The sequence below is a fragment of the Watersipora subatra genome, chromosome 10, assembly GCF_963576615.1.
Source record: "Watersipora subatra chromosome 10, tzWatSuba1.1, whole genome shotgun sequence".
Taxonomy (NCBI): domain Eukaryota; kingdom Metazoa; phylum Bryozoa; class Gymnolaemata; order Cheilostomatida; family Watersiporidae; genus Watersipora; species Watersipora subatra.
In genome coordinates this window covers 9,753,706-9,819,495 of record NC_088717.1, presented here as the reverse complement: position 1 = coordinate 9,819,495, position 65,790 = coordinate 9,753,706, and the positions used below count along the sequence as shown (strand labels likewise).

At 36.1% G+C, this 65,790-nt stretch overlaps 1 protein-coding gene across 1 annotated transcript; it reads left to right on the top strand.

Moving 5' to 3' along the window:
- Window positions 1-5,066: 5,066 nt before the first annotated feature.
- On the top strand, window positions 5,067-60,112 carry LOC137405926 (DNA topoisomerase 2-alpha-like). The gene is made up of 32 exons (XM_068092395.1): window positions 5,067-5,185; window positions 10,912-11,091; window positions 12,321-12,478; window positions 13,327-13,472; window positions 17,697-17,794; window positions 20,335-20,547; window positions 21,378-21,554; window positions 21,715-21,819; window positions 22,591-22,728; window positions 22,982-23,136; window positions 27,292-27,430; window positions 27,830-27,924; window positions 30,657-30,798; window positions 30,906-31,011; window positions 31,867-32,058; window positions 34,181-34,441; window positions 34,954-35,089; window positions 35,355-35,441; window positions 35,624-35,768; window positions 37,137-37,336; window positions 38,582-38,717; window positions 39,701-39,896; window positions 41,278-41,522; window positions 41,674-41,757; window positions 42,297-42,467; window positions 43,317-43,416; window positions 44,031-44,234; window positions 54,409-54,585; window positions 54,708-54,887; window positions 55,471-55,572; window positions 56,747-56,865; window positions 59,620-60,112. The coding sequence occupies exons 1-32, from the start codon at window positions 5,162-5,164 to the stop codon at window positions 59,746-59,748; spliced, it is 4,740 nt and encodes a 1,579-aa protein (XP_067948496.1). The 5' UTR covers window positions 5,067-5,161; the 3' UTR covers window positions 59,749-60,112.
- The last annotated feature ends 5,678 nt before the right edge of the window (window positions 60,113-65,790 follow it).

The window sequence follows — 65,790 nt, the reverse complement described above, 5'->3', positions numbered from 1 at the left end:
AGCAATAAAAGAAGTTAATGCACAAAAAATTACTTTCAATCAACCTACACAACACTTACCAATCTAACTTTTAAATAAAGTTGTTTTAATTTCTGCATAATTCATACTGTATCGGCTGCAGTGCCTAGTATAGCTCTATACTAATTGCAATAGTTCTGTTGGCCATAAGAGTTTAAGCATTTTTCCTTCACGTATGGGCACATATTTTTCTTCTGGTGTGGCATCACGCATAATGCTAGCTGAAGTCCTAAGCGTAAAGCCATGAAAGATTGGTAAGTGTAATACATGCAAGTATGTGCACAATTTATTCCATAGTACAACCTGTTGGACAGCGTGGTGTATTGGATAAATGCCTGTCTGCAGGAACGGAGATTCCGAGTTTAAATTCACTGCAACACGGAGTTTTCATTCCTAAAACTTTATCGCTATAACTGGACACGCGGAGAGACAGACCAACATTGAGATTTATTATGATATATGGTAGGTTAAAGCTTGTGCAATTTTGCAACTTCTGGAGGAGAGCCTATTTTCCTAGCTGTTACATGAGTATGCATTCGGTACTTGATTATTTTTACAGAATGAAAAATGTTCAGGTAGTCATTGTCATAAATAGTTATGGTTTTGTCAAATTTCCAATGATTCATGACTGATCGACAGTATTGGATAGCTACATAAATATTAAGATGTGTCAGGGCTTGAAACGATAGATGACCAATAAGCCTAAAGGGATAATAAATTGTGGGATCACATAACACTACAATTGGTATTACGTAATGCCACAACTTGTATTGCAGCGAGCACTGCGATACATCAACAAGCAAACATGAAAATCCAGGGCAATTGCTATGTTGCTGGAAATATCAAGCATGGGAGTTGTCCAACCATCACAGCTGATGCAATGTGAATATATGGGACATCAGCTGGATTAGGAGTTTTCTGACCATTATAATGATGAGTTTATGATTAAAAAACAGCATAAATTGTTACTAAATCATGATTATAATTGATCAACACCGCTTAATATGAAAAAGATTGGCTGGCTACAAGAAATACTAATGAATATTCAGTGAAGCCAGCAACTCTACAGAGTGTCAGGCACAAGTGGAGGTATATTACAGGAGCCAATATCACCAATATTACAGGAGCCAGCCCGATTTATGACATGTTGGAGCGAAGTAGCAGTCAGCATACACCGAATCAGCAACCAGTATCAGCGAAACAACAATTCACAACATTTTGTTTAGCATTTTTAGATACATGTATAGCTAATAACATCATTTTAGTCTAGACAATGTTGTGTTGTATAGCAGTAGAAAAATATAGCATAATTATTCATGAACTCAGATATTGTATTTTATGCGAAAAGATTTTTGATTTGACAATGGCTCAAAGACAAGTATAAAAGAGGTGCAAAATCAACTGAAAAGAAGGAGAAGCTGGCAACGAATCAGACAGCGGAGGAGACACGCAGAAAAAAGCCAAGACAAGAGAAGAATAACAGAAGCCCAAGATAGCCAAGGAGCCGGCAGCAAACAGCTTGCCGAGGATGGACTCATGTAGAAGTAAATCCGCAGCAAACATAGTTCACCTAAAAAGGTGGCAAGCCAGGAAGCCATAAAGCCCTGAGAGAAGAGAGTTTATTTAGCTGCCCCTGTTAACAGAAAGAGCTACCATTACACGCCTAATGGACACATACTTATTGAACCTACAAAAGCCATAACAAATAGGGCTAAGTATACAATCATACTGTTAATTTTGCTTGAGCTAGTGAGTCTTGACAGAATAATTGTTATTTTGATCTTTTGAAAATAATAGAGTTTACAGACACTTGGAAACAAACCACCGGAGTGGTGTTATCGATTATAAGATGATTACCTGTAGACAATTGTAGACCTCACAATCCTAACACTACTTGTTGTAAGCATTGATACTGGACTCATTATTGGCAACATTGCGATACTGTCAAAGCAATTTCAAGGAAAATTATAGTAGTGCCCATCTCCATTGATTGAGTTGTTGGCTAAATTTTGCTTTATAGCAACTGTATGATTTTTGTGGGGCAGAAATGCTACTTTGTCTGCGGTCAACAATTATCTTGGGAGAAATTGAACTCAGGGTAGAAGTTAAACATTATACATAGAACCATTGCAGTATTTTATTCAAAGGAAACACACAAAAACATTATGATTTATAATATTACTATTACAAAATTAGTCAAATATATGGTTTTTTAAATACCACATAATTATTATAAAACATTTCTCTCTTGACAAAGAGATATTCATATATTATTTTAATTTATTTGTTTAGTATTAAAACATTTCTTTCTCGACAGATGGCTGATAAGAGAAGGGCGTTGAAATCATACTACAAAATATCTATTAGCAAATGCAACGCATGTGCTGTGAACTAGGTGCTGAAAATACATTGGCCAGTTATGATATGTTGTTTCTATTTATGCAGAGAAAAATGTTGAGATTTATCCAACAAAATGTTGAGATTTATTCAACAGTAGTGCGTGACAAATTAAATGTCTCTTACAATCTCAAAATATCCCTATCTCCTAGTAAATCCACCATTGACTTTCCCTCTGACCATTTTGATATTCTACGGTACCCTAACAAAACAATCTACTTCTAAACTACTTGGCTTTATTATCAACGACTCTCTATCTTATCAACATCTCATTAATCTCAATTAAAATATCATCTAACCTTTGTTCATTTTATAACATTCGTAGTCTTATGAACTTTGATACTGCTAGACTATATTACTATAATTTTATTCATGACTATCTTATATACGACTTTCATGTGTTCTACTCTACAACACCTATAAAATATACAAACACACTATTTGTGTTACAAAAAAGCTTTACGACTTATATGCAAAGACCTAAACATACCCCATTAAAACCCTCACTTACCACCTACCAACTTGAAAACAAACACTACCGGTGTTTTTCCCTTACCTAAGCTATCTTACCTTACACATTATCTCACCTGCCTCCATTTTATTTCAATACTCAACAATAACTGCCTATAACAATCTCAGCTATAAATTTTAAATCATAAGCCATGATCACAAACCAGGACCAGGTTTAAATTACCTAGCGCCATAAACCACAACAAACTCAACAGTAACCTGCTAAATTCATTTATAAACCTCTGCACCATTTAAGCGCTCTTCCACTGCAATCTTTTATTATAAAACTCAAACTACACCTGCTATTCTTTGACTAATAATAGCATTCACCGTATAACCCAATTTATTTTAACATATTTGTATTATATTTTTGTTTTCATAAAAATTCTGTTGTAATAAATATGCATAGCTATTTCAACCGAGCTTATACTTGGCCACTTTTTATTTAAAAAATACTCATATTAATCCTCAAGCTTGCTTTTGACATATTTTATGCTTTCAATTCCATCATTATTATATTAGTAAGACTACTCATTAATTGTTTTTTCAATTTGGTATACTGCTGTGTAGTTTATTTGTTGTAGTACTTTGTGGAAAAGATACTGTAAAACATGACTAATGCTTACCACAATAAAGATTGCTCATATATATATAATTTAGATGATTAGATTAGACAACTATAATACATACATATTCGACTACGTGTATATATATATATATATATATATATATATATATAAATACGTATGTATGTGTATCAGAGCTGTGCTCAAGTACTTTTTTTCAGTTCAAGTAGAGTAAGCGAGTACTCAAAACAAAATCGAGTACAAGTATACACATGTTTCTGCCTTCCGAGTACAAGTAGAGTATCACAACTTGATTCCAAGTACAAGTAGAGTATCACAACTTGGTTCCGAGTACAGGTAGAGTTATCTCTCAAATTTCAAGTTCAAGTAGAGTTTTCCTTCTGAATTCAAGTACAAGTATAAAGTACATTAATCAAGTATCAAGCATTTTTTGCCACTTTTTACAATTGCCACTCAATTAATCAATAATATATAGCAAGTGTGGATGTGCCATCAGCCTGCTGCTGCTCAGTCTGTTGAATTATGAGTCTATTTTTGTAAAACAAGAACAGAAACTCATAGCTGTGGTAGAGAAAAGGGCTACTAAACCACACATAATGAAGGAAAAAGCAAATGTAACAACTAACCTTATAGTCAGTATATCCAAATTGTATTATTGTAGGGGAAGACTTGGGTATTCCTATCTGTTACTGGCTCTATTACTGTCACTGGTCCTGCCTCTGCCATTGTTAAAATAAATCTCTCCTCACATTTTATTTTTCTGAATTCTCATAGACACTTAACTATCATACCATGTTACTTGCACAACATTTCAGTAGTCTATGTGACCTTGAATTGACATTTCAATAAGAAAAAGCCCTTGTTCCAACATACATTACACACGTACAGAGTACAAACAGAGAAATTGTGGTGCTGAACAAAGCAGGTAGTACACAATACAAATTGGATCACAGTCTAGGTAAAGTAAAGAGAAATATTATGTGTCAACAGGGAGTTGACAACTCCCTGGTGCAAGTAAGAGTAGAGTATATTTGATGTAGAGTAAAGTAGAGTATTTTGATGTAGAGTAGAGTATATTTGATGTAGAGTAAAGTAGAGTAGAGTATTTAAGTTTGCAAGTAGATTCCGAGTACTTTCTTCCCAAGGGAGTACAAGTAGAGTATATTTATCCCATATTATGGCCCCTTTGAGTAGAGTAGAGAGTAGTTGAAATCGGTACTCGAGTAGTACTGTACTCGAATTTGTACTCGAGTAGCACAGCTCTGATGTGTATACATATATAAGTACGTAATCTAATATGTACGTATTATGGTTGTTTAATCTAAACACTATCAGTTTGCAGGTAGAAAAGACAACTCCAAGTAAATAAAGCTGTTGACGTGACCATAATTTTAGAACAGACAGTTTGATGTAGGTTTTGAAGATCGCATACCTAACAGGTGTAGGCTTTAATAGATGTATCGACTTCGAATAAACGAGATCCTAAGCTATTGTCAAAGAGAATAATTAGCGCATTGGACTAGCTGCTAAAAAGCAATTTTACCACTTTTAAAACCTTTATATGAGTGAATATTTCATTTGGCATTAGACGATATTCAATTATGTTATTAATAACTTGAATAAGTTAAAAAACACTATTACGCGGAAGAATGGCCGAGGAACTAGAGTGGAAAGTACGTTAGAACTTAGAAGTGATAGCATTTTTGTTTAAGCTCAAGTTTGTTATATGAACGTATTGGTTGAGAAGTAGAGTTTGTATACGTATGTAAAAACATTAATTAGAAACTGTAATTTATCGTATAAAGTTGTTAATATTGTTCATAAAGTTCTGTACGCTACAATGATGCATCAATGTTTATCGAGGTTGTCACATCTACACCATGAGCAACTTTTTGTCGTAATTGCCGATAAGCCAATCATTTATACTCATAATTTACGCCCCTGCATATTAAATAATTTAAACATATTTACTGCGCAGTAAAAACAAATATTTCCAATCAAAGTGACGTGCAAAGGAATTACATGTATTTTCTTCGTCAATGCCTTCGCAGTCCCGATGCTGCGGACAGCCATGACTTTTGTTTTAAATTATTTTCCCGGTCTATGCCTTGTATCGCGCGGTATATGTTTATTCGCTTATAGCAGTGCGGTTGTAGTGGCGCTATACGGCTACGCGACACTAGCTCACAATCTTACATACATACGTATGTAGTTGTGCGGCAATTTCGTTGGCGGGAATTTCCAAATAACAAACCCGCTGCTAGACATGGCTGACGGACCTCTAAAGGTATGTGCTGCGAATGAGTTCAACGTTGAAGTACATACTAACAGTTTTGGTATCGCGATATCAAACAGTTCAGGTTTTGTTGATATCCCTATGAAGTCGATAATGCTGTGCCTTCTATTCACTTTAAGAAAATCATTTACTGTCGATACACCGTACTACTAAACTTTTAGCGTTGAAGTTTGTTGAAGATTTAATATTTGATAATTTTAATGCCTTTTATAAAAAAGTGTTTATCATTTAGTTGGGACATGTTACTTCTGGCTTACGCAGTGTTTTAATTTGTTAAAATACGTTTTCCTCGAAAGCAGCGCAGGTGTTTGGCGAAGTTTAATATTTTGCATGGTTCTTAAAAGTACCTGGACCCATACCTGCCAACTCTCACGCATTGGGCGTGAGACTCACGCAATCACCCCAAAGAAAAAATGAAAATGCGTGAGATTTTTGCCCCAAGTTCCATAATTTTATGTATACTATCATTGATACATCGATTGCCCCAAAACCAAATCTCACGCATTGCCCCACTCTTGGGTTGGCAGGTCTGCCTGGACCCTACTTTCAGTCCTAATTATTTTTCAGTTAACTGCTTGCCAGGCCTAATTATTTTTTAACACTCATTATTTAATGAAGTGAGTTAGATTAGATTAGGCATAAATAATGTTGTGTTCAAGATAATTGAAAATGGTTTTTGCAACCTGTTGGTAACCCTCTTAGCTGCAATTTAATACCAATATATGCACATCAGGATTACTTATATGAGTTGTTATTGACGTGATTAAAATCGATATATTTTTTGTAAAGCGAAAAGTCTATGTTTAGTTGCTACTACCAGTTAATTTTTTGGTTGATAACATTTCCAAAACATATTACAGTAATACTTCAACTTACGAATGCTTCAACATACGAGAAACTTGAGATACGAGCCAGCTTTTAAGCAAGTGTTAGCACTATCATACGAGCCATGTTTGAGATACGAGCACGTGAGTCACTTGCCAAGTATGCCGGAGGTGTTTTATGAGAACAGCATCACTCTGTATTTTTCAACTGCTCAAGTTATACTTTTGTATCGTGTTTTATTTTTGTGTGCGATTTTCAGTGCAGAATTATGTGAATTAAAAGTACTGTGCGTTGACCGAAAGTTTGCCAGTAAAATGAAAAATAATGCAAAGAAAAAGCGAATGATAACAGTTGATATTAAACGGGAAATTATTGAAAAATATGCGAAATATATATGCGTGATTGAGCTAGCTCAGCAATTTGACAGAAATACATCCACAATTATCAAACAGAAGGATAATATTTAAGGCATTTAGTTCGCAAAAGGACTAACGATAGTTTATAAACGGCACAGCGATCTTAACGACCGCTGATGGAGAGACTGCTCAGACATTGGATAAAAGATAAACAATTGGCCGGTGACAGCGTACTGAAACGATGCTATGTGAAAAGGCCGAGTGCTATCTATCAAAACTATAAAAATAGGCATTCGGACAAGTTGGCTAGTGGTCGTGCATTAACCCTTTGTGACGACACCTGTGTTCGTCCTAATCGCAACATGTTGAAAGGGCGGCAAAGGCAAACGTCCTTAGATAGGTTTATCTTAAAACGGCCGGCTGGTCGTGAAAGCGAAACAAAGGAAAAATTAGATAACCAGTGAGAAACTTCAAACTATGAACGCCGAAGAAATTTTAATTACGTTAAGTCGAAAATGAAAGTTTGCTTTTAGGTTTGCTTCTAGGTTTGTCTGTTAAGACATTGATAAAATCCAGATTTATCAAAGTCAACTGTCGTAATGAAGGACAACTTATATCTCCCTCCCTGGCAAATGCTAGCGTTAGCTGCTATCGTATGTATTTAATTTTACATTTTAATTAATCACATTTCTTTGCATTATTTTTTATTTCTTGCTTTTTGAAAGCATGTGGTAAGTTAGGACAATAACCAACATGTTCTTTCTGTTACAATATCTTGTTGTGAGTGTTTTATTTGCATTTTTTAGAGTATGGAAACCAATCAATATATATTTAATTGTTCTATATATAAATAAATTGCACCAACATGCGAGCAAATTAACATACGAGCTTAGTCTCGGAACGCATTAAGCTCGTAAGTTGAAGTATGACTGTAGATTGACAGACAAATTTCAGCAAACAATTTTAGCCAGTTACAAGATAATTTTAATTTGTCAAATTGTTGTACATTCGATAAAAAAGACCTATAGGAATTTGCTTAATTCATCCAAATTTTTACCCAGAAGTGTTATGAAATTAATATTAACTCTAAAATTAGTTACTGTCTGTAGTCATTGGAAAATCCTTTATTTTGAAAAAAATTATTATCACAAGAGCTTCTAATGCGCATAATCTCTGATAAACCACCACTGACTTCATCTCAGTTCCTGTTTGTTCAGATTTTTGTTTTGCCTGTTAATAAACTTTGCCAATACAAAATTCTCTTGATAGTGCATGCAAAATTCAGTGATTATAAAGTAAAAGATTTTCACTATAATACTAGATTTTTGAAAACCGATCTACCAATTGATATTTTATTGCGCTTGCGGTCAAAAAACGATTGAATACAGAGTTCCATCACAATGGAACAGTCTTCCAATAGACTTACAGCAAATTTCAACATTTAGTAACGTGTTGAGCCACGTGTTAAGCCTAGATTAATCAAGGCCGGCCTGCTGCTCGAATTCCGATGAAATATGCCAAATATTTCAACTTATATGCCAACTTCAGTGGGCCCCGGGCCTCAACTAGCTTCAGTATTACTGCTCATGTGGCCTCATCATACTTTAGTATGAAGAAATTAAGCTTTCATTTATTTGCTTTCATTTGATCAATATTGTAACTATATCTTAATTTTTGCTTAATGTCATTTTACTAATAATTAAATAAAACACATACACACACGCGCGCATCCAATGCGAGAGATGGCAGTGTAGATGGATAGGATCATGAAGATATGGAGCTAGCATAACATAATTTAGTTTTTTTTTTGTTCATTACATTTTATTTTCAGTTGTGCTTTGCTTAACCTTTCAGCTATCTGTTGTTTAGTGTCTTAAGACTTACTTTTTCAGACTTGCACTTTCTTTTTCACGCCTTATCCATGTTTGTAAGAATTTATTTACTGTTCAATATTTTCTCAGGTTTTTCTATTACACCTTGCTTTAATCATAAAAAATCTTAACCTTTTTCAATTTCTAAAAGAAAGGTTTGAAACACTCTTTAATATATGTAAATCCTACCAAACTACCCTAGGACACTTATGTATTCGCGTCATCTAACTTTTCAATTTTCGCGGTGTCATGCTCTCGCGAAAACTTCATGAGCGAAACTAAACTATCATAACGAACGAGCAAAAACGCGAAGTTAAATAGCTTTGTTCATTGATAACCACAATAAAATCGTCATATTAGAAATGCAGGCAATTTTCGTCTGTGGTTGGGCTCAATGGGAAATTTCTGATAAACTCATTATAGCTAATACACTGACTGAGCAACATGGCAAAACAAATTAAGGTGATATCAGTTTAGTCACCGAATTTGTAACTGATGAGGATGAAATTCTGGTAGGTGAAGTCATAACATTGAAGAATAATCTTACAAAACTATTACTTTCACCATTGTCCGAGACAGTGCTGCTACTTTAATTATCTGTATAATCACGAAAATCTAAATCTTAATTGGCTATAATGTCATCATAAACTAATTACCTGTTTTATGACTCGCGCGGCGCGGTAGTTAATGAACTCACAAAAAAATGTTTGTTTTTAGATTAGAAATTCTCAAACAAAAGTTTAAAATTGCTTCGTTGTTTTAGGCTGATTTTATAGAGAAATCTTCGGACAACACTGTCAATTTCATAAAACTCTTAAAGACCGTGGGTTATGTGGTCAACGAATAATAAAATCAGGTTACCACGCAATTGCTGAAAAAGTCCAAAAATGCATTTATGGCAGTGGCCCCTACAAAGCGCATAAATGCGTTTATGGCAGCGAAAGGGTTATACAGTTTTGGTTGTGAAGTTGGTTGTTACCTATCTATTTTCTTCTTCTTGGGATTCGAGTGTGAAAGTCACGGCGGGAGGGACTTAGATGTCATTGATAGTCCAAGAAACAAATGGCAGCAAGTGATCAAATTGAATTGTCGATCTCACCCACACATTTCAACCTGCGGTTTACAAATAAGAACTAGTCCCAAATTGAATTTTTTTTCTTATTAGCCAACTGGACCTGAGGAATGTAATGTTTTTTCCACTGCATTTATTTTCACATCACTATATTTTCGCACTCATCAGAGCCGCGAAATTAAGTTGCAGCGAAATTTTACTCTGTGTGCTACTCACGAAACTAAATATTAGCGAAATATAAGTGTCCTAGGGTATGTGAAAGAAAATTTTACATCTATGTACACGTTTACAACTTCACAATGTTGTTAGAAACTTCGAATGTTAGCCAACGCATTGGAATGTATCTTAGAGATTAAATCCAAAAAATTATTTGCTCGTTTAACTTTTACATTGTTTATTGAAAACTTCCCATATTAGGCCACTTACATGATCAAGACTGTATTGTATATATCTTTTAAACTTTTAAAATGACGAATAATGGAATCATAGCACTGATTTCTTTTTAAAAAGTACGGTTTATAAGAATGAAATACAAAAACTGTTGATATAATTATGCACCTTTTAAATAATAAACTAGGGGTTAATGGTTCACATGTTATTCGAAAAAAATTTTTTTTAGCATCATGCCAAGCCATTTCTTTAGTTTTATATAATGGGCAATAGCATAAAAACACAAAATTCATTTATAAGCTCTTTAACTATCCATACAACCTCGTGTCAACTGAAATTGTTTAGCATCTTGGTGCACAAATGTTATGTTACCAGCAAAATGATAGAGCCAAGTCATATCCAAGAATCTCAAGACAAGGCGCTTGACCTGTTTTACCCGTGCCAATGCTTCATCTTATTCATGCATTAGTTTTAAAGTGACCAGCGTTGGGGCAATCGATGCTGTTTATTGGTAATGTTGTATTTACTATATTTATTTTCAAGAAGTTGTAATGCTCCAAGTACGTCTAATGTATGTTTGTCTGTAAAGTCCATTATCGACAATGGAACAAAGAAGAAAAAAGACTCGAGTGCAAAGATGGCTGCTGCAGGAGATTCGCCAGCAAACAAACGTTTGTCAGTTGAAAGGATCTACCAGAAGAAAACTCAGCTTGAACATATCTTACTTCGGCCAGACACGTATATTGGATCTGTGGAACCCCAGACATCGGTAAGCTGGGATTTGTCTCACCCGGTTTAGCTTAGCCGTAGTACTTAGCAGATAAGTTCAGCCATTGTCGTTATCAGTGAGTTTGTAGTGCATGCGTTTGATGACATAAGACCTAGCCCCAGCATTTTGGTATTCTATCATGTTTTCACATCGCTTACGCATTTTCGAATTACAAAAAACGGAATGATATTTGAAAACGACCTTGAATGCACCAACTTAATCAGGCAATACACAACCATGGAGGAGTTGTTTTTAACTTTGTGTTGAACCATTAAGAGTGCACATTCCGTGTATGTGTGTGCGCGCGTGTGTGTGTACGTACACACTGTTGGTTTTCTAAATCTAGTCGCATACTTCTTCCAATTATAGAAGAATTGTAGTAGTTTTTGCTCTGGTCGTGATATGGAAAGACAAACAATTACTTTGTCAGGGTCGAGTCTATTGAAATTGAATAAGTGCATGTGCGTCGATGCATCGTTAAAAGCTCCGGCGTGAAAACTTTATAACTATTGTTATGTTTAACAAACTATTTACCATTTCAGGAATTTGCATCATGTATTCCAAAAATGTTTAATATAATTCGTGGGTGGTTCATTGATGGAGTAACTACGGGAAGTCTGTAACTTATAATGTTGATCCATTCCTAAGATGCCGGATAACAATGTAAATGAATAAATCACTCTGCACTAATGAGGGTGCATAATGAAGGTTAAAAAATAAAAAACACCTCAAGCAGGCTACAGAGTGAGAATGGGCAGACAACCAAAATGGCATATCGAGATGTTGAGTGACCCGCTAATGTTGTCTTCTTTCTCCACGGTTCACAATTGTTTGCATCGCTTATGTCATAAGCGAGGCCATGACATAACTACGTTAAACACCATCCTAGGTATTTTCATTGGGCGTGTTTGTAACCTCAAAATCGCATAAGCTGAGATCGTTGTAACGGGAGGACTCCTTGTCCCATGTCTGTCATCTATTGCTAAAAGCGGAAAATAATTCCAAGTTTATTGGATATGGTGTACTGAAAAAAAGCTTACCGCGTGCTCCGCTTCATGATAATTTTTTCTGTTTTGTCACTTGTTCCTCTCAAAGCACGCGTATGTAGTACAAAAAACTCCTGATAGTCAGACAAAAAGCTCTCTCACCCGCTCTGTAACAGCCTAGTAAACATTTTGTTATTATGAGTCATGAATGCATACACTGCATTGTGTTTCTTGGTTTTGTAGAATATGTGGGTTATGAACTCGGAGCTAGGAGTAATGGAGCAGAGAGAGCTCAGTTTTGTGCCAGGTCTCTACAAGATATTTGATGAAATCCTCGTAAATGCTGCAGATAACAAGCAGAGGGATTCTGCTATGAACTGCATAAAAATAGACATCGATGTGTAAGTAGATATTGTAAAGAAATAGTGTAAATCAAGGTACTGTGAAAGTTATTAAAAGGCCACAAACGGGAAGTCTGACTAATAATATGGTTTTTGGAGAGATCTTTTTTCTGAGTGTTTTCATCTGCCTCTAAGTTTTGCCGATCTTTGCCAAAATCTTGAAAGATCCTGGCAGTCAGATCATGTAAAACAACAAACAAAATGCCAAATGGTAGAAAAACATCTATACTTTCTGATAAAATCTTATGCAATTTGATGGTATTGACACATCAACAAGATAGATTCACAATGCCTATAGCCATTATTGTAGATCAGAGGCTGAATGTATGGGAAGGCACAAGTCTACCATAATAGGTCTCTAGTGTATTATAAATCGTCTCAGGCTGCAAATGATCTGTTGATAAACAAGGAGTAGCAGGAATAGTTTCGTATGAAATTAAAAGTGGCACAAGTGCCTTGCTATATGTACCTCAGGTGTAATACCGATTCTTATGTATTCTAACTGGTACAAGTTGCACATTTATTGAACTTCTTTGATCACAGGCCATGTTCTTAGCGTTACAACCTTTGGCATTAGCACAAAGCTGTATTCAACATAGCTGAAGAGATACAACACAGTTATCGCTGAGAATATATAAAATGCAGTTAAATGTGCGTTAATGTAATTCGATTCATTTGTAGGAAGTAAGAAGAATATATTAATAATACTCATGTGTATATAATGAACATTTTATTTAGATCATAGGTTATGCTCTCGGTCTATAAAACAATAAACCAAGCCATACAGTTAGGTTATATCATTAATACAGACCAAACTAACTCTTCTAATCTCGTCTGTTGGTACGCAGAGAGAACAACAGAGTAAAGATCTGGAACAATGGCAAGGGGATACCAGTCGTAGAACACAAGGAAGAAAAGATGTATGTGCCAACGATGATATTTGGCCACCTTCTTACCTCCTCCAATTACAACGACTTTGAAAAGAAAGTCACAGGTGATTTGTTGTACTGGTAGTCTGCCCAGCACTAGCCTAGGTGGTATATATCTGGGAGTGGGACTGCTGGTTTTCTGGGCTCTGTAGAAAAGGGTCAGCATGAAAAAATAATTGATTTAAATCATGGTTTTAATTCACACATCAAAACAAGATTGTGTCAAGAAATACTGATTTTCGCAATAACAAATCTGTAAATACTTTGTCATAATATAGCAAGTGTGCTGAGTAATTTGCAATACCAATTTGCATCAGCCAAATAATGAATGAATAACTCAAATGTATTCAAAAAATTGATTCAAGTCGAAACATCTGATTTTGAAAAATTCACTATTTTCGCTAACCATATTATAACAGCAAGTAGAGGATTTTTTCTCACAATTATAAGATTGTTTGGTGTTCAAACATTAATAACCCGCTAATTTTTCCATTGTAATGCTTGAGTCTTGCTCAGTTAGACAGATGTTTAGCTCGTCATATCAGTAAATTTTTAAGAACAGCCAAAACGATCATTTTTCCAAAATTGGTAGTACAGACGGTTCCCTACTTACGAACATTCGAGTTACGAACAACGGTACATACAAACAGGTCTGCGCGTAGGCACTACTCAGAAGCACCACCCAGCATCCACCTTTCTCTGCCCAGTTCGTTGCAGTGCATAGGTGCGTGAACGTATCTCTAGTGCGCAAAGAACTTTTTTATTTTTACTGTACGTAGTGTAAAGGGATTTGCCGGCCCTTACTTGGCACGATCTAGACTAATAAATAAAGAGAAGAGAGTGCGTGTAGTTTCATTCAGCTTTTAATTAGCGAAGGAAATTTCACTAGCCGAGGAGCGTACGGCTATCTGCTCTGCTCAACTAAATGAGCGTACTCCTTTATATACAATAATATCAACCGTTTCAGCTAACGATAAGAACACTGGCTAACAAGGTGAATAAATAGGACCGCTAGCACGTTGGTATGACAACAATATAAGTGACGATAAGTGATAGTGTTATGACGGTATATCAGATATAACAATAGCATAACGAGTGAAACAACGATATAATAAACGGACAACATACAAAAAAATAACACAACAACGATGAGTGATAGCATAACGATTAAAACAACAATATAATAAAAAGGACAAGACATACAATAAATAAGAAATGCAGTGTCATGGCCTGGCGTCCGCCAAAGTATTATCTCCATTTTATTAAATTTTTTTTTCAGTACAAACCAATACAGGTTACTTATACAAGCCTTAAACACACTTATATAAACCTTCGATATACTTATATAGGCCTTAAACCTAAATTATAATACAAAATATAGCACTGAAGCAACTTACGAACAAATTCACCTTACGACGTGACAAATGTATAGTTCTTTAGTTAACTCTGCAACAGCACAGATTACTGGTGACCAGGTATGCCTACTGCAACCAGGTGTGATATCCTTATAAAGGCCTTCCCACTTTTAATAAGTTTGCACAATGCAGACATTCAAATTTCTGTTTTAGTTATCCGTTAAAATCGGCTAATATTTTACCGTTTTTATGGCTCCTTAAAAGTTTTCAATTACGGTGACTTGCCTAGATGCTCTAGCTGTTTGTACCTGCTATATATGGATATACAGTCAAAAATGGATAACTCACCCTCGGATAGCTCGAACACATGGTTTACTCGAACGGTTTTGTTTGGTTCATTCCCACACAATGATAAATTGCTTCAGATAACTCGATCTCGACTTCGTTAACTCGAACAGTTTTGTGCCTAACGGCTACCGAGACGGTTGTTATAGCTTTAGAATATCACTTTATCCCAAGCCATAGAGATAAACCCCAACTTTTATTAGTTCGTAGGCGTCGTTATTACCATCATCGGCAAAATATTTTAGTCAACGACTTTTTTAAAGGTTTGTTGAAATTTGATTTTTACCAAACATCCGCTTAGCGATGGTCCTATGAAGGCTAGGAAAAGTCAGGTAACCTTCGCATAAACTTGAAGAAAAATCGGCAAAATTGATCTTGATTAACACGCTCAAAAGAAAAAGACGTCTTTTTTTCGGAGCATTTCAACAGCGATCAAGTTTTGCCAATTTTAATCTGAAAACGTCCTGGCAGTCACCTCACATAAAACAACAAACAAATCTCAAGTGATAGAAAAAATTTTATCCTTTCTGATAAAAAATGTTTAAACTTTACATTACAAGCATTTAATTTGAAACAAGCCATTCATGCTTTTGATTTATATTATAGTTTGTATATGTACATGTATCTTCTAATAAATGCAGGGACTTATGACAGTGCTCTGATAACTTGAACACTCTGATAACTCGAACACTTTCACTCAGTCCCGTCAAGTTTGAGTTATCCATGTTTGACTGTATATATACTAGTGTTGGGCCGGTATTAGGTTATCCGCTCTTACCGATACCGAGGGATTCTCGGTATCCGAGGAAACCAATCATTTTCGGTGTCAGCTCGGTATCCGCGGTCGGTTTGATATGATCGGTATTTATCCGTAAAAGCCTACCGGTATATGGTTATCCGGAGAGATTTTTAAAACGCTTCACGACGAACATGCCAATCTCAGCACGCATTGGCGAACAAATTCAACGAAAATTTCCACGCTTACTGTATCTACTATTATATTATGTTACATTTATAATGCCACCAGCCTCAAAGGTTTGGGAGTTCTACACAGATGGGAGGACGTATAAAGACTCTAACGGGACTGGACTCTAATTGAACTGCGTATAATTATGTGATTACATTACCTGATTACAGTATGTGATAGTAAGATTTTTTTAAACTGTTTCAGTATATTTAACAAAGAGAGCCCATTGCCATTATCTATCTGTTCTTTATTATACATAACGTTTGTATCAATAACTATATTTTTTAATAGAATAAACAATAAAAACATCTATCATAAAAATTATATTTCCATCTTTCTGTTCTTTTTTGGCTTTCTAAAACAAGGAGTCTCTTTGCCGTAACAATATACTGCTGACTAAAAAAATTTTTTTTTGCACAGGCTACTCTTTGCACAACGATAAAAATTGTTCGAAACAGTTATTATTTAAAGTTTAAACCATTTAAAGACACACTGATAACCACATACCGAACAATAGTACCGACAATACCGAACTTTCTTAGTTGGCAAAGGATACCGAAGATGGTAAATACCGAGGATACCGATACCGGAAAAACCGATAAAAATGTGCAAGGATATCCGATCCGGCACTAAATTAGATACCGGCACTAAATTAGATACCGGCCCAACACTAATATATACAGTAAAACTTTTAATTGACCGCGATGGCGCTGTATTTTTCAACACTTCTTTAACGGCGATCAAATAGAGGTGGTGTTCAATTAAAGGTGGTGTTCAATGAGAGGTTTTACGGTATATAATGGAATATAAGTTTTGTAGCAGCATTTATAGCTGCAAGTCTTTGCTTGATTTTTCTATACAAAACAGACTTGTGACCGACCTTCTAATAGTGATTAAACAACTTTACCATAATAATATCACACAGAGCCTGCAGGGAGACGGTTACATATACTGATAGATCATTCATATACTGATAGCTATATAGTTTCATTTTGTCTCCGGTCATCCGGAACAAGAATTTCACATCATCAATTTTTTAGTATCTGGAAGGTGCTAAACAACTAAACTTTGGTATTTCTCAGATAGCCAAACTCGGATATTTCCACAGAAAGCTAAACTTCAGTAACTCAACAGATGGCCAAAACTAAGGCGATTTCATAGAATTTTTCAAAACACTTTTGAATTCCTTAACTCTAATCAACTTTTCACAAGTCATCCATAATGATATGTAATTAAATTATCACCTCTTCATAGCTTGGGCAAACTTTTGTTACTCTATATTGTTAATATATAGTTGTTTGCTTTCAAGAGAGACACTGATTTTCTTTTTTACAGTATAAAATAGAATTTGATGATATAGGGCATTATTGCACCATTGTAATATCTGTGACAAGTACCTTTACAAAAGCTGTTTGTATTCAATTAAGATTTTTTATTGGTTTATAAAAGGTCAGTAAAGGTTTATTATGAGGTCAGCGAAATTATAGTTAGTATTTAGTTTGCTTATACATGTAATTATAGTCCCCTTACATACAAGCCATTCATTTTATTTCTCATGGAGTTCACTCTGAGTTTGTTTCTAATTCTAATCTTGATGTTATGCATTGTTTGTTAATTAACAGGCGGAAGGAATGGCTATGGAGCTAAACTGTGCAACATATTCAGCAAGAAATTCACTGTTGAGACATCTTGCAAGTCCTCAAAGAAAGCTTTCAAACAGGTAAATCATCTCAAACTGCTCGCTGGTCAAGTTGCTTCCTCTTTTGCCTGAACTATGCAAAGCCGTATCAGATATGAGCTGTATTTTTTGCAGTTGGCTGTCCTTTACAATGTTCTTTTAGTTGAAAGCACTGTTGTCCCATTAGCTTGTTCCGACTCTAGTGCATGCGAGTCAAATAAAATAGTAATTTTCTATTATATGCAGTTAACAAAGCTCAAGGTGAACAACACACTTTGGTAACAAAACTTCGCATGGTCAACTAGCCAATAGGAAAACGTCAATTTAATTACCAAAACAAATATATAAGCTTGAATTTGATGCACATCGATTATGAAAATGCGAGTTCTTATGATCATATATACAAATATGTCGCAGTTGTACTCACTACAAAAGTAGCGAGTATTTTGACTTTTTGACATTTCAAAAATTAAATTTAATGAATAGTACTTTCGTATATTCCTACATGTAAACCAATTCTAGAACGCCAAAGAAAGTTACCAAATTAAGTGGTCTGACTTATACGCGAGTAACTCTGATTGAAAGCAATTGAAATTACATGCTACATGTAACTAATTTTCAACGACTACAACTCGAAGCATGCAGATCGTAGCATGTTATTTAGTTTGTTTGACACAGTAGCGATGACTTGTACTTGTAAGAAAAGTCGCATGTGAAGATTTATTGTAAAAATTGCAACACAACCGTTACATTGAGCCTTGTACTGTCCAGCTTTTGTTCTCACGTTAAGAGCAATTACACCTAAGCGAAACAGTTCATGTTTGGTATTAGAAGGCTATGAGGGCAATAACAGTCTGCGGTAAATGCACATGATGACTTGCGTTTTATGCGCGTCACATACAATTGCATTAATAGATGTTACAGATTAAATGTCCGATTTTACCCACCAAAGGAAATGAATGTCTTCAATTGCTTCTTTATTAATGGTTACCATTATTATTAACCCTTTCACAGGCGAGTTTTTTGGGCTATTTGAGACCCCTTGGGCAAATAAATTTTTCACAAATCGATTTAAAAAAATCATTGATTCACTCTTAAGACTATATTGTATTCGTGTATTATGTTTTCATGATACAGGTAATTACAAATAAACATGTTTCAAATCAATTCTTCATATAACTGTTTCTCTAGTTATGGTACTTTTGGAAGCATTTGCCCTTGCAGCGGCCTACACCGCAGTCTTGACGCCATGTGCTTATTCTTGTTTCTCTATAGCCTATGACAGTGAAAAAGAGTTGTTGCACTCTGGGAAAACATTCAGAAAGCAGAAACAAGCTACAAACAAAATTCCCAATTTTATCTAAAGATGTTTTTTGTTTGGATTTATGTTCGTTTAGTATTGCAAAAATGATCGGTTTTTTTCTTTTTTAAACGGCTCCGTTTTTGATTATTAACAAAGACCAATCTATTCTAGTTTACTATTGGTAAAAAATTAAACAAAAAAGGCAATATGTTAACCAGAAATCAATTTATAAAAACGTTCGTGTAGCGACATAATAGTTGCTCTGCCTATCAGTATCGCTAAACGGCAATAATGTCACTATGCCTGCAAAAGCGTTAACATTTTTGCTACCGAATAATTTTTTTTATTGTGACAATTAAATGTCCGGTAGAGCCAGATGTTGGACATTGGCACTTATATGTTGTTATAAATTCGCCCAAATTAATTACCATGAAATTTTACATCGTATGATTCCGTAAAAAGCCACAAGTGTGTTGCAGACTCAGTTTGAACACTTTTGACCTCTTCATACTACTGCGGTTGACAAGTTCAGCTTGTTCCGAGTCAGACGAGTTACCACTATTACTATGGCTTACGGCATTATTGTTAACTGTTAAAAATAAATACTCACTGTAACTCCTACTATTGCCCAATTGATAATCATCGGAATTCCATTTATCTACAATTTGTGAAACCTACGTAGCTGTAATGCGTCTGATCATCACAAAGAAAAAATAACTATAGGAGTGTTTTTGCAAAGTGAAAGTCAGGTCAACGTTGAATGCAAACATGTTTTTCATAGACACAACGCAAACAGATGATATTTTCCTTGTGATTAATCGGAAACATGATTGGCTAATTATACAACGATAAAAGTTGTCCATAAAGATGGCAGACAACGATAGAATGACGTCACGAAAGAATGAAGGATTGCCTAATCATACAACTACTCACCAATCAGAAACATTTTGTACTAAGCCTACAAAAGCTGCTCATAAGCAGCAACCTTGTAGGGTAGGTATATATAGCGTGTTATGATTTATGTGGTCGACTTATACATTTATTTGATTTCATAACTTCCGTGATTTCAGGGCTGTTTTTGCTTTTTTGGCATATATGCGAGATAGGCTTATACGCGAGATAGGCTTATATGCGAGATAGGCTTATATACGAGATAGGCTTATATACGAGATAGGCTTATATGCAGGGACATGTGGTAGTAACTTTTCATGGACTGTAGATCTACGTAAAGGAGAACGAGCTATACTGTTTGATGCATATGGTTTTAAATATCATCTAGGTCTGGTCGAACAACATGGCTAAGGCCTCAGATCCGAAGATCACAGATGCAAAGGAGTCTGACTTCACTTGTGTCACATTCGAACCAGACTTGACTAAGTTTAAAATGGAGAAGCTAGACAAAGACATAGAAGACCTGTTCATACGTCGAGCATATGACATAGCTGCGGCAGCTAAAGGGGTCAAGGTTGTCCTCAACGGAAAGAGACTTGCCGTGAGTATAGGATCTACTTGTTTCATTTTGATGTGTATTTTTATATTTTGCTCTCCAAATGTCATCAACCTTATTAAGAGAAACAATTTTAACTGGAATGTAGGTTTCATTCGCTGTGTAGAAACAACATGTTTTACACGACTGGTTATTCATCTATGGTTTGCTTTATTTAATTAAACACAGGGATCTGGTTTGTATTGAGTATATTCATTTATATATTATGTAGAATCGTAGATGTTGTGGAAGCCTAATTATGTATTTTGATTTTAGAACAAACATAATAACAAAAAAGTTTTTAGAAGGTAAAGAAAATGCTAGGCCTGTGAATAAGTTTTTTTATTCTATGAAAAATATTTGCGATGGCATAGGAGCTGTATCTCCTTTTTTAAAAATGTATTCGCGTCATTTTTATTGGTAGACACAATTGGTTTGTAGCTATACTTCAAAGGTTGTTTTATTTACAGAATCCTTTTTTTAAGTTGACTCTTTCTTTTGTTGAGGCCCAGCTACATTGATCTACAGTTCAAATATGTGTTAAACTACTACAATGAGACTAGAATTTTTAGTAAAAGTATTGATAGCTCACTTCGGTGAGCCGATGCTTGAAGTAGTTCAGCAGCAGATAAAGTCTCAGAAGCATTGAGGCTTGCTTATTGTATTTGTATTCAAATATTGCAATTATATGTTTATCATTATTTTTGTAATAACGATACAAAAAATTAACACACGTTGATCAAAACTGAAGGTAGATTTGATCTAGTTGGTTTTACGAGAGGCATCTTTTGCATCACTTATTTTTATCCTTGTGTAGGTGTTTTATCTCTGTGTAGGTGAAAAACTTCAGGGAATACATTGATCTCTACATAAAAGACAAGGTAGATGATAATGGTGCCTCGCTAAAGGTAGTCTACGAAGCTGTAAACCCTAGATGGGAGGTCGCTGTCTGTCTATCTTCAGAAAAAGGGTTTCAGCAAGTCAGCTTTGCTAACAGCATTGCTACAACTAAGGTAGCTGTCCAAAGGGGTGATAGTAATGCCACTACCGGGTCACAGTAATAGTGCTGTATTCTTATAGTGTCAGTAGTAGTAGTGTTGGATGGTTACACTGTCTGTGCTATTTGTTGGTAATAGCATTGTATGGCCATAATAATGGCTTTGGCGATTTCAGGGTGGCAGGCATGTCGACTACGTCGTGGATCAGATCACAAAGAAGCTTGTCGCAGTTGTGAGTAAGAAATCGGGGAAAGGAGCGATGTCAGTTAAACCATTTCAGGTGAGCGACACAGTCATGTCAGTTAAACCATTTCAGGTGAGCTACACAGCCATGTCAGTTAAACCATTGCAGGTGAGCGACACAGCCATGTCAGTTAAACCATTTCAGGTGAGCGACACAGCCATGTCAGTTAAACCATTTCAGGTGAGCTACACAGCCATGTCAGTTAAACCATTGCAGGTGAGCGACACAGCCATGTCAGTTATACCATTTCAGGTGAGCTACACAGCCATGTCAGTTAAACCATTTCAGGTGAGTGACACAGCCGTGTCAGTTAAACCATTGCAGGTGAGCGACCCAGCCATGTCAGTTAAACCATTTCAGGTGAGCGACACAGCCATGTAAGTTAAACCATTTCAGGTGAGCGACATAGCCATGTCAGTTAAACCATTTCAGGTGAGCTACCCAGCCATGTCAGTTAAACCATTTCAGGTGAGCGACACAGCCATGTCAGTTAAACCATTTCAGGTGAGCGACACAGCCATGTCAGTTGAACCAGACTGAAGTTTTATCACCATCTTTTTACTTGCTTTTATATCAACTATTATGAAATAAGCCTCATTGACACTTTCTTTTCGATGTAGTTGGAAAGCTGCACACTTGTTATGTGACAATTTATTCTGTTTTTTTCTTCTCTCTGACCATCTCGTCACCTGATAAGAATAGTTACCACACTCGCTACTTCGAACTTGCAATTGTCTCAGTTTTATTTTAAAAAGATTGGATAATTGTTTGGCCTTGCTTAAGTTGGTATTTGCTTTTCCCTGACAGGTGAAAAACAACCTTTGGGTTTTCATCAACTGTCTCATTGAAAATCCATCTTTCGACTCACAGACCAAGGAAAACATGACTCTGCAAGCCAAACAGTTCGGCTCAACATGCGAGCTACCAGAGAAGTTCATCGGTCAAGTAAGTGCCAGATACCAACATACAAAGCCTCTGATCCGTTTGCTTTCTTTCTTTGAGTTGTCTTTCACTACAGATTGGTTGAATATGTTGTAGTTTTGCAGTTATATTCACATTTTAAGATGCTAAGAGCCTGACAGTTTTATTATTTACAGCACTTGGCAACCATATAGGTTTCGCCTTGATAGTTTCATTATAACTGATAGCCTGTGGATACCTACACCGGTGCAGGGATAACGGCCATGTTGTTATGCAGATTACACGGTGCGGCATTATCGAGCATATAATGAACTGGGTCAAGTTCAAGGCTATGAGTCAGTTGAACAAGAAGTCAGGCACTAAGACCTCTAAACTCAAAGGGATTCCAAAATTAGATGATGCTAATGATGCTGGCACCAAGAATTCTGAAAAGTGAGTTTTTTGTCTAATTTTTTCACATTTTGGCCAATCGGCTCAAAACTTATCTGATGTTTTGATAGCCTATAACACTAGTAATTCAACAGTTTAGTTTAGGATTCACATTGTCTCACATGAAGCCAATTCTACATATTTATATATTGACGTTCTATAAATAAACATGCCTTTGTAGTAAAAACCCTTAGGTATAGCTCAGTTATTAGTTCTTAGCTTGCAAGGCACGCCTCTGCATCAAGTTGTCACATTGCCACTCTCATACAGCTATATTCTCAGATTGTGACACTGGTGTGTAGAAGCACCCTCGTTCTACGATATAATTACGCAGGTGCACTCTCACTCTGTGATACCATTTCGTAGTGCTCCCTCGTTACGTGACATCATACTAGTGCGTCCTCATACTATGGCACTATTTTGTGGGTGCACTCTTCTGACTGACACTATAATACAGATGCATTTTTGTATTGTGACACTACAAAGCAGGTGCACTCTCATATAGTGACACTGAAGCAGGTTTTCTCTTATACTGTGTCATTACAGTGCGCACTCGCCATACGATTTTAATTAATTTCAGGGTTGGCCTCGTATAACGCAAATGTCGTATAGAAACCTATAGTATTTATATAATGCAAACGCCCCCAGGTAAAAAACATCAAAATTTTATATATGTACTGTAAATACTATAAATTAATAACAAAAAAGTTGGTTAGAATCAGCAACTATACTTACCTGCAATAACTTTAGTGTATTAGTGGTAATAATTTGCAATAAAATCCAACATTACAATGTACGTGTATAGTTTTTAGCTCACCTTATCAAAACCTTCAACCCAATTCGACAAGAAAGCCCAAGCGATGCTGTTCTCAGAAGTGGCCTCTCGCATACTTGATCGTTTAATGGCCATCGAAAGGAAAAATGAAATTTTATTTACTATACCCTTCGAGTGGCGTGATTTGGGCTGATACGTGTAGTGGGTAGAACAGAGTTGAAAACGTATCAATGCTAATTATGCTACGGTAAAAGTCTCCGAAAAATGTCCGAAAGTCGTGTAATTTTTTGTTGACAATTCAATAAATGCGTTATTCTATAAGCATACGTGGATTGAGCTGATATTCACTAGATGGTTTTGGATTTGATGTTTTCTATTAAAGTAAGTTACTTTGTTTGGAGTTTTTTACAAGCCTTTGTTCCAGCACAGTCCAATAATTGCCCTTCATCGCTTCACCTTAGCTCTTTCCCATATATGCAGGTTGGACTGTGGTTGCAGAACTCCAACCTTTGCTTGTGTATACTCGTAATACTCTTTAGATTCTGGTACTATAATCTACAAGTTACTTCCACCTTGCCCAGTAGGAAGAAATAATCAAACTACTCGAACATTGAAGTATCAGCAGGTGGTGTGAAGTTGGGCCGTGAGTGAGGGAAAAAATTGTTGAGCGATCAAGGCTAGTCACCACCTAAGGCGTCAATAACGTTTGTCTAACATTTGAAAGCCTGTGTGATTATATATGCTTCATCTTCTGATCCCTCAGTAGTAGTAACTGGTGTATTAAAGCTAGTAGCACGGGTGTTGCTTGTATTGGAGTTGCTATTATGAGGCACTTTTCTAGTATTTACAACAACAGCACAAGTGAATGTAGCATTATCATCAACCGAGCTGCCGTAGCCATGACCTTTCTCTATATATTCGAAGTTTTTAAAGTTGATATAGCTATTATCATGTGAATTATTATCGTGTTGATCAGTCAAACGATCACTGACCAATGCAGGATCAAATAAGTTTTCTTCGTTTCGAAAGCCCAATCGCTTGTTGACTGGTTTTTCCATATTACACTTTTTGCAATGGAAACGCGATTTCCTATTTGTTTGGGTTGTAGCAAAACGAAATGCCCTTCAGATAATCGTTTCATATTGTAATTTATAGATAAATATCTTAACAACAATAAGTTAAACTTAGAAACGTTTGTATGCTTTTTATCGTTACTTGGTTACAGTTTTATAAACTTCTACCGAAAACGACGTTGATGTTGTTTCCCCAAAGACCCAATAAACGGCATTTATGTCGTTCCCCAGCAAAAGGGTTACAAATAAATTTAAAATGTATTGACGTGGATTTTTGTTAGCCGGCTAAGAGATGTTGTCTGATCCTGACCCTCAGTTTGAAGGAATTGCAACTCCGACTTTGTTGCTGATTTCATTCTGCTGGTGCAGAGAGTGCTCTAAGAAAAAAACAACTTGGTGCAATGTAGATTGTCAACTTGGTCACTTGAGGATGATGCTTGCTGGTGCAATGTAGACAATTGCTAGCTAGCTAACGCTTATAAAAGGATCCAGAGGTTGTTGTTTGTCTTGTTTGAAATGTGCGCAAGAATTAATGTAACCATACGTACATACGGAAGTACATGTATTTATACTCTAGAGAGTCGGCCTTTAGCAAGTTCTAGAAGGTAATGTGGCTGTTAACTATTTTGATTGAATGAAATGAAAACTTAAAATGAATACAGTCATACTTCGACTTACGAGCTTAATGCGTTCCGAGACTGAGCTCGTATGTTAATTTACTCGCATGTTGGTGCAATTTATTTATATATAGAACCATTAAATATATATTGATTGGTTTCCATACTCTAAAAATGCAAATAAAACACTCAAAACAAGATATTGTAACAGAAAGAGCATGTTGGTTATTGTCCTAATTTACCAAATGCTTTCAAAAAGCAACAATTAAAAAATAATGCAAGGAAATGTGATTAATTAAAATGTAAAATTAAATACATGCAATAGCAGCTAACGCTAGCATTTGCCAGAGAGGGAGATATAAGTTATCCTTCATTACAACAGTTGACTTTGATAAATTTGGACTTTATCAATGTCTTAAAAGACAAACCTAGAAGCAAACCTAAAAGCAAACTTTCATTTTTAACTTAACGTAATTAAAATTTCTTCGGCGTTCGTAGTTTGAAGTTTCTCGCTGGTTAGCTAATTTTTCCTTTGTTTCGCTTTCACGACTAGCCGGCCGTTTTAAGATAATCCTATCTAAAGACGTTTGCCTTTGTCGCCCTTTCAACATGTTGCGATTAGGACGAACGCAGGTGTCGTCACAAAAGATTAATGCACGACCACTAGCCAACTTGTCCGAATGTCTATTTTTATAGTTTTGCTAGATTGCACCGGGCTTTTCATATAGCATCGTTTCAGTTACGCTGTCACCGGCCAATTGTTTATCCAATGCCTGAGCAGTCTCTCCATCAGCGGTCGTGAAGATCGCTGCGCCGTTTAGAAACTATGGCCAGTCCTTTTGCGAGCTAAATGCCCTGAATATAATCCTTTGGTTTGATAATTGTGGATGTATTTCTGTCATATTGCTGAGCTAGCTCAATCACGCATACACATTTTGCATATTTTTCAATAATTTTCCGTGTAATATCAACTGTTATCATTCGCTTTTTCTTTGCATTATCTTTCATTTTACTGGCAAACTTTCGTTCAACGCAGAGTACTTTTAATTCACATAATTCTGCACTGAAAATCGCACACAAAAAAAAACACGGTACAAAAGTATAACCTGAGCAGTTGAAAAATACAGAATGATGCTGTTCTCATAAAACACCTCCGGCATACTTGGCAACTGACTCACGTGCTCGTATCTCAAACATGGCTCAGTTGTTAGTGCTAAAATTTGCTTAAAAGCTGGCTCGTATCTCACGTTTCTCGTACGTTGGAGCACTCGTAAGTTGAAGTATTACTGTATTCGCTTTCGCTGACATACTTTTCACAAATTTTCACACGAAGTCTAAACTGAGTGAATTCGGTCATCAAATTGTTTTCAAGTGTTGTGGAAAAAGTTTTCTGCAAACAGCATATCGGCATCTTTGTTACTTCAATGTGAGAAGCACACCGACTGTCGATTTTGAATTTCAAGCAAGATGTGTATTGATTTCGTATGGCGAAAAAGGATTCATATGGCGAGGATAAAAAACCATTGTGCTCCTCTTCGTAACTCAAAAATGTCGTATAACAGGGACATCGTAATCTAATGGGGCACTGTACTATGTCGATACATTCACATGCTGGCACCACATTATGGAGGTGCCTTATTTTACGGATTTCTTCTGGTAAATTTAAACCCTGTTCTGCCATATCCGATTACAGGTGCACACTAATATTGACAGAAGGAGACTCAGCCAAAACGTTGGCTGTAGCGGGACTGAGTGTCGTTGGTAGAGATAGCTATGGTGTATTCCCTCTTCGTGGCAAGATGCTAAATGTGCGAGATGCCAGCCATAAACAGGTTAGAGCTCACACATTCATTTGTTTGTTGCATTCTATCAAAGATTGTTTGTTTAGTGTTATGGTTGCTTCTTGGGTAGATTAGTTTGCAATCCTGTGATATCTACAAAGATGGTAATATAGTTCTGTAACACAGTGTTGTTGAAGACATTTCTCTGTTTGATATGACTCTTGAAAACTAGTGCATCATCTTTGTCAGTACTCATGTATGTTATATGTACGTTTGTTGGTTGTGAGAAGTGCAGAAGTTTATACATGGAATGTTGGCACTTTATGGAAACTTGAACAATAGAATGAGAAAGCCACTTTGTTTGCAAGAATCATAGTGATACAGGTTAATTGTGACTTGCATACTTTACTGGTAGATTTGAGGCTAACCATTAAATATTCGTCTGCGTAGATCATGGAGAATGCTGAGATTAACAACGTGATAAGGATACTCGGACTCCAGTATAAGCAGAAGTATGCCGACTATGATGAAGTGAAGAAACTTCGGTACGTCTGCTTATCGTTTTGTCTCCAGTCGTGCAGCAGCGTAACTCAGTCATATCTAGCTCCTGAGTATTAAAGTTAATAAGCAGTATAAGTTATTTTCAGAAATGAACCGGTATGTGAATGAGTTTCTCAATAAAGTGTACAAACCATTTTGGTGAAATACTGTTAACTAATCTAGTTCAAAGTTCGAGATTAAATTTTAGAGCATTCGAAAACATAAACTGTTTACTGATTGCTAGTCAGTTTGCTGTTTTCAACTACGGTAATTAATTGCTCTGTAGCTTTCTAACCTATGTATAAATCTTATGAAATTCTGCTTTACCACCTTAGAAATCAAATATGACCTAAATGATCTGATTGATAACGTATAATTATCACGAGTAATTTATAAATATTGATGTTATGCAAGTGTTTCTTATGTATAGCAGAATAATGTTGTAAGTTATATTATCGAGACATTATAAACCGTTATAACTTTTTTGAACATATCTGAGTTCTGCTTGCTGACGTTATGACAGTGTTTGATGATCAGAAGAAAGAAGTTGAAGCATTAAAATGACTACTAGTAAATTATAGTTTGCCTAAATATTTCCTTTAGCTATTATATTTACAATATTACAATAAATTTGACACCAAACAATTATCGGATAATTACTCCATGCAAATGTATTGTAATGTTCTTGTTTCTTAATTATATGAAAATAATTAGCTAATTGAACAAATTACGCGAAGAAACGCTTCATTTGTCTTCATTATAAATTAAGTTTACATGAGAGAAAACATGTCTCACAATTCATGATACTCATTTGCCATATAAATTCAACAGGATGGAGAGGTTTTTATGTTTCGCGTAGATTGAACAAAAGCATTCCGATACCAAAGAATTCCGATTGTCGTTAAAACGGTTGAATGAAAAATGAAAGCACACGCTAATTCCTTTAAGTCATGGAGTGGAAGGATTGTACTCGGGATGAGGCAACATCAAGCTTCGAGTTTATTGACAATTGGAATTCAATCCATGTGTTCATAAATGCCGTATCAAGACATTCCTGGTAATCTTAGGCCCAAAGGTATCTAAGGACAATGCTGATTGGTGTATCTGTCTATCCAATTAAAAACTCAAATGACATCACAGAAACACCTTGCAATCATTATCTAATTACCATCTGTTATATTTTGCTGAACAAAAAACCACTCAATTCAAAATATTTCATTAATCATGGATTGTGCTTGCATACAACATTTTGCCCCAATTGAGCTATCAACGACGTCTAGGTCCCTCCCGCCGTGACTTTCACAATCGAATCCCGAGAAGAAGAAGAAAATAGATAGGTAACAACCAACTTCACAACCAAAACTGTATAACCCTTTCGCTGCCATAAACGCATTTATGTGTTTTCTAGTGGCCACTGCCATAAACGCATTTTTGGACTTTCTCAGCAATTGCGTGGTAACCTGATTTTATTATTCGTTGACCACATAACCCACGGTCTTTTAAGAGTTTTATGAAATTGACTGTGTTGTCCGAAGATTTCTCTATAAAATCAGCCTAAAACAACGAAGCAATTTCAAACTTTTGTTTGAGAATTTCTAATCTAAAAACGAACATTTTTCTGTGAGTTCATTAACTACCCATGCGAGTCATAAAACAGGTAATTAGCTGTTGATGACATTATAGCTAATCAATATTTAGATTTTCGTGATTATACAGATAATTAAAGTAGCACAGCAAGGTCTTTAATGTGTCTGTTCACAACCAAAACTGTATAATGTGGTTGGACCTGGTGAGGGTTGATATTTATTTTGTTGGCAATAAAATTCATCATTGCAATAATTATTCTTCAATTTTATGACTTCACCTACCAGACTTTCATCCTCATCAGTTACAAATTCGGTGACTAAACTGATATCATCTTAATTTGCTTTGCCATGCTGCTCAGTTGGTGTATTAGCTATAATGAGTTTACCAGAAATTTCCCATTGAGCCCAACCACAGACGAAAATTGCCTGCATTACTAATATGAAGATTTTATTGTGGATATCAATGAACAAAGCTATTTAATTTCGTTCGTTATGATAGTTTAGTTTCGCTCATGAAATTTTCGCCAGAGGATGACAATGCGAAAATGCGAAAGTTAGATGACGCGAATACATAAGTGTCCTAGGGTAGTCACATGCATTTCTATAAAGTTACCTTATGCAGACTGCAGGTCGCTATTATCAATATTTGGCCAACACGGGTATTACTCTATCGACCACTAGCATACAAGTTCAATACACTAGAAGTATTTGTTACAAGACAAGAGTTCAGTTACTATATAAACGTTTACCTATTCACACAAGTAAAGTATTTATTATGACTTTATTGTAAACTCCCACGGTGTAGTCTGTTCATGTGTGCGCAGGTACGGCAGGGTTATAATCACAATGCAGTCTGTTCATGTGTGCGCAGGTACGGCAGGGTTATGATCACAATGCAGTCTGTTCATGTGTGCTTAGGTACCGCAGGGTTATGATCACATTGTATTCTGGTCATGCGAGCGCAGGTTGCTATTGTAAATTTCATAGTGTAGTCTGTTCATGTGTGCGCAGGTATGGCAGGGTTATGATCACAATGCAGTCTGTTCATGTGTGCGCAGGTACCGCAAGGTTATGATCTCAGTGTGGTCTGGTCATGTGTGCGCAGGTTGCTGTTGTAAATTTCGTAGTGTAGCCTGTTCATGTGTGCGCAGGTATGGCAAGGTTATGATCATGACAGATCAGGACCAGGATGGTTCACATATCAAAGGCCTACTCATCAATTTCATCCACACCAACTGGCCTAACCTTCTCAAGCACAACTTCCTCATCGAGTTTATCACGCCCATTGTCAAGGTCTGTTGGTAGTATATCTGTGATGTCAGTCAGTCATTTCTTCGTGAGGTTTTGTGGATGGGGATCTCAAGTGTCTAGATTGATCTGGTGATAATTCTTGTTGGCAGGTTGTCAAAAACAAGAAGGAGTTGGCCTTCTACAGTTTGCCAGAGTTTGAGGAGTGGAAGTCACGAACAGATAACTGGCATACCTATAAAGTCAAGTACTACAAAGGTTTGATTTTATTTGTTTAGATTTTGTTTTCAGTTTCGTGCTGTTCAGTCTTTTCAAGGCAATGTTTATAACTAGTTGACCTATCAGAGAATACGACCAGGGATCGATAGGCATCATTAGTATCATCATCCACTATGTTAATAGTGTAATCGGAGAGGAGTGGCAACAATAAGTGCTGTCATCACTAAGGACTAAGGAGTGACTAATTCAAATGGCATCAACGCACTGACACATTCACTGACACATTTTGTAAAGCTTTTTAAAATGACTGCACTCATGTTTCTAAAAAATAATGTCAGCAGTATTGAGAAAAAAAACTAATCGTTTGATAGATTGGCCCAACATCGGATGGAATTTTGTTTAAAAACAAAAGTGAATGAATAAATATTGTAAGAACAAGTTTTGATCACCTCCTCCGTGTAAAATACTTCAACTATTGTTGACTACATGTCTGTCAGTGTAAGCTCAAGTTTACAAGTTTTCATTGATGCAACATATTGTAGGAACTCTCAGAGTTGCTGCACGATCGCTGCTATATCATTAGCTTGACAGCAGTTTGCAAGCTGAGCATCTTTTTTATTTTAATTTATCTTTGTGAGGTCTAGGAGTAGGTGCCACCAGCTGTGTGGTTGGTTGTGTACTTCTCATAATGACCATTTTGCTCTCCGCTAAACCTTGTCAAACCATTGCAACCTCGATGGCCGGGCATTCTCTTATATTCTGTTCCTTGTTCTACGTTTATCTCAATCCAATAGTCAGTTGATGGAGCTATCACAGGATGTAAATAATGGTTGCACGAGGACATGACAGTATATGTTGCTATATTGCCTTTTCATTAAAAGAGTTCGGTTACAGGTTTGGGCACGTCCACCAGCAAGGAGGCAAAAGAGTATTTCTCAGACATGGCCCGGCACAGGATACCATTCCGGTACTCGGGTGCTGAGGATGACACAAGCATCACACTCGCCTTCAGTAAGAAGTGCATAGAGGAGAGGAAGGAGTGGCTGACTAACTGGATGACAGCGAGGAGGACTCGCCACGAACTAGGTAGGTTCACCATTGTCTTCATGCTCGATGGAAGCAAGAAAGGTGGAAAATAACCATCAGAGGTTGGTTTTATCTTTTCCCATACATGTAGGATATAGAATTTTCTGTTAAGAATTTGAAGTTTATTTTATGACCGATTTTATTGGTGTCTTATCTCATAGAAAAGTTCAGAGTTAGAGTAACACAAATAGAAAATGCTGACTTGTTTAAAGTTGATTTCTCTTTTTTTACTTGAAGAATAGAGAAAGCATAATATTATTATGCCTTATTATTTATCTTGAGGTGTTGACTGATGTTCTAAAAAAAATAATCAAGGAGATTGACCAACCTGAAGCTGAGATATAGCCAGCCAAACACAGGTCTACCAAAAAACAAGTGTTTTGGTAATCATCAATATATGACGTGTGAAATCGACTTGTGTGCCATTGGTCAATTAAGCCAACTAATGCGCTCTCCTATAACAATCACTGCGTTCTAATTGGTTTAATCCCTGGAAGTATAGAACAAGCAAATTGGGCCTAACAATCATTGCTCTGAATTCCGAACCAGTCCCTCTGACGTGTAGATTAGTTTTAGAATAAAATAATTACATGCATCTATTATTTCGCAACATTCTGCTATCACTTTCTACAAATTATATTAGTTACATCATTTATTCTATACGCAGTTATATTATTATTTTGTATAATATGCATTATGATTATTATATTAATTATAAAAAATAATCATGGATAAGATAATAGATCAATAGAAAAATCAAATCAAAAGTTATCGTTTTCTTTTCTTACAGCAAGAAGAAAACGATAAATTTCTTTCTTTTCTTTTTAAGATTATGGCTGTAGTGAACTTACAGTCTCTTAATAGTTACGATAATGAGGAAAATCAACTGAATGCTGCAGTAGATACACAGTAGAAAAATGATGATTGAACACAAATTCACATTCCCATTTCTTATTCTAAACGAACTGCAATCGCGTATGTCGCATATAGACTATACACGCGCTTCGTTGAACAGAGGATCTTCGGAGCATATCCGTGGAGATCGAGTTAAAATTTGAAGCACAATAGTCAAAATCTGCTCTTCTGTTTTGAAAAATCATGGCGAGGGGCTGTAGGCAAATGCCTTTACCACACAATGTTTGCTTGATTTTCCTGAGAAACCAGAGCTAGTCTGTAAATTATTTACTACCGCGAGAAGCGTTTCACATCTCGTAGCCAAAACAATCATTATACGTAACAGCGGTAAGGGTGCGCAACTCCGGCACATGAACATTAAGTCGATTTCATACGTCACAGTTTTCGGGATTTTCGAAGGGTTTTCCTCTGATTCTTTATTAGGCAGACCTGTGTTTGGCTGGTTATATCTCAGCTTCTAGTGGGTCAATCTCCTTGATTCTTTTTTTAGAACATCAGTCAACACCTCAAGATAACTAACAAAGCATAATTGTTACATATTAGCTGTGCAGTCAGCTTTCTTTTAGCTGTGCTATAATCGCATAATTGTCTAATAACCCATAGCTATGGGCTTGCTAACTAAGTCAGTTCCTTTATGTGCTTCTTACCTGTTAGCTGTGTTTTCTGTGATACAAGACTTATCGTGATAATACCATACAACAACTACAATACAACAATAATAATATTATGCTTTCTCTATTCTGTAAAGCGTAACTCACAGTACTAAAAAGTTAACAGATAGATGTTTCTCATCTGATGGTATACCCCAACGTTGAGTTATTCTCAAGTAACTTTTATGCAGATATTAAGTTACAGACTCAAGTTTAAACTAATAAACAATATAACTGCATCATTTAGACATCTATGAATTGAGAGCCATCAAACATTTTTGGGTATTTGTCATTGCGGTGGTTGTGACAACTCCTCAATAAAAGTTTTGTTCCACGTTTCCAAGATCTTTTTTAGGAATGAGGAATAATATATTTTAGAATCTCTTATAGATTCTAAGGTTTTATATGGTCAACTAAATGCATCTGTCTCTCTACAAAACCATCACCATCGACCAAAGTTTATGTTGATACTTACTCTCTTCAGTATTTCGTCTTATCACTGATTTTCAAAAATACTTTCCAGTGATAAAGGTCTGTTTTGTTCTCATTGTTGGCAGGTCTGAGTGAGGACTTCCTGTATACGAAGGACACCAAGAGAATTTCTTTCACAGAGTTTGTAAACAAGGAGCTCGTACTCTTCTCAAATATGGATAACGAGCGGTCTATTCCCTGTCTTGTTGACGGTCTCAAGCCTGGCCAGCGCAAGGTGCTTTTCACCTGCTTCAAAAGAAATCTAGTCAAAGAGCTGAAAGTAGCACAGCTTGCTGGGTCTGTCGCTGAGCTGTCTGCCTATCACCATGGCGAAAGCTCACTTATGAGTGAGTATCATATCATGTCCATTTGTACCGAATCTGTATCTCTCATTTAATAAATCTTTGTTACTAGTGATCTTGTGCCTTGCAGTTATAATATGGCAGCAATTATGTGTACTTGCTTCTTGTCCTGCACTTTGAGTTGACGCTCATTAGAGTTCTTCTCCTTAGCTTGAGAATTCGATTGACAAATCATGATTGTTTGTAAGCACTTGAACAGTTTTTATTTTTTATGCATTATTGTTTCATTGTATTTACATATAAATTATATTTTAATGTGTAATTAGTTACAAATTTAATCTCTTCTAATTAAATGGAAATAGATTACTAAAGTATTGATCCCTTATTACCATAAATAATTCCATTGAACGCACAAGTTGATCACTCGTTGCTAGTCGCTACTGAAAAACGCTGACTCACACACCAATGTGCTCTGCTATTTTGTCAGACTTTTCTGCAAAACATCTTTCACTAGCGTAAATGTGCCTCAGGTGCTTCCTCAAGTTATTTCCTTCCAGGTACGATCGTTAATCTGGCACAGAACTACGTTGGCAGTAACAACCTCAACCTCCTTGAGCCAATAGGACAGTTTGGCACAAGGCTCCACGGCGGCAAAGACTCCGCAAGCCCCCGTTACATTTTCACTTGTCTCAGGTAATGATGTAGCAGAAGGCAGTTGTGAAAGCATCATTTCCAATGTTCAGTGCTCTACCATGATGTATTACATTGCAGTTTATCTTATTCCAGTAGCCGGTTTTTATAATAATGTACCTATTAAGTTGGGCTTTAAAGGCCCAGTTACTGTGGTTCAAATACAGTTGGAGACATTGCTTTTTTCTAAAAACATTCTTAAAAAAGTTTGACTCGGGCTCACAATGTTTAAACATTGGGAAACTTAGCATGTGGTGTTGTGTTGCAGTGAACTAACCCGGCTTCTGTTTCACATCCATGATGACGCGATCCTCAGGTACCTCAATGATGATGGTACTAAAATAGAACCAGAATGGTATGTATTGTATGTTGTACGTATTGTATGTTGTATTGTATGTTGTATTGTATGTTGTATGTCATCTTCATTTGATTACAGTTGTAAATTTCTATGACATTTCTGGAGACAGGTAGTGTACATTTATTTACGTTCTTCGTTGTTCTATCGCGCATCAAGATAAATCTAACTTTCTGTTCTAGGTATTGTCCAATCCTGCCCATCATTCTTATCAATGGTGCCTCCGGTATCGGTACAGGATGGTCAACCAATGTCCCTAACTTTAATGTTAGAGATGTGGCTCACAATGTCAAAAAATTGTTGAATGGAGAAGAGCTTATGCAAATGGCAAGTCATAAATGCATTTTTCTCCTGTGATCGGAGTATGTTTCGATGAGGGGATGAAGTTAAAAGGTGTCATGTCATGAGAATGTTAAAACCATAGAAAATGATGAATTTTCTATAATTTGATTTATAGTAAAAGCGCTTATAATTTTTATTCTACTTTTTACGCGTTGGTTTGTTCAACGCTACTTATTCTATATTTTACGTCTGCGTATGACATGCTTCATGTAGGGGTTTATAACAAAAAATTGGAATACTAGGCTGTGCTCATATTTTTAGTGAAAATATATTCTGCTCGACTGGCAACATTAAACTAGTTTAATAGAACCAATTCAAATAAAAGTTTACTTTTAAAATCGTGTAATAGTGACATCATATCGCTCATATTGTGTAATAGTGACATCATATCGCTCATATCGTGTAATAGTGACATCATATCGCTCATATCGTGTAATAGTGACATCATATTGCTCATATCGTGTAATAGTGACATCATATTGCTCATATCGTGTAATAGTGACATCATATTGCTCATATCGTGTAATAGTGACATCATATCGCTCATATCGTGTAATAGTGACATCATATTGCTCATATCGTGTAATAGTGACATCATATCGCTCATATCGTGTAATAGTGACATCATATCGCTCATATCGTGTAACAGTGACGTCATATTGCTCATATCGTGTAATAGTGACATCTTATCGCTCATATCGTGTAATAGTGACATCATATTGCTCATATCGTGTAATAGTGACATCATATTGCTCATATCGTGTAATAGTGACATCATATCGCTCATATCGTGTAATAGTGACATCATATTGCTCATATCGTGTAATAGTGACATCATATTGCTCATATCGTGTAATAGTGACATCATATTGCTCATATCGATAGATTGTCTCGCAATAGACTTCAATTTGTTAGCAAAATGAACCCAAAGTAGGTGCTATGACATTTGCTTTCTCTTTTAGTCAATAAATATTTTAACGCTAACAAAAGTTCTAGCTTTTTCTATCACAATCTATTACCTGGTGAATATACCCATTCTTGCAAATGCCTCAATAGTTCAATCACAAAGCGGGCATCATCGAATACTGTAGCTATATACATACACACATTTACATACAAGGGTGAGTGAAACTAATACGGAGCCAAGTGCTGCTTTGACTTTCGCTCACGTCTTTTGGTTATTATTTCATTTGGTACTGCAAGGAATTTTTCGGCAGTTTTGGACATCTTGCATGATTTTACTGCTCGTTGTTTATGCAAGTCATTGAGTAAGTTGCTCACCTGGGTGCACACTACAGCGTCTGATGACCATGTCCTATTCAAGGATATGCCCTAAACTTCAGCGTGTTTTAGGCTCCCTTTTACAACGGTTTCCGAGGCAGCATTGAGATGCTGGAGAGTCAGCGCTACGCCGTGAGTGGGGAGGTGGCTACCTTAGGCACGGATAGTATAGAGATTACAGAGCTGCCTGTAGGCACATGGACTCAGAATTACAAGGAATCTGTACTCGAGCCGTACTTGCTGGGCACAGAGAAGATCCCTATACAGATACAGTGAGTCTCTCATTCGATCCATTTGATCCATCTAGCACTAGTATAGACCGTGGCTATAATAACAGGTTCTGCGCTAAAATCATATAGGTGAAGGTCATCCTAGCCAGCATGCAGATCTTGCATTTTTGCATTGTTTTGATGGTGTGTAGATCATTTATGACAGAAAAAACTGCTGAACGTTACGATTCCATGCGCCTAATCATTAGATCTCATGATGGAGGGTCTTGTTACAGGCGTATTTGTGACATCTACATACATTTCAATTTGTCAGATGCACTCTGTTACAGATATCATCACTTTGTCTTTAAACGTTTTGCATAATCAGTAGGCTATCAAATATAAAAGAACATTAAATTCTCATAATATCAGGCGCTGATTATAAACTTGATAGAATTTTAAATGTTTATAAGGAAATGATTGAGAAGTTTGTGGATCTGGGGCAGGAGACACAACTTTTTATCTTTTGGCTTATAATGCAAAACTAAACTAAGATTGGTTCACCCTTTAAATGATTGTAGATTCTTCCCACGTACAAGAGTTGCTATAAACTAATGTGGTGTAGCAGGAAAAAGAGGTTTTTTATATTTCTAGATCAATTATTATTATAAAATGTGGATGAATATTAGGGCTGTGTTGACTCTCAGATGGCGTAGACATGCTGCAATAATCACATGAGATGCTGCAATAATCACATGACAAGCTGCAATAATCACATGACATGCTGCAATAATCGCATGACATGCTGCAATAATCGCATGGCATGCTGCAATAATCACATTGCATGGTGCAATATTCACATGACATACTGTTTGTAACTATGGGAGCTAAGCATATGTAACTGAGAAAATTAACATTGATAGGTATTTTGGTCAACTTTGGCTCTTTGCAGTATTTAGTAATTCTTGTGACTTTCTATGGAAACATCAGTTACAGCCGAGAGGTGCAAGTATTATTGCGCGTTTATGGCGATTTGTTTCAAAAGTGGACAACTCCAACTCACAACACAAGTGTCTGTCCTATAAGCGTTTCCGCAATGCATGTAGACAGCAGCTGCCACTCTTCTAAAAGACAAAAGTCACATGAATATATTAACTATAATCACACCTTTTCCTTTATTATATATACATAATATTAAAAGATATTATACATTACATATGTCATATCCTTTAATGCTCTCTGTTAACTTGTCCTCCCATCTCTTACGGATACTCTTATGTGAATATGTCTCTCTGACACTCCCTACAGGGACTACAAGGAGTATCATACCGATACAACTGTCAGGTTTGTCGTGAAGATGTCACCAGAGCAGTATATGAAAGCTGAGCAGCAAGGGTTTCACAACTTCTTTAAACTTCAGACGATTGTGAGCACAACCAACATGGTGAGCAGTTTTCCTTCCACGCATTTGCATGCGTTTTGGATTTGCATGTGTCGCAGTAACACAATAATACTACAGATTGCTCTGTGAGCTGTCAGTTACAAAACTCAAGTTTTCTTGTAATAAACCTTTTTGATTCTGCTGTTTGCTCTGAATATGCGAATTAACAAATTTGCGTTTGACATTTTGTCAAATGTTCAATATACGGTGGGGATCGTAGTTTTGTGACTTCAAAAATAACATGTTATCTGTTATTAATTCCTAGGTATTTATTTGATGAATTAAGGCAATAAGCGCATCAATGGGAAGTTGAAGATGTTTTGCACATCAATATTATTCAATATTAGCTGAAATTTGCTTTTTAGTCTCATTTGGTATCTGCACATTATGACAAAAACCTAAGTTTAAATCCTTCAGCAAAATTGACCAAATTTAAAAATGTTTTTGAACATAGGTATACAAATAATTATATGACAGTAATTAATGGTCTTAGGAGTATCAGTAGCGTCTTAAAATTTAGTTTGTCAGCCCTTATCATCAATCACAGGAAAGGATAAATTAGGGGTCATAATAAATAGATTATATTTTTAGAATACTTTCGGTGGTAGATTGTCTATAAAACCTGCTTCTCAAATAAGTATAGTATGCATGGTCCGAGATAATATAGAAAGTGAGTTTATGCCCATAAATGACAAAGAACGCCAAAAAACTACCAGGTGATCCCAGAATTACCATCACTCCTGTATTATGCGATATGTTAAGCTGTTGCAGAAAATATCAACCTTCTTGTAGTATCACAAAATCATTTCATATCACTGTTCTGTTGGTTAGCAATGCTTGCACACCAAGTTGCAAAGAAACTACTCTATGGGGTAATAATGTTAGCATTTCCCATTCCCATCCTTCAACGTAAATGCTGACGGTCTATCTCAGCAATATTAGTGTATTACAACTGTAAACACCTGCCCTCCCTTGTCTGTTGGAAGGTTATGTTTGATAAGCTCGGGGTGCTCAAGCAGTACACCTCACCCCTGGCTATTCTACAAGAGTTCTACGAGGTGCGTCTTTCCATGTACTGCAAAAGGAAACAATTCCTTGATGGCATGCTTGATGCAGAGGCTCGCAAACTTAGTAACCAGGCTCGATTTATTCTTGAGAAAATTGATGGTGAAATTGTTGTAGGTAAGTCATAAATCATAAGCATTTATGGTTTTTGTTTTCACTCAGTATTTTATCTTTCAATGTGCTGAGGTAAGAATGTGAAATAAGAAAATAAAGGAACTCCTATCTGGTGAACTTTTGAGGAATCATCAAGGCTGTATTCTCAGCTACAGTGCGCCCTCGTTATACGATTTCACTCCGTTCCAGGGTTGGCACCGTATAACAAAAATGTTGTATAGAGGAGTATAGAAACCCATAGTAAATATATAATGCAAACAACCCCTGGTAAAAATCATCAAAATAAATAGCGTGCATATTAAAAATTAGTTACGAAATAATATGTTAACCTTAGTAACTATAGTTACCTACAGTAACTTTAGTGTATTTAGTAGTTATAATCTGCTATGAAATGTTACGTTATAATGTAATATGTACAATACATACCATAGGGAGCGCTTACCTTCAAGGCAGACATATAATATAAATGTTGATTTTAACTTAAATGAATTTAGCTTACTAAATACACATTTAAAGCCAAGTTTTACTATGTATTTTTAACTATTTTACTGAACTTCAATTTTTCCATTGCTAAAGATTTATCATCTATCGGTTTTCGGCTTTGTTTAGACTATAACTTTTAGCTGACCTCATCAAAACCTTGCTCAACTTGATTCGACAAAAAAGCCCAAGCGATGCGGTTCTCAGAAATGTTCTATTTAATACGCATTGAAATGAATTTTTGATGGCAGATTGAGGCAAGTTGTTTGATCTCTGTTCAAAGGGATTGCAACTCCAAATTTGATACTGGTCTTTAAGGGAAAATATCACCCCTTTTCGCATGAGAAATGCGTCGATTTGATTTGTGATTTATTTTCATCAACAAAATTAGTTGAGCAAAAGAAAAAAGCTGGAGGAGTGATGAAGCCCATAATACGCAATAGCATAGCTAGTCGTGGCGTTGATGCTGAACTGAAAGAAATCAGTCGTCGTATCTTTTTCAGGCGTTGTGAGGTTTTCAATGAACAGCATATCGGCATGTTTGTTATTTCGACGTAATAAGTTTAATTTCGAGTGAAATACTTTGTCGAATTCATAGGATGAAATAGGATTCGTATGGTGGGGACGGAAAACCATCGTGTTGCATTTTGTAAGGCAACAAAAATCGTATAACAGGGATATCGTAATCCAAGGACGCACTGTACTTATAAATGGTATACATTTTAATCACTGTGAGATAGTTGTCCTAAGGAAATATGTATGTTCTATTTCACTTGGAGTTCATGAATTTTTTAGCAAATGCTTTTTTGGCGGATCATCACTCTAGTGTTTGTGATATCAATGTTACCACATGTTTTTCAATGCTGGCATGTTTCAATGTATTCTCTGTTGCCATCGGCTACAGAAAACCGCAAGAAGAAGGACCTGATCCAAACACTCGTTGAGAAGGGCTATGAGTCAGACCCAGTCAAAGCATGGAAAGAAACGCAAGGAAAAGATGGTGCAGAAGAGGACCCTGGATCAGACGATGACAGCGCTGCTACTGCTGACTCCGGACGGGGCCCCGATTATGGCTACCTCTTGAGTATGGCTATTCTTAGTCTAACCAAGGAGAAAAAGGATGAACTCTTGAAACAAAGGGATGCTAAGGTTAGTCAGGGTTCTTTAGTTTGGTAGGTTATAGAGCAGGCTCTTACGTCCTCAACTAAATTTATTTAGATTTTTGCAGATCTGTAGGTTGTAGGACTTGCACATACCTAAATCAGTATTTCCTGCCTAGAAGCTGTTGTGGGTTTTGTAGCAAAAAGAACTCGAAGTTTTGAGGGGCAAGACTGAAAAAGATCTGTGGAAGGAAGATCTGGAAGCTTTCCTTTCCGCGTTAGAGGTATACCGTTCCGTTTAGTTGCAGCCATCACATCGGCGCTGTTGTGTTTGAGTTAATTACTTACAACGGTGTCCTGTAAGGATTTGTAGTTTGTCACTGCTCTGCAGGTGCTTGAGTAAGTTGATTGATAATGACTGATTCATAAACTGTCAGAGAATTGTGGCAAAGGAACTTTAAGCTAAACTGGCTCTTTTGTTATTCTGTTAAGAAGACCCGACTGTCAAAGGTTGTGGTTTATTATTCCGTTTAAAAGACTTGACTGTCAAAGGTTGTGGTTTATTATTCTGTTTAAAAGACTTGACTGTCAAGGGTTGTGGTTTATTATTCTGTTAAGATGACCCGATTGTCAAGGGTTGTGGTTTGTTATTCTGTTAAGAAGACCCGACTGTCAAAGGTTGTGGTTTGTTATTCTGTTTAAAAAACTTGACTGTCAAGGGTTGTGGTTTGTTATTCTGTTTAAAAGACTTGACTGTCAAAGGTGGTGGTTTGTTGTTCTGTTAAGAAGACCCGACTGTCAAGGGCTGTGGTTTGTTTTGCAGAAATATGAGGTTGAGAAAGAAAGGGCTGATGCCAAGTCTGCTGCCGAGAACGCTGCTAAAGCTAGCAAAGGAGCTCGGTTCAAGGTTGTCAAATCAGAAACTGCACCTTCAAAGTATGGGACACGAGTTGACCCGCCCCTTCCCACGGATAAGATCAAAGGAGCGCCAAAGGTATGTTACTATATTGGGTGATGAAACTGCTACTCTATGTTCTATTATACGTAAACTGGTACTTCAGTAAACTACTCTGTAGGTAAAACAATCGGGTAACACCGTGCTGTTAAGCAGTCTTTTATGTTTCAACGCTGTCAACCCATTGGTCAGCTACCCTGAAAAGCAAAGTGCAATTGTTTTTATACAGGTTTTTATACAATTATTTTTGTATGTTCTTTTTATACACCATAAAGTGAATAACTGTTTTTTTTAGATGTGGCCTAGTATACATTTTAGCCATTGACAAGAAAAATGATGCTTCAAGTTTCCTGAAATTTAGTTATTTTATTTAAAACCCTCCTTAACCACACGCTCACAGTTTGTTGACCTGAGTTTACCTTTGTTGACCTCATGGCTCAATCGAACATTTTACAGTTAAAACTTTGGTAATCTATATTTTTGTGATAATTCTTTCAACAACTTCTGGGAGATTGGTCCATTGCTTTATCCGGCTCCCTTTGTCTTCTCACCCGTCGGTTCGATCGGACCTCGAGTACTGAAACAACCCTCTTGGCTGTTTCACTTCGATGGCAGACTGTACAGAGCCACAAGAATCTGCCAAAATGCTGGTTCTGATCTGTGTTGAAACCTTATACGGCATCAAGTCTAACTCGCGATTCAGTTATATATGGTAACTCCTGAGATCTGCCTTCTTATTTGACAGTTTAAGTTTGATCATCTGTTCTAGAAATCAGATGCTAGACGCTAGCAACAGAAAAATTACTTACCTACCGCTTTATTAAATCCCTTATAAAAACATTTATTTCAGTATGTCATGCAATAGCCAGTTCTATTCCCTTATTTCAGCCTAAAAAGGAGAAAATTGATCCGAAGCAGAACAAGCTGGATTCTTTTGGATTTGGAGCTGGAGAGAACGATGACATAACTGAAGTTAAACCAAGCAATGGTAATTGTCCTCCCATGTTGGGTGCCCATTACATACCAAGTCGTCACTTCCATATGGCCAATAGACGTCGCGAGCTAAGTTCAACTAGACATTTGATAGTCTTTAGTTCTCAGGCCCTTGTTTGTCGAGGCAGTCCTATGTCGTCTCTTTCTCCTAACTGTGCTCTAAGGCTACTGGTATACAATTTCTCTTTGCTACATTTTCACTCTAGTTTTTTTTGTTATAAATATTTAAGGAGGCTTTGCAGATGATTTGTATAGGCTAACTCTTTTCTAACTGCAGACATACTTATGTTTTTCATCAAATTTCATATTTAGCATACAAACAGTCTGTTGCATTATTACTATGAAATATTGTTTTGTTTTTTATAACTATTTGCAAACAGCTTTTGTAATAGCTGATTAAAAAATATTTTGTACATTTTTTGTAATTTGACTCATGGTTAACAGAAAGAAAAAGTTCTCTCTGTGGCAAAGCTTTGTATTAATAAAGTACAAAGTTGAAGTTGTCGCCTCACTGGAGCTCTTTATTTGCTATAGGTACCCCGTATGCTAAAATATTTTGGTGATTGCTGGACCCTTTTGCTATTGGGTAACTTCTTGATGTTTTTTCAGAAAAATCTCAAAGTAAGGCAGCCAAAGCTGTTACCAAGCCAAAGGCTCCGCCCAAGAAGAAAAAAGAGCCCAGTGAATCACCAAAGAAGGCAAAAAAATCCAACCCTTGGGATACTGATAGTGATGATGACCTTGACCTTAACAGTAGCGGTCTAGATGATGACATAGTTATTGCTCCCCGGGAAAAAACTGGAGCTAGGCAAGGTAGATGTTTGTTTCTAGGCAACCACCTGTTTGTTTCAGTTTGAATCTGCAAGCTCTCTGTGATGTTGCCAGAAAAGGCTTCAAAATGTATCATTTTTAGTGCAGCTAAATGAGCAAAAAAAAGATGATTATTTTTATAGTATTTAAAAATGTTTGATAAGAAACATACATAAATAGTAAATAGTAGTTAAAGACTGATTTTCAAAACAGCTAGAGGGAGAGGACGAGGGAGGGAAAGAAGTTCAAGGCCGACTTGACCTGATTAGCATTCTACTCCTGAAAATAGAGTGATTAATTACATGTATGTCAACTGTAAAATTACTTTACTAACAAATATGTGGTCTTAAACAGAGGCTTACATATGCTTTCGATATAAGGGAAGGAACCAATAGCAGTAAATCCAACTGCTCGTGATGCTTTCTAGTTGACCAACCGGATGGTGGCTTACATAGATATCTTAACAATAATTACAATTATTGTCAACCTACAATCACAAATTATTCCATGAGAAAGTTGCTTATGATAAAACTAAAGTTGTCTGCTTTTTAATTCCTCTCACCACTTTTGCTGTGTTACTTTGGCATAAATATTTTTTACCTCGAAAGTCTTAGTTTTCAATTTGGATGGTCAAATAGACTAATCTGCTATGTTACTCTGGCAGCGGCAGCAATTTAAGGTCTGATGTTCGTCCTGTCACCGCTGCTGGCCTTTCTGTGAATCAAACTCAAACCTGTTGCTATAAATTAGTGGCCAGATTAGTATTGCTATAAATTCTGTGAATAACCCGGCAACGGCGCTGCGCTCAACTGCTTTATTTAAACAAACTTTTCCGTTGAAAAAATTAGCCACTTGCAGCTTGATAGTTGCGGAAGTGTTACATATGTTTCTTTGGTCCCTTAGAAGATGCTTATATTATATTTTCATTTCAAACCATCGCATATTATGCAAGTTGAAAGAATGATTTTCTGTGTATATTTCAAAGTATTGTGTGTCTATTTTTTTGCATTCAGCTTGATAGCTACATTATTATAGCTTGGTAGGTATTATAGCTTGGTAACTATGTATTATAGCTTGGTAACTATTATAGCTTGGTAACTATGTATTATAGCTTGGTAATTATGTATTATAGCATGGTAACTATGTATTATAGCTTGGTAACTATTATAGCTTGGTAACTATGTATTATAGCTTGGTAACTATTATAGCTTGGTAACTATTATAGCTTAGCAGCTATTATAGCTTGGTAACTATTATAGCTTGGTAACTATGTATTATAGCTTGGTAATTATGTATTATAGTTTGGTAACTATGTATTATAGCTTGGTAGCTATTATAGCTTGGTAACTATTATAGCTTGTTAGTTATTATAGCTTGGTAACTATTATAGCTTAGTAGCTATTATAGCTTAGTAGCTATTATAGCTTGGTAGGTATTATAGCTTGGTAACTATGTATTATAGCTTGGTAACTATTATAACTTGTTAGCTTTTATAGCAGCAACATGTGTATCGCATGGCAAAAGGTCAACTAAAGCAAGATGTGCAAACTAACAGTACATAGATAATGCCATATAAAATGGTTTGTATCCATCATAATATAAAAGTTTGTAAGAGCAACCAACAGATGAAGTAAAGTAGGCCTACATTTGAGATCTATGCTCATAAAGACATGTTGAAAGGTCTGGATAAACAGCAGTAGCCAAAGCTTAGCATATGAAAAATGTTAAACTTTCCATGCATTAGAGCAAGTTTTCTCATCTGTTTCATTTTAGTTGTTCGCAGCTAAAACAGTTTACTGATATATAGTGTAACTAGTATTGAAATGCTATACGCCAAACCATTTATTCGATTGTTTGCTAACTTTTGCTGTTTTTTGTTTGTTTTTTGACTCTCGTATGGCATAATTAGAAAAATATTTGTCTTTAGAATAAAATCATTGCCAATTAAGAAGTATAAATTAAAAATTAATAATATTATCCTAGGACACTATGTATTCGCGGCATATAACTTTCGTGTTTTCGCGGTGTCATCCTCTTGGGCGAAAATTTAATGAGCGAAAATAAACTATCATAACGAACGAGCGAAAACGCGAAGTTAATAGCTTTGTTCATTGATATCCACAATAAAATCGTCATATTAAAAATGCAGGCAATTTTCGTCTGTGGTTGGGATAAATGGGAAATTTCCGGTAAACTCATTATAGCTAATACACCGACTGAGCAGCATGGCAAAGCAAATTAAGATTATATCAGTTTAGTCACCGAATTTGCAACTGATGAGGATGAAAGTCTGGTAGGTCAAGTCATAAAATTGAAGAATAATTATTGTTGTGATGAATTTTATTATCAACCAAAAACAATATCAACCCTCATCTCGTCCAACCACATTATCTTTTTCACAGCCAACCATGTACAAATTCGCTACCGGCCTAGTGCCAGCCATTTTACCGAAATTGCCGATATTGCTTCATGATATGTATACAGTATTTTTTCAAGTTCTACTTTAATTATCTGTATAATCACGAAAATCTAAATTGGCTATTATGTCATCAACAACTAATTACCTGTTTTATGACTCGCGCGGGATAGTTAATGAACTCACAGAAAAATGTTCGTTTTTAGATTAGAAATTCTCAAACAAAAGTTTAAAATTGCTTCGTTATTTTAGGCTGATTTTATAGAGAAATCTTCAGACAACACAGTCAATTTCATAAAACTCTTAAAGACCGTGGGTTATGTGGTCAACAAATAATAAAATCAGGTTACCACGCAATTGCTGAAAAAGTCCAAAAAATGCGTTTATGGCAGTGGCCCCTAGAAAACGCATAAATGCTTTTATGGCAGCGTAAGGGTTATACAGTTTTGGGTGTGAAGGTGGTTGTTAGCTATCTATTTTCTTCTTCTTGGGATTCGAGTGTGAAAGTCACGGCGGGAGGGACCTAGGCGTCATTGATAGTCTAAGAAACAAATGGCAGCAAGTGATCAAATTGAATTGTCGATCTCACCCACACATTTCAACCTGTGGTTTACAAATACGAACTAGTCCCAAAATAATGTTTTTCCTTATTAGCAAACTGGACCTGAGGAATGTAATCTGTTTTTTCCACTGCATTTATTTTCACATCACTATATTTTCGCACTCATCAGAGCCGCGAAATTAAGTTGCAGCGAAATTTTACTCTGTGTGCTACTCACAAAACTAAATACTAGCGAAATATAAGTGTCCTAGGGTATATATTAATAATATATATTATATGAAGCCTGTGAAAGTAAGGTGTGAAGCATTGTTTCATATAAACTGAGTGCCATAGAATATATCATGAATACGCATGTACATATGCTCTGATTAGCTGAATGCTCAAATCCATCAGCACATACTTCACATTTATATACATACACGTATATATAGATAGACTAGCTGCATTACCCGCCTACAGGAACAAATTCACGTGCAGCATAAGGTTTATTGAGAGTTGTCTTTCATACTGTGAAACAACTCCAAATATGCAGTCTACTGAAATTGTTGCCCTGATCAGAGTTTGCATACACGTGTACATGTCAATAATGTTGGGGAGAACAATGGAAATCCGCAATGTGTTTTACAGCTAGATGCGTGTAAAATGTAGTAACTATTCTAGATTCATGTGTCTAAATTCATGCATCCGTTCACACCTGTCTATATTTGCAGTTGACGATCGCGCACTTCTGCCGCCGAGCCCCCGCCTCGGATGACCAGTCTTTACCCGCCGAGCAGTTGACAATCGCGCTCTTGCATTCGCCTCGCAATCAATCGCTTCGAAGTCGCAATCAATCGCCTTGCAAGCAATTGACCTGCACCCGCTTCGCAATCAATCACCTCGCGATCACCTCCCATTCGCCTCGCACTCAATCGTCTCGCAACCAATCGCCTCGCAACCAATCGCCCACACTCGCAATCAGTCACCTCGCACTCGCAATCACTCCCCTCGCAATCAATCGCCTAGCACTCAATCGCTTTGCAATCAATTGCCTCGCACTCACCAACCCATTCATCCGGAAAGCCGCGTCTAAAGACTCTCGCTGCACTCGGGGCGAAAAAGGTCTCCTGCGCATCCCCAAGTGGCGACACGGCCACAAACCGTTAGCTGCATTAACCCATCCATGGGAACAGAGTCATGTACAGCAAGAGGTTTATTGAGAGTTGTCTTTCATACTGTCAATCAACTCCAAATATGCAGTCTACTGAAATTTTTTGCTCTGATCACACTATGTATACACATATGCAGTCATATATGTCAATAATGTTGTGGATAACAATGGAAATCTGCAATACGTTTTACAGCTAGTCTACAATGCATCAGTCTCAAATCACTCAAATCGGAGTTGCCCTATTTGTGTACAGAGAACTGATATTGAAATTGATATTGCTAGGCAAACTGAAGTTCTTCAAACTGGCAGTATTGAAAATTTTTGCATGTTTTAAAAAATTATACAAGATCTTTTGCTATCGCCAGCATTTATTGAATGGAGACTTCTACATGCTTTAAAAACTAATCATAGCTCACCAGTTTTTCATCTATAGCCTTCTGACACGGTATATAATACAAACAGTAATGAGGTTGTGTCGATAAAATGTATATGTATAACAGCACAGACAGTATGATTTCAAGGCAGATACAGCATTAGCACCTTACAATAATAAAACACAACGCCAACATGATAGCCTTTTTATGAGATACAATAAGGATAACGAATGCATGAAAATATATATATATACTGAAAAATGTGTTAGAAAATGCTGCATGTGGTATAGCAGAACATGAAGAACAGCATGACATAACAATAACACAATGTTAGTTTAACGCAACACTTGCGGATAGACAACATTTTTTGTTTTTCTGTCGGGTGTATAAACAGTTTACGGTCTGTGCCTACTTTTGAGCAGGCGACGTACAGCTGGTCTAAAGCAGGATGACAGTAAGTCGATACCTGCTGCTCTCTTTCTTTCACCATCGCCTATCGCAACCCTCGGAGTACTTGTGCAAGCTCTGTAGTAGTATGTTACAGTAGGCCTACTTGTAGCTGGAAAAAAATTGGTAGAGATGCCCCGATTCTAATTTCACCAGCCGATTCAGATACCGATTCGATATACCGATTCTTAATGAAAAATAATTCGATTCAGATACCGATTCAGATTCTTTTGTGTTGCATAGATGTTCATTTTATTATGCAAGTATAAATATAATGCAAAGAAAATATAAATATTAATGAATTTATTTGTTTGTATTTATGAAAAAAGATATACATGTATATATATTCACATACTGACATACCGTGCATCTAATAACAAAACAGTCCATGTTTCTTGAAATATGTGATTATTAATGGTAATTACAGTTAGTGGTACAGCTTTCTCTGTGATAATGAAGTCTCTCTTCTACTGCTGAACAAACTGCTGCGCCTGTACAAGTCTAAAGCAAATAAATGCGTCTTTTAATTACCGTTAGTGATTCAATTATTTCAGTGAGTCGTCTTTATCTTCTATCACTATCGATGTAGCCAGTCGTACTGAAGGACTCGCACGCTACAGATGATGGAGGGCAGGCTAAACACCGATAAGCCACTGAGGTTATTTTATGCGATACAAACGATACATCATATCATCAGGATCAAGAGAGAGATAGATAACTTTATGCATCAACTGCTCAAATTACTTTCGCAATGCTAGTAAATAGAAACATTACACCGCATTCTTGTTGCTCGTTATGGTTCTCTTGTTCGTGATTGGCTGCAACAAATCATATCGCTGTAATTGGGAAATACCGCATTTGGTGATTACGTCTTGACTAAAGCCAAAATATTGCGCAGCTGTGTGGATGTTGATTAGGCTATAGACATGAAATAGATCGTGTGACAGGCTTGGAAATCATTAGATAAAAGCAAGGAACTTGCAGCTGATGATGTGTTATTAAAGTAGCAGGCTAAAATACAGGTTTCTGCTAAATAGTTGATATGTAAAAAGTATCTGAAGTGTCCGATTTTTTAAGAAAAGATCGGCCGATACCGATTCAGATACTTAATACCCATATCGGTACCGATTCCGATATTGAAATCGGGGCAACTCTAAAAATTAGTAACTCAGCTGCTGAAGGAAATGAACATGTCCCACTTTCACGAACAGTGGCAAATCCAACGTTATTAAGTAGTTGAGATGTGGCAATTCATAGACAATACACTACAACATTGAATGAGAAGTACTTACATTTTTGAAGTAAAAATTTAGTAGGTAAAGCGCACTAGTAGTACCCGTGCAAGTTCTGTAGCACTCATAGCTGGGAAAAAAGTAAAAGTAACTCGGCTGCGGAAGGAAATGAACATGTTTACTATCACAAACAGTGGCAAATCCAACGTTTTAGACCCTCTCATTGAAGTAGACTCATGCGTTTTCTATGGTTGACCGCGTAGACACATTTGTGCGACTTTCCCAGCAATTGTTAGTAACTGAATTTTTTTATTCGTTGATAACATAACCAACGGTTTTTAGGACTTTATGATTGTGACAGTGTTGTCCTAAGATTTCTCTTTAAAATTAGCCTAAAGTTTAATATTCTAATCTTTGTTTGGGAATTTCCAACATGAAAACGAAGATTTTTTGTGTAAGTTTATCAAACACGTCCGAGTTAGAAAACAAATAACTACTTATGTTGATAACATAGCCGATTCAGATTTTTTTGGTAATACAGATAATTAAAATAGCAATAGCAGCGCCGACTCTGATGGTGGTGGAAGTAATGGTTTTGTAAGAATAAGGAACATTGTAGAGGATCGTTTTAGCTTTGTAGTTTCTTATCGCTTTATCAATGCACAAAGTATGGATACAATGAATTTTTTGCATAGCAGTGTTTGTTAACATGTTGGCAAACTGAAATATTTAACCAAAACAAACATTCTAGATGGAGTTTGAAATTGAAAAAATATTGTATACATATCATGAAGCAATATCGACAAAATGGCTGGAAGTAGGCCGAAAGCTAAATTTGTACAGGGACGCAAGTGAAATGGTTATGTAGTGGAGGTATGGCAATTCATAGACAATGCAACATTGAATGAGAAGTACTCACCTTTTAAAGTTCTCACCTGATGTATAAATTTAGTAGGTGAGAACAGTGTTTTATCCAGTGGCCTCAAGAAACAAACGTTCGCATGACCTTCTCGGTAAACGTTGACAGTAAATATTAATCACAGGTAAATTACTACTCATTAATTTATTTTATTTAAGGAGTAGTACATTTGTATAGCTGTATGGGCACTTTTGTATAGGCCGTGGAACTCAGGACGGTGCTTTTTAACACGGCAGCAACTTTGCTTTTTAAAACGGAACAGTGCTGTTGGGCACTGGAAAGAGGCGGAGATAACTAACCGGAGAAGACGTCATTTTTGTGTGAAAACGATGAATAGGTTATGTATAGAGGCACACTAATCGGAGATTCCTGTTAATGCGCCCTCGCAATGAAAGAAAAAACTGCAGAATAGCCGCACCCTTACATAAGCCGCATGGCCCACAAACCATCAGAAAAAAGTAGCGGCTATTAGTCCGAAAAGTACGGTACTCTATAAGGCGGACACATACATACATACACGCACAGACAACGAATGCTGTTTATATAGTAGATAGATTTACAAAGCTGCACTGTTTCGGAAATATATATATACAGTGAAACTCGGATAACTCGCCCTCGGATAGCTCGAACACATGGTTAAACCATAACTGTCACGAACAACTTTTATTGTATTTACTAGGTAAATAAGACACGCTGATTCCGATTTTGTACTCAAAATAAAAATTAGTCCACTAACCTTCAAAGTCATTTAGGCTTTTTTAAAGCGTTTCAATATCCGTTTCGAAAACAACACAATCGGCATTACAAGCTCTGCCCATAAATATGTGACGAAACCTAGCTTTTTCAGAAACGGAAGTTAGGAAAGTTTAGTCCAATCTAGAATAATAGAGATGGGTGTCTTAAAACCCATTATTATCTAAATCCAGCCTGTAAAATAATTTTAGTTTTTTATGAAAGGGATATAAACTATTTAAAATTGCTCGCAGCTTGTTACATGACGTTTAAATGGGCTGGACGCCGAGAAAAACGAGCTCAAAAAGCGCGGTTTTATCACGAGCTAGCGTTGTTATCGCGCTTTTTAAATATGCATTGCTAACTAGCTCATCTACCTTTCAGAAAAGATTGATATTATTTTTAAAGCTGGATTTAGATATTAATAGATTTTAAAACACCCATCTCTATTATTCTAAATCGGTCTAAACATCTCTACGTAATTTCTGTTCCTAAAAAGCTAGGTTACGTCTCGTATTTATGGGCGGAGCTTGTTATGCCGATCGTGTTGTTTTCGAGACCGATATTGAAACGCTATAAAAAAATCCTTTATTACTCTGAAAGTTAGTGGCCTAATCTTTATTTTGATTACAAAATCGGAATCAGCATGTCTGATTTACCTAGTAAATACGATAAAAGTTGTTCGTGGCAGTTATGGTTTAACTCGAACGGATTTGTTTGGTCCGTTCCCACCCAATGATAAATTGCTGTAGATAACTCAACCTTAACTTCGTTAACTCAAACAGTTTTTTGCCCAACGGCTACCGAGACGGTTGTTATCCCTTTAGAACAGTGGTTCTTAACCTTTTCCAGTGTATTTCCCACTTTGACAAACCACACTTCGATATTTCCCCTCTCTAACAGCCAAAAATTGTGATATTTTTGCCACTCTCAGATTGCAGGAAGACGCTTTTCAGATAGCATGTTGCGATACAGTCAAAATAAATCAATTAATAATTGAACAGTGATAGAAATCATATTTTATGGATAGTTTGTCATGATATACTTTTTATTTATGGAAAAATAAAGTTCAAGATAAACTCAACAATAGAGTAATTTAATGATCCAATAAGCTGCTTGATACATCACGAGGCTTGGTTTCCGTATTAATACAGTGGTACCCACAATAAAAGCATGTATCTGCACCATGTATGTGGTGAAAATACAGTACAACAGCTATATCCTTGAAATGCGTGTAATCAATATTCTCAATCTGAAGTTTGAGAATTTCCCACCTCAAATTTCCCACTGGTGGGAAATTTCCCACTGGTTAAGAACCCCTGCTTTAGAATATCACTTTATTCCAAGCCATAGAGATAAACATCAACTTTTAGTAGTTCTTAGGCGTCATTATTACCGCTATCCGCAATTCTATTTCGTTAACGACACGTATATATATATATATTGAAATGTATCCTACTTGGAACTAAAATCTAACTTGAAAGATAAGTAAACTATTTAATTTTCTAATTTTTATTTATATATACATGTATATACAGTGAAACTCGCCTAATGTATATGTTTTTTATTACTTGAGCTTCGTTTGTTTGTTTTAGGTGATGTGACTGCCAGGACGTTTTTAGATTAAAATAGGCAAAACCTGATCGCGATTGAAACTCTCAGAAAAAAAGACATATTTTTCTTTTGAGCTTTTTAACAAAAACCAGTTTTGCCGATTTTTCTTAAAGTTTATCCTAAGGTTACCTGGTTTTTCCTTGCTTGCGGAGGGCTATCCCCAAGCGGATGTTTGGTAAAATGTAATTTTTTGCAAACGTTTAGAAAAGTCGTTAACGAAAATATTTTGCCGATAGTGGTAATAATGACGCCTAAGAACTACTAAAAGTTGTTGTTTATCTCTATGGTATGGAATAAAGTGATCTTCTAAAGCAGTAACAACCGTTTCGGTAGCCGTTGGGCAAAAAAACTGTTCGAGTTAACGAAGTTAAGGTCGAGTTATCTAAAGCAATTTATCATTGTGTGGGAACGGACCAAACAAATCTGTTCAAGTTAACCATGTGTTCGAGATATCCGAGGGCGAGTTATCCGAGTTTCACTGTATATAGATAGATTTACAAAGCTGCAGTGTTTCGAAAATATATATATTTAGATAGATTTACAAAGCTGCAGTGTTTCGAAAAACTTAGGATGTTTAAGAAGTTACTTCAAATGTTGTGTCAAATATTGGCTAAGATTTTATGTTGTAAAATTTCTATATGAAGATGATTAAGTCGAGGTTTGACGGGGTTTTAAGATAATCGAACGGTTTCAGATTCTGAGTCAATTGTTTATCATTAATGTATTTTTAGCTGCTGCCAAAACATCCAAGTATAAGTTTGATGATAGCGACAGCGATGGAAGCTCTTCCAAGTCTGACAAGAATGGTTCCTCGCCGTCACCTAAGGTCGTCTCTCCTAAGAAAACTAAAGCTGCATCACCCGTTAAGAGTCCACCAAAGAAGTCAAAAGCACTGTCAGATTCAAGTGGTAAGGAATTGGAGCAACTGCGCCATAATTCAGATTTGATGATACAAGTTTTAGGGTCATATTCTCACTTTGGTGACTTTGACATGCAAACTCTGATGCGTCTCTTGTCATTTCTTATGTAGATATCATATCACTCAGTGACAGCGACGCAGATTTAGGTACAAAAAAGAAACCGGCTGTTAAAGCTGCTTCCAAGCCTGCTGCTTCTAAACCCGCTGCCTCGAATCGTGGTAGAAAACCGGCAGCTAAAAAAGCGGAACCTGCTGCAGCCAAAAGAAAGGCACCTGTCAAAGCTTCAAAAGGTAAGTTTGTGGTGTCTGCATCGTGAGGCAAGATGGAATCTGGTTAGACTGGCTAATGATTTGTGGCAATGATGAACAATTTTGGATTTGATAAACACATCGCTGGTCTAGCTTGTTGTTTATCATAAGTTATATGGCTCGAAGCCATTTATGAGAATTTCTTTGGTAAGAAGCTTTTACTATAGAATTTTCCTTACTGTCAAAAAGATACGCAAGCAAGCCAGTTTGGACTGTGGTTTCTATGTAGAGTTTCATATTGAGCCAAATATTTTAGTTATAGCCTACAGTTTTTACACAGGTTGCGTAGCAACTTATAAAGTACTGTGAATGTGATCTATACGAAGGGGAGGGTTGAGGCTAATTCGTGTTTTTTTCATTTTGTTGTGGTCAATGCTGTTCTACTGTAACCTTGATAAGTGAGGGAACTTTGCACTACTTTACCCACTGGTTGAGAGGGTATAGAGCTGGCCATAGTTGGTATTAGCACTAGTAATAATAGGAACTTATTAAGTATATCATGAGTATACAAGGATATGAATACAACCATCAGTTGAGTTCCATGACCATCTGTAATATCTGATAGGAGACGACAGCAAGCAGCCCAAACTCTCCTTTGTTAAACTCACCACCAAGAAGGCTGCCAAGGCGGATTCCTTCACTATAGATACTTCCGATGACGAGAAAGGTATCTTCCGTTTCCTACTTCACAGTCGCACACTTTGGACTACTTTTGCTGTTGTGATGTCATTTTTGTAGTCGACAGCTGGTACTGTCAGTATTGAAATGCTATTTATATAACTGGCATAAATTATACTTAGGCATGTTAGAAATATTGTCTCTACATTTAAAGTAATTTCCAGCATAGGATGTCCAAGATTTTTCGAACGCTGCAATTTGATAACTCAATTCATTTTCACATATTGCTCAAGTAACATGGACTAATTCTTTATACCTTTTGTACCCTTTGTCTTATTTTAAATTCATGCCCTCCCTAAGATGATGGATGTAAGCTGTAGATATGGGAGCAAAGAGAGACAAAGATTTCCTTCGAATTAAAATAAAAAATAACAAAAAACACGAGCAAGAATCTTCAGTTAAACTTTAAAAAGTCTCCGAAGCCATTTAGTTAGCGGGGGAAAAAAGAGCCAGAGATGAGTGAAACTAGAAAGGCTGGTTGTGATATTTAGTGATAAACTTTATAATGTACCAAATATAACACTAAAAATATTTAAATACATTGTTTTAATTTAAAGTTTACCTAGTCTAAGCTAGACTAGCTCGGTATTTATCACAGCCCATCTTGTATGGCGCCAAGGCAATTCACTTGTTTAACCCCCGAGTCAATATGATGAAAACCTTGATTACTACTTAGTTTAGTTTCCTACATACAATATAACTTTATAACATAAGTAGGTTTAGTAAACGTCTTCAAAAAATTTCATCAGTTGTTACTGTATCGTTACACGATTCGCAATTCATCAGTTCACGCTTTAATTCCTTATTCATATTCATATTTAGGTTTTGACAGGTGGTGTTTAGGTTTTAATAGGTGATATTTAGGTTTTGATAGGTGATCTTTAAGTTTGGACAGGTGATGTTTAGGTTTTGATAGGTGATCTTTTGACAGGTGATGTTTAGGTTTTGATAGGTGATCTTTAAGTTTTGACAGGTGATGTTTAGGTTTTAATAGGTGATATTTAGGTTTTGATAGGTGATATTTAGGTTTTGATAGGCGAATCTGCACGATGTTCCAATCGCACGCGGGTATACGAAAGGAAAAGGGGGTAATAAATACTGCAGAGCTTTGACTCATTTTTTATACCCTGTCACACATCATGTCTAATTCCTTCCCTTTCTAGTCGAGCCACCCAAGAAGAGTGCCCCGGTGAAAAGGCCAACCACAAAGAAACGTAAGCCCTCAGAATCAGAGTCAGACATGTCTGATTTGGAAATAAAAACGAAAAAGTCTGTTGCGAAGGTATATTTCTCTCTTATCTACATTCTTACTCATTTACAAATGCATTTGTAAACTCTGCCGGATACATGACAAGGAGTTGTCAGTATAGCTGGTATATGGCAAAACGAAATACTAGCTTTGAAAACCTCACACTCATGGATCAAGCTCCTGGCTATGACTATTTTTAATGTTAGTAAAATGAAATACAGCGGAACCCCAGTTCTCGACTAACTCGGTTTTTGACCAAAAAATGTGAGATTTATTCATCTCGGATCTTGACCATAAATTCGGTTTTCGACCAAACTGGATCATGCGCATTGGAATTAAACGTTCTGAACAGCTTCTGAAACAGCTTGTTTATACGTTTAATGACGTCGTTTTGAGCCACTTTCGGAAGGTTCTCAAACAAAGGGAGAAGTTTCGCGTCATAAATTCTTAAAGGTTGACTTGCAACAAAATTCACATTACAGTTATTTGATATCAAAAGATTCACCATGTCTTACTCAGTTGTGTTGTAGGTGCCAAATAGGTGGAAATGTGATTACAAGCTCTTAAAAGCTCAAAAATGAAAAGCCGTCGTAGATTGGAATCTCCTTATTTCTCTGACGTAGTCATGAAATTTATTGTCTTGTCACGTGATGTTCTCACGGGAATTGAAAGGCCAATAAAAAGCTCAATATAAAACTTATCGTAGCACTTGTTTATGACTAGTCATAGATGCTCGCTACTTTACAGTTTTGTTTCGGTTTGGTCTAATCGGTAAGTCGTAATCTGATCATGTAACCCAATACTTCGCAAATAATTTCTGCAGCACTTTTCGATTATCACAAGTGACCAACAGGCTCGTCATGATTATCAGACAATGATGTGTACTCCTTCAAGCTAAGGCTAAAAAATTAAACGCATTTTTACGGTAAGTTATAAGATATCAGTGCTAAAAGCGACAGCATTACAATGACGATAAAACAGACGCGTAAGAACAATAGACATGGTTTTATTGAATGTGTGAAGTATATTTGTGAAAATATTTCGATGAATACGGTTGCATGAAAGTGTAAACAGAAACCATCTACCACAACTACGTCACATTTGAGCCGTTTTGGAAAGAGAATACAAACTACGGCGGTCTTGTGTGGCTGCGATTAACTGTTCGTTTTTGAGCTTTTAAGAGTTAGTAATCACATTTCCACATATTTTGCACCTACAACACAACAGAGTAAGACATGGTGAATCTTTTCATATTAAATAACTGTAATGTGAATTTTGTTGCAAGTCAACCTTTAACCAAAATAAGGTGCCATCTGGGAGGACGTCGCCTCTACTGAAGAGATTTTCTGGGGAAATAACTCCTCCAGTCGAGTTACCCTAATTGTTTTGGAGGAGGACTCTTTGCCAAAGATGTGAAGTAAACGTGCCATTGATGTTTTTTATTTTCTTTTTCACACGAGTTTTCATGTGACTGATCTGTTGCATTTTTTTGCTGTTTAATTATGAATTTGTGCGATTTTTGGTATTGTATCGTAACCTTTAACCTTTAATGTTTTAAGAGCAAAGCATACGAAATGTTTACTTTTTGTTTTCTTTTTTAATAATCATAGATAGAAAACCTTTTTTTAAATGAAACACGATATAAATAGATCTACCCATTTTTATTTATAGTATACAGTACAGTTTATGGTGGAAAATGTTAAGAAATACTTTACTGAATTCGTTAAATCGATTTGGAACGGATTAAAATTTACATACATTAATTCTAATGGGACAACTTGTTTCGGATTTCGAACAACTCGGTTTTTGAACAACCTTCTGGAAAGGATTGTGTTCGAGAACCAAGGTTCCACTGTACTAGCTTTGAAAACCTCACACTCATGGAGCGAGCTTCTGGCAGCGACATTTTTCAGAAAGACAGACAAATGAAATACTGATGTCAATGCTGTGCACTAGCGAATGTGTACACATTAGAAAAATGAGCTCATGTTGACAATTTCTTATATCAATATTTATAATGCATCATAACAGGAATATTATTAACTTGTAGATATACTTATTAATGAAAATTTGCTGTAAAAATATGATTATTACGAGTAATACTTACTGAGCGCTGTTATATGTTATTAGTTTATAGATTAGTTTGTCGTGCGATGTAAACCTTGTGCATATGTGGGCCAAGGTCAAGGACAATATGCAAATAAGAAAAAGTCAGTATTGTATTTATTTATATGCCCCGCGTTTTTTTAGTAGTGGTTATAAAACGACATTAATAGCCTTATGCATTTCAACTCGCGGATTGCATTAGCACTGAATTCCTCCTTCGCACAAACTAGAAAGTTGAAATTTTTTGATATAAAAGAGTTGTTTTTAAAAATCATTTTTAAACAATCGGTAGCTGCCTGTTCTGTTTTTATGAATAAGCATTTTTATTGGACGGTTTTTACCTTATCTTGTTCAAAACCGAGTAGATTTAGTATAATTATATACCGCCAGTATTTTGCAAAGTTAGCGAATCTTTCTGTCCATTTTCGTGACCGAAGATATCGATACAACCTAGTATTTGGTCGAAATTACAGAAAAATGTTATTGAAATTCTATCTGTTATTTGCTAGCGGTGAAGCATTGATTTTGTGAGCTTTGAATTAACTGTCAGGCTAGTTTTACATGAACTGTTAAATATCACCATCAACACATAAAACTGGCAGGAGATTTCATGTGATGACACAGCGGCTCGAGTTTGGATAACCGTTTCATCGACCCTTCAACTTTTGCTTTTTGTTTCAGAAAACAAAGAAAGGGGACGACTCTGATGACTCGTTCAGTTTCAACACGTCTATACCCGTTACTTCACGACAGACGACTGCTAGAAAGAAGGCTGTTAAATACGTGGAGGACAGCGACAGTGACTTTTAACAAGCTACTCGGCGATCCGCTTCTTACACCGTACATGAAAACACTCGACATACATGTTTAACTTTATTTAGTCAAAATTTTGATTATAATTATTTTGTCGATCTGGGACATAATATGTTATTTTATATTGATTACTGTATTTCCTTCAGAGCAAGATTTTGCATAAGCACTTGAGTGCTTGCTAAACTTTACCCTTTTATGTATATTTTACGCAATGTATGCAATTTAATGAGTAGTGTCAGCATAGCTTCTTATATGTGAATTGTATTTCTCATTGCTTTCATTATTGTTGTTTGTAGTCATCTCTCATTAGAATAGCGCTAAGTTTCAGGTTAATGACAATACATTTGTTCGTTATATTCCACTGGTACCACGCCCGTTTCCTGCCAGGAGTTCTATACATCTTTCAAACCTAAAACAAATATTGTATAGCACATCGAGAAAAGTATATGTTGCTGGCTGGAGAGCTCATTACTCTTGGGATTTGTCTCATCTTGTATAGATTAAAGAGGATTTAGAATGTACTGTTATATCAGGTTGGTGTTTTAGCTTCTTCGTAATGAGTGTGGTATAGACTCCCTAGATGGCTGCAATTAGTGCTGCCGATCATGCAAAGTGTCTCTGTAAATGAAGAAAGGCAGTAATTCATTCTGATTCTTTTCAAATATGCCTTATCTGTTGCACAGAATTTATTTATAACACAAACTGTTTTAATATGTGTTACAAATAGTTGTAATACAATTTATTTGCAACACTAATTGTTTGTAATATTCGTTACAAATAGCTGTAATACAATTAATTTGTAACGCAGAAACAGTCCTGTTTCACCCACAAGATAGAGCAGTAGAATTTTATTGAGCCTTGGCTATTGTTGATTGTGCTCAAAACAAGCTAATGATTTAGGCATGTTTACGAGTAAACTCAGCCAAGCTCTAATCGCTATTCTCTGCTTATATCAATCTAACTGACCCAAGACTACAAGACATTGTAATAAAACATTGTAATAAGATATTGTAATAAAACATCGTAATAAGATATTGTAATAAGATATTTCAAGTAGTGAGCCTTCCAATGTATATAGATACAAATGCCCAATTTCCCTCAGGACTGTTGACCCCTTTTTATATGCAGCAATGTATTTTAATGTCTTCATTAAAAACATCAATAAAGAAAACAAATATACATGTATGTGCACACAAATGACAAATATACGCAGTTTTGGAAGATGACTCCTAAGAGAGTCCTAACCATTCAGTATTCTAGCTCTTACAATTTGTTTAAAATTTTACACTAAATACACTGCTTTGCGTACCATTAAAATAGCAACCTAAGACTTCTCTCCTTTAATCCCTATGTACAGGCAACTAGTTACTGATGGGATAGTCTATCAGGGTCTGATGATGAATTGGCCAATTCAAATTTTAACAGATAACCGAAGGCTTTGCAGGATAATTGCAGAATGGCCAAGAAAAAATTTAACCTTTAAAAGTTTTGTATTTCAGCGCTTACAATTAGAACATAGCAATAAAACTAGTAAAATAATCCTAGACTATGCTGCTCGCTTGAGCTACAATCCCTAGGTACTTTCTACATGCTAACCTAGCTAGATGAGTGTTTGTGTATTTCAGAAATACATGTACATAAGTTTTAACAGATGAAGCCAAATATTTTTTACCTTTCTGCTTAAATTAACGAAAATTGTCTTTCAGCTTTTACATCTGTTGTACCTTTGCTTTATGTTTATTACTTGCTTAACAGCTTAGTTTACAAGATCTTCAAACTTGTTTACCAAAAATATTCAATTCTCGTTTTTGTCTGTACTCCTCCATCAGTAAGGAGCGGTCTTTTTCTTACATACATTTGGAGATCAATTTTTGTCCACGTGCTTTCATCTCGGCATGCATCATACACACCACGCCACAACTCTTTTTTTCTATGCTTTGTCCAGTTGTTTAAGACCTTACCCAAAGCACCTTAAAATGCAGCGTATCAACAACCCGGGGCGTAACAAGAAATGCAAATATTGGAAGAGCTGTTCCATAATCTTTTTACACGTTGATTAAATAAAGGATGATATTCATGCACTCCTAAACAAGCAGCAAACAAGTCGACTGCCAGCTTCAATCAAGTGTCACGAACCAGAGACATACTATAGGCCACAGACCTAGTCAGCCATAATATCTGAAGGTGATAAACTCTCTTCCACATATCCTGCATTGTCGAGAACCTGTAGGTCATTCCTTCTTTTCTAAGAGGAACTGGAGAAACCCGTTTCTCCAGTTCCTCCTAAAAAAAGATGAACTGGAAAAAAAGGAGAAACTGGTGCATCTTCCTACAGTTCCTCCTTTTTAGGAGGAACTAGAAGAAAAGGAGGAACATCTTTCTTTTTATTACAGGAAACAACGATAAGACCTTTTTACATTTGACCTTGTTTAGGGTCATCAGTCATGAGTTGTATATGTTCTGTTTGTTGCCATTTCTTTGCATCGATTGCAACTTTATGGATTGAATATCAGAGGCATTTGAGTATCACATCACCTCTTTGTTTAATACATTGTGCACACTTTATTTATGGTGAAACACCGGTTTTATTCACTGGAATATACACTATACTATTAGGTTAGTTGCTGCCTCTTTCATCTGGCTCACTCACTTCTATATGAGTCACTCTTTCCTTTTCGACTCGCTCTGTTATCATTCTTGACTTACTCTCTTTTTTCATAATTCAATATCTCCTCAACTCACTGTCTTCTCTCAAAACACTCTTCTCCATGATTCACCTTCGTCTCATTCTCTCTTCCCAATTTCTTCTTAGATGATCCAACCTTCTCTCATTTTCAAAGATTCATAGTCTGCGTTGAAGTGTAAACCTCCTATATTATTAGATACACCAAACATTACATCTGCCTGATTTAACACATAATACAAGAATAACAAGTAACAATAGTAACAGGACCCAACAAGGCAAAGTTTGTAGCAGCCAGAGCGTCTGCTGCTCTAGTCTGAGAGCCTTCACCCTTCTAGATCATATTGTACCATATCTACAGTATATCCAGCATCACCACATATGTAGTCGTTATTATTTCCAGGTTTCCATGACCATTTCTTTGTAGATGTTTTTAATTGAGAAAATTATTAAAACTTATTCTTCATCAGTTTAACAGTCGCTAGAGGCCATTTCGATTATGAGAGTGCGCAAATCGCATAAAATACAAAATTGAAATTGTAGTAAAGCAATGAATTGAAAGTGGTAGTTCAAAAAACAAACTCTATGAAATGAATGGCGGCCCTGAGAAGCGCTGTGGGAGAGCAACTCCATAGAACTAGCTAAGCATGGTGAACTGCTGAAAGGATGAGGTAGCCGAATGTATGTAGGCTCTACACAAAAGACTTCTGGGATAACCCAGAAAAAGTGAAAAATAGCATTTGAAGAAATTGATGAGAACTTTTAAACAATTGACAATCTTTGACGGATTTATTCATAGGCTACTGTTTGCAGGTTAGTGAAATATATTTGTGTTCACGGCTGCCGGAATAAGGGAAAATCTATTTCAATTAGTTAATAGTTGCTGAAAATTCCTTTGCTGAAAAAAAAGTTGCTGAAAAAAAAGAGATATTTCTCCTTTTTTCTTTACACTTTTTCGATGCGAAATTCTGTATTTATTACTTTTTGTACTCAGGATATGTCTTCCTATTACTTAAGCGTTCCTTATGTAATTTTTCACAGCTCTCTGGCACATGGAGAAGTTCTAAAAATTCAGCAGTCAGCGGAACGACCTGATTGGTCGGTTAAAACAATTGTTGTCTTGCTCTAGCCCACCCGCTTATGTAATTTATATACTGTAGTTGTCATGCAAGTACAGTTTGTGTTTTAATCCCAAGAGAGACGCATGGATATTTCACTTCAATAAAATCTTTGTTTATTGTAGAAATATTATTACACCCTAACGATTATTAAATAATTCTCAGCAAGCTCAGACAGAGTTGCTGTTAGTTACTAGATAGCTAAAAAGACTAATGTTCTAACAAAGAGTTAAGTTATTTTTGTTGGTAACACCCATTAGTGTTACAATGAGCGTTGAGTTTAGCAAACTCAATGCTTGGTTTCAGCAGAGTGATGGTGAGTTAGTTTCAGTAAGTTGTTATAGTTAGTTTCAGTAAGTTATACACAAAGTGTGGGGATCTGTAATAAAATCAAACAAGAATTGTTGCTCGCGTCATCTGTCATGAGAGCCACATATTGGTCGATCAAACTTGTCGTTCTTTAAACAAATGCAGCCCGAATCGGACAATTGTTTGAACACCAGACATCGTCCAAACGATTGAAAGTCCAGGAAGTAAAATTCAAAGCTAAACTAAAAGATGCTTGTGATTTTTCTTGGGCGGTGAACTCTTGCTTCTAACTTTAAAATCTCAAACCCTGAAACCTCTTGCTGGTTTCAACAGGTTGCAAATGAGAAATGTTTGGATTCAGCATTTTCTCCTGGTTTCATTAGAACATGAGTGCGTTGGTTTCATCTCCCTCCTGTTGGCATTAGTAATTTGTACACTAAGAAATATGTGGTTCTGTACACTTTATTGGTTTAAGCTGAAAACAAGTGAGTTGGTTTCGGCTCCTTGATTGTTTCAGCAAGTGGTACAGTAGGAAGTATTGGGTTCAACACATAATTTTATTGGCAAAATGACTATATGCCAGTAAGGCACAATAGTTCATTCTATGCCTCTTTATCATATTATTTCTTGCAGAAATTAAGTTACTTTTTCTGGGAGTTGTAGCGACCTGCGTGAACAGGCCCGTGAGATTGGACAAAAAAGGGGACCAAAAAGAATTTCGGTGATTTTTTGCTGTTTTAGATGGATAGTAGGGAATGTGAGGACAATACATCGGATTCTGTCAAATTGCTGATTTTTAAAGCCTCAAAGTCGTCAGGTATTGACTTGGTGGAGTTCAGCCAGAGGTCAGTTTTTATGTTGTCGTTGGAACTGCATAAATGACTAGTTGTGTTGTTCTATCCAGTTTTAATACATACAATTTATATACAGTTTACATACCTATGGTTTATATATCTATGGTTTACATATCTATGGTTTATATATTTATGGTTTATATATCTATGGTTTATATATCAATGGTTTATATATCTATGGTTTATATATCTATGGTTTATATATCTATGGTTTATATATCTATGGTTTATATATCTATGGTTTATATATCTATGGTTTATATATCTATGGTTTATGTATCTATGGTTTATATATCTATGGTTTGTATATCTATGGTTTATATATCTATGGTTTTAACACATACAATCTCAGGATAACAGTAGGTCAGCATTGAGTAAACACAATTTATTAGAATATTGTCACCCCTACTTAAATAAGCTGTGCTGGCATCGATTAGTAAATTAAATCTGTAAATCTATGTCTATGTAAGTCTATGGGCTTGAATTAGATTCCCATCAGTTGTAGGACTCTATGGTTTGGTATAATGAGGCTGAAGGGTGAATATTTGCTGTTGATATAGTGCGTGTATGGTGGCATTTGATCAATTAAGATCGTCTATCTTTTGTCATCAAATAGAAGGATCACTAAAATACCTGCTTTTATGTTTCTATTAAAAACATATAAAAGATATATGTTTTTATGTTTAAAAACATATAAAAACAAAATATTATATGTTGTTATAAACTTTTATTAAAATTTTTCTATATCAGATGTCATATCTATAATTAGCATATACCGGTAATAGTTAGCATACAATAATTATAGCATGTCTTGCTATACAATAGTCATAGTATGTCTTGCTATACAATAGTTATAGCATGCCCTGCTATAATTTCGTTGACCATACAGCCTTTCAGCACTGTTTGGTTAAAAGATGGGTGTTAAACCGAAACCAAGGAATTCTAAACGTTATGAGAACATATCAACACAATGCAAAAACCTTTTCTGCTTTATACTAGGGTTTAAATTGGATACGAAGACTAAGGTACTTACTGGAATATATATGGACAGCATTCGCCCGCTAAAAAAATTACT

What these genes read in the sequence shown, in the direction of transcription:
- LOC137405926 (XM_068092395.1), top strand. Translation starts at nt 5,162, where the DNA reads ATGGCCGAGGAACTAGAGTGGAAA. An exon ending in CAAAGAAAGCTTTCAAACAG is followed by an intron (nt 17,795 to 20,334) that starts GTAAATCATCTC and finishes AATATCATCTAG; the next exon opens with GTCTGGTCGAACAACATGGC. An exon ending in AAAAACTGGAGCTAGGCAAG is followed by an intron (nt 44,235 to 54,408) that starts GTAGATGTTTGT and finishes ATGTATTTTTAG; the next exon opens with CTGCTGCCAAAACATCCAAG.